The 62,674-nt window shown below is 39.5% G+C and overlaps 2 protein-coding genes across 2 annotated transcripts; one reads left to right on the plus strand and one right to left on the minus strand.

Annotated features, from left to right (window-relative positions):
• Positions 1-6,519: 6,519 nt before the first annotated feature.
• On the plus strand, positions 6,520-46,988 carry LOC139742949 (uncharacterized). The gene is made up of 32 exons (XM_071653456.1): positions 6,520-6,817; positions 11,287-11,328; positions 12,462-12,628; positions 13,352-13,468; positions 14,232-14,373; positions 15,782-15,923; positions 16,665-16,864; positions 18,686-18,977; positions 19,717-20,028; positions 22,377-22,609; positions 26,344-26,835; positions 27,493-27,656; positions 28,202-28,315; positions 29,103-29,244; positions 29,830-30,093; positions 30,602-30,893; positions 31,479-31,836; positions 32,140-32,326; positions 32,991-33,294; positions 34,000-34,064; positions 34,451-34,611; positions 35,551-35,661; positions 36,918-37,059; positions 37,709-37,969; positions 38,351-38,639; positions 39,136-39,386; positions 39,847-40,137; positions 40,638-40,807; positions 41,699-41,880; positions 43,213-43,311; positions 44,151-44,525; positions 45,546-46,988. The coding sequence occupies exons 1-32, from the start codon at positions 6,671-6,673 to the stop codon at positions 45,797-45,799; spliced, it is 6,762 nt and encodes a 2,253-aa protein (XP_071509557.1). The 5' UTR covers positions 6,520-6,670; the 3' UTR covers positions 45,800-46,988.
• A 1,110-nt stretch (positions 46,989-48,098) lies between these two features.
• LOC139742950 (uncharacterized) lies at positions 48,099-51,001 on the minus strand. Its single transcript, XM_071653457.1, has 2 exons — positions 50,574-51,001; positions 48,099-48,609 (listed from the first exon to the last, which is right to left on the minus strand). Exons 1-2 carry the CDS (start codon positions 50,999-51,001, stop codon positions 48,099-48,101), a joined length of 939 nt encoding a protein of 312 aa, XP_071509558.1.
• Positions 51,002-62,674: the final 11,673 nt, after the last annotated feature.

A 62,674-nucleotide genomic window follows, 5' to 3' on the forward strand; every position in this document is an offset into this window, starting at 1 on the left:
GTGTCTGTTAATGTAATGATAATACTTGTGATGATAATGATAATAATAATAGTAGTAATAACAGTAATGATAACGATAATAATGAAGATGATAATAATAACAATTATGATAATAATGGTAACAATGAAGAATATGATAATAGTTATAATAATGATAACAATAATGATAATAATAATAATAATAATAATAATAATAATAAATATTGTTATTATTATCATTATTACTATTATTATTATCATTATTATTATTATTATTATTATCATTATTATTATTATCATTATTTGCAAAGCGCAGTCTTCCACGTTGCAACAGTTCCTAAGGAGCCTTGTCATTTTCATGTATGATTTCCTTGGAAAAATACAGAAATAAAATTAAACTGAACTGAAATGAAATGAAATAAAATAAAATGAACTAAACAATTGCGAAGAGTGAAGTGAAGAGATGTGTTTTAAATCTTATTTGAATGATGATCATGATACAAGTGGGCGTTTCCTGGTTTCTAATTTTAAATTATTCCACACCAAATCCTTGCTCACCTGCTATCATTTTTGTTCTACATGTTGGGATTTGTAGAAGAAGACGATTTTGACAATGTACTATGATATTGATAACAAAGATAACAAGATAGAAGAGGTACTATTTGTAACAATATCTTTCCTCTCTTGGGCAAATAATTGAATGAATGTGAAGAAGAAAAAAAAAAAGAAAAAAATGTGTACATAAGTATGCCAACGCATGATGATGGTGATGAAATGACCGACCCGAAGATCATTACTACTAATGGAGTGAATATACCCCGTCCCGGATGAAAGAAATATATTCAATGTGCATCCATTTCTCTTCTTTTTCTTTTTCTTTTGTTCTATGCAGACAAATGACACTGACACCGAACAGGACACATCGGATGAAGATGTGAGTAAACATACAAACAAAGCAACAGACAAACGGACAGAGAACAAAAAACAAAACATCTTAATTGCCTTTATTGTCTTTCTTGCAGAGACGCAGGGACATGCTCATACATATAGAAAGTTTGGATATCCATGTCACAATAACATTTTGAAACGTTATGGAATGCAATTATTTATTGCATACACATTGCTTGTTTTGTCTTGTTAGGCCTTAAATGATCACGAACATGTGAAGGTTATTATCATGTCTAAGCGAACATAATATGCAGCTCTCACATCATACGGTTATCGTTTGATTATCTTTTGTAATCATCTCCACATAGGTCAAAGAATTCTGTTACGTAACAATATTTCTATTGAATGGGAAACGCATGCACACACGCAAACGTCATCCCTAATCAACAATTCCACGCAGGCCTATAACGATACGATAGCTTCCAAAGCTTTAAAGTAGCTTCAAATTCCTAATAGTCAGTCATTGTTATTAAATAGTTTCCTATTGCCGTGTTGCCTGAAGATGTAAAAAAAAAGAAAGAAGAAATGTGTTTTTTAAGGCGGTGTCTTATTGTGAATTAGCTGCATTTTTCTTTCCTTAATATGTCATTTCATTTCACTTTATTCAATTTCCAACAGGGGTATAAAGAACAATATGTCATTTGCATATACAATGTACACTAATCTATGATTATTAATCTTGTCATTTCATTACTGGTTGTTGCGGTTTTACGCAGTATTAAAACATAAATCACGCAATATGAAAATATAAATTACTCAGTATAGAAATATAAATGGATTCCTTCGATCTTTTCCCAAAAGGACTCTGACGATGACAGTGACGAAAATACCACCACCACCCCCACCACGACTACAACCACTGCTGCAACCACCACCACCACCCTCACTACTGGAACCTCGGCCTCGCCCGTCAGTGTATAAAAACAAGGCCCATGGTTGTTATTCTTTTTTATTTATCTAGCTCTTCTTCTTTCTTTCTTTTTTTTTTTGGGGGGGGGGGACGTTTTCCCACAGCCTATAAGTTATTATTTGAACTTGTTTTAGGAATATTAAAACTTCCACAACAGAAGAAAATTAAAGTATAACTGCTTTAAAGAAGATTTTTTTTTTAAATCATGATACGTTTTTTTACATCAATGTAGCTCCAATTTCCATTCTGATTAAATGCACATGGCACTTTACACCGAAGCAAAACGACTGAAGACACTCGAACCATAAAAGAAGAAGAAGAAAATGAGGAGGAGGAAGAAATAGAAGAAATGAAAGTCTGTTTTTAAAACGCATGGTTAAACAAGTAAGACTTTAGTTACTCCTAAAAGACGTTATGGAGTTTGAGTCTTTCAGCATACGTGAATTCCACAGTGTTGGTCCAGGGTGAGCAAAAGCTCGTTCGCCCCAAGATTTCCTCGAATGCGAAATATGTATAAGAGTCCATGAACAAAATTGATAACCACAACTGGAATTATGGTTTGAGCTAAATCTGAGTACACAGTCCGTACTCTAAAAACAAAAACACACCAAAACCGAGTGAAAATATTCTGAGGTCCCTGAGGTCACTCCAAAATTAAAAAAAAAAAAACACGTTTTCACTCCAAATTCACAACGATTTCACTCTAAATTCACTCTTTTCAGAAATTCACTCCTTCGTGAGTGAACTTTTATTTAAGGCACATAACCTTAAAGGGAAGAACAAAGATTTCATTCACAACAAAGTTAAAAACTCTAGATTTCTCTAGAAATCTAGAGTGGCGCACACATGAAGAGAAAGAGGAGGATGATATTATAAGGAGAGAGAGGGAGAGAGAGAGAGAGAGAGAGAGAGAGAGAGAGAGCTGGAGAAGTCCCAGCCTGTCGTGTGTAATGTTCACACATTCTGTTCTTTTGTGAGTCAACGCTGCTCTGGTGTGAAACTCGGCAAATTCATAACGATAGTATTCGGCTATTTATTTTGCCGCCAAAGTGTGGGGCCTTCGTGGGAGGGACGAGACAAAAAAAAAAATCTTTTCTTCTGATCGTATCATTAAAAACTTCACTGCTGTTTTTATCGTATCTTGACTATATCTGTCATATCAGTCATTTCATGATTCTATTTTTGATCGCCATAACGATCGATCACTCTGAAGATGGACTGTGACTATCTGTAATCATGATGCATTAGTGTCTGTGTTTGCATCTTTTTCTTTCATGCCAAAGCAAAATTCGTTTTATGATAACTTTTCGACAGAAGTTAAACGCAAATATCTATGTATTCACAGTGCTCATTGCATCCAAGGTCTCACAGTGTCATTCTGTATTGTAACTGAGTATTCTGTCACTGTCTGTATTGTGATTTTGTATGGTGATTCTGTATCGCAGTGTATGAAATAAACTACTTATATGATTAGGATATTATCATAAACTTTTTGTGTACACTTTTCTTTTGTCCTAAAACAAAGAGCAGGGACTCCACACACACTCACACACCATCGCACACACAAACGTCACAGAAAGACAAATAATAAGAAAGGAGCGATGTTTATTTTGCGTGGGTTTTCTGTTATATCTTCACTTTGTTTTACATTGTTGTTTTGTTTGTCTTTTTAATTCTAATTATCTATATACATTGAATACATTTATATACAATTTTTGTACATTCATTGTTGTCACGTATTACCCATTTTCACACCCGTCATTTTCACATCTATTTTCAACCTCTAATAGTTGAACTTCTGACATTTTTGTGGGTTGTACCCATGACGTTTTTACTTCTGAAATATTTGCATGTGATATCGTTGCCTAATCATTTTTACCTCTGACATTCAACCTTTGATATTTTGCCTCTGACAGACCAACCTGGCACTATGGTACACATCAAATTCAAATTCAAATCAAATCAAGTTTTCAACATCACAATGATACTATTTCTTAGTGTGTAATTAGTGTATATACTGGCACTTTATCTTATGAACAACGCAAAAATGAAACAAAATGGATAACAAAGTAATTAAGCATGAAATATATCTTTTAAAAAAACCCAAACAGTCGATGCTGGGCAATTTTTTTCAATCAGTTGCAACAAAAAGAAATACCTTACAGGTTTGTCAAATCATGTGTCATAAGACTGAAAAATCACCATTTCACATGAGATCGCAACAAACGTAACGGTCTTGACGAAAAACTAACGAGCAAACCGAGAAAAACATAATTATGTAGCATCAGAATTAGTTTCTGAATCCAGTATTGAAGTAAATATTCTTTTTTCTTTTTGATAATAACAAACGTCAAATAAGTTCCATAAACAACAATAGAGAGGGAATGAGAGAGGGAGATTAAAGAGTATAACAGGCATATTACGCATGGCTGCATGACGGTTGCAAAGAGAAGAAGATATTGAAGAGAAGATCCAGTCCAGATGATAAGTTAATATGATAAAAAAGAATATAATTCTACGAGTTCAACGATATGAATTTGACTGAAATCGGTTGAAAAATAAGGAAGTTATGAAATTTTGAAGTTTTGATAATTTCTCGTAGTTCTCGTAAGTTCTTGTACAGTGGGTATGAATACGCAAATGAGTGAACTAACCATGTCATACCCTCACCAATTTTGCATTGATCATGTTAAAAAAATATGAAGAAAATTCAATGTTTCTGTCATTGAAGTCTGAACCATGACGTTATTCTTGGTTGAATAACTTCAGAATAGTGATCAGTTAAACATAATGATGATTTGAGCCTCGGGCATAATTGCGTTTGAATGAAAAATAGGACATTTCACAATTTTATGCACAAACTCTGTGGTAAGTTGTGAGGGAATGACATGTTCACTTTACCATTTGCATATTCATATTGACTGTTCAAGAACTGTTTTCCCCCAAAATAGCGAAACTTCAAAATGGTGTAACTTTCTTATTTTTCATCCGATTTCGATCAAATTTATACAGATGAACTCGTAATATTTTCCTCTTTCCATTCAGACTAACTGATATTTGGACTGGATTTCCCCTTTAAAGGTATATGGTAGAGTTTCGGTTGAGATAGGGTTTCAGGTTTACAATTTTTTAATGGTATTTTTTTTAATAGTGAGAAACCTTGTATGAATAAATATGGAAAAGCATATATTCTAAGAGGAATTCAAAATTTATTTGACGAAATTGGCATTTAAAAAGCAGAGATATCCAAAACAAGGCGATCCAAATAAAAGATTGGACCCACCTTTTATTAGGATGGCTTTGTTTTGCTTTGTTATTGGATCTCTCAGCAATTTCAAAACGAATTTTCATCAAATAAACTTTGAATTCCTCTGCCAGTTGTAAGATCTGGAACATTTCATGAAGTGGTTACACACACACACACATACACACACACACACACACACACACACAAACACACGCACAGAAAAAACTGGACCCTCACCTCAACCAATATCATACCATCCTTAAAGGGAAATCCAGTCCAATTACAAGTTAGTCTGATAAGAAAGAGTAAAATATTACGAGTTCAACGGTATAATTCTGATAGATATCGGATGACAAATAAGGAAGTTATGACATTTCGAAGTTTCGCTATTTAGGGGGAAAACAGTTCTTGAACAGTCAATATGAATATGCAAATGGCAAAAAGAACATGTCATTCCATCACAACTTACCATATATTTTGTTCATAAAATTTTGAAATTTCCGGTTTTTCATTCAGATGCAATTATGCCCGAGGCTCAAATCCTCGTGTATATCTAACTAATCAATACTCTGAAGTTATTCAACCAGGAATAATTTCATGTTACAGACTTCAATGACAGAAACATTTTTGTTTTGTACACGATCAATGGAAATTTGTGAGGGTATGGTATGGCTAGCTCACTCATTTGCATATTCATATCCACTGTACAAGAACTGTTTTGCAGACATTAGCAAAACTTCAAAATGTCATAACTTCCTTATTTTTTATCCGATTTAAGTCAGATTCTTACCGTTGATTTTACTCTGTTTTTTTGTCAGACTAATTTATATTTGGACTGAATTTCTCCTTTAACGGAAGAGAACATTTGATTTGAGTAAGCGGTGTCAACATTGACATTTCTTAAGTATAGAGTGAGAAAAACCAACATGAATGAAAATATCCGATCGACGGTCTAATATCTTTCACACAAAAGAGACAGGCAGAGGAGCTGTAGGAGGCCGATGAAAAGTAGCAACAAAAGCGAAAGAGGGAGAGAGAAAGAGACATCCAGACAGACGCTGAGAGATAGAAACTGATCGCCCTCGTACCTAACCTTTTGTCAAGGCCCTCTCGATGTATGGTAAAGAGAGCCCAGCAGAGTTGGGTTTGCTCTCTCGCGCTCGGCTGGTCTCCCTTCGCCCTTCCGTTATAGCAATCAAACAGCGAGAGGGCCTTGACAAAAGGCTACGCTGTTCCTTGAATGGGTGTATAACATCGCACCTACTGCTTGTTTTCCTTGGAGTCTCGAGAACATAGAGGGAACAATATGGCGGGGGGGGGGGATGAGGAGTTCTGTAGGTCAAGAGTCAATTCAGTTGTCAGATGGAGAAACGTGCCTCATTTCCATCTTTGGCTCTGAACTTTATGACAACAATCATAACAATGATGGTCTGTCATCTTCACTGCGGGTCGAAGAAGCATAACCGATGATTTCACTGTTCCTCGTCCACGTTGTGACGCAGTTCGTTTCTCTACTTTTCGTCATTTCATGAGGAACCTTTTTATTCTTTTTAAAGTAAAGTGAGTTCTGGCGTTCCGAGTGCTACGATGGGATACCTGGACATTTTCTCAGGGATTCGATTGTTTGGATTTATCTTGGCTCTCCTGGTCGTGCAGTGCGGGGCGTCGTCTGGCCCGACGACAAGAAAAAGATGGGTCGCAATAGCTGAGCATCAGAAACCGTCGTCTACAGCAGTAAGAATTTCTTGGCAAACGTTATGAGTCTCTTCCTACCTCCCTGGTCTTAACGAGGAGAAGGGTCATGACACGTTGTATTGTTATAGTTTATACGTGTAACTGTATGTACTGCCACTATTTCTTCCCGCTGTCGTTTTCCCCCGTTTGTTTCAGTTGTTGCTGTAAATTGTCGTAGCTGTTGCTATTGTCGCTTTCATGTGTTGCTGTGATTTCGTGGCAGTGGCGGCGGTGATGGGGGGGGGGGGGATGTTATTTATGTTGTTTCTGGTTACATTGAAATACAATTCTAATGTGTGTTTTTTTTCTCAATAATGAATTTTGTTGTTGCAATACGTACACGCAGTCACAAGGATATGAACAATTATATTAGCATATATATGACATAACATGATGCTAGTGAAGAAACACGTATTGGGCAGAGGGCATGGTTCCATTCTTTTTACCTGGTTTAATCGTTTGGTGTATTTATCATTTATTTGGCAGTATTTCTCCAATCCTATAGTCTTATAATATTTTGACATTCGGTTAGGAATGTATACTCACCGGTTTCCCGGACCATAGTTCCGTTTTTTCGTGACGTTAAATATTAATAATTAATTTTTAACCGAGAAATCTGCCTCGTCTTATTGAGCAGAAGACTTGTTAATTTTAGAAAATAATGATTATGGGTAAATTTGCTACCCTAATAATTTATCTTTTCTACCAGTGGAAGGAAGACGTAAATTATCAAGGCATTGAACATATTACTCGTGATCTTCCTAGTGAGTATCCCTGTTCGGATGAAAGCTTGAGATATAATACTATGACGTACTTTTTCTCTTTTTTTTGCACATGAAATAGATTAGGCATTGAAAATGGTACAAACACAAGCTACTTAGTGTACACACGTGTTACAGTTCCCGACTATTTCATTATTTGTATAATGTATTATACACATGTATAATGTGTGTATGTGTGTTTGAGTGTGTAAACGCGAATGACAGAGACTTTTTAACTTTAAAGGGATGGTACAGTATTGGTGGAGATGAGAATTGGGCTTTTAACTTTTTTGTGAGATACCAAGAAAACACTTATGATATAGTACAGAACATACCATCTTAAGAGGAATTCAAAGTTTATTTGATGAAAATCGGGTTTGGAATTACTGAAACATCCAAAAAAAAAAAGGAAAACAAAACGATCGTAATAAAGTGTGGGTCCCACACTTTATTAGAATCACTCTTTTTTGGATATCTCAGCCATTTCAAAACCAATTTTCATCAAATAAACGTTGAATTCATCATAGAATTACATGCTCTTTCATATTTCATAAGAGGTTTCTCATTATCTCACCAAAAATGTTAGAAACCTGAAATTAGGTCTCAACCAAAACTGTACGATCCCTTTAAATTGTCATGTTGCAAGGCTGTGTACATGTACTTATTTCATGTGACTGTGCACGCTTATGGACGTCTACGGGTGGGTGCGTTGGCGTGTATTTTTTTCTTTCCTTTTTTGAATGGGGCTTATTATTGTTGTCACCACCAACCCCACCACCACTGCCCTGACTTTCAGAGTCGCCTTCTCGCGGAGACACCCCGGCCGTGGCGGGCTAACAAAGACGGGGGCGTGGGAAGGTACACACCTTGTGGCGCGATCTCTCACCCCGGAGTGCGAAGCGTCAGCTATGCTGGAGTATAGCAGTACACACTCCACTGGGGAGGGGAGGAGGGGAGGAGGCGTCTAGGAAGGATTTGGGACGGGTAGGCTATGGGGCGATTGGTGGGGTGACGAATAAAGATCAAGGGGCTTTGGAGTGCCCAAACTTTCAACGAGAATGGGATATGTGCTATACAAGGATCGTACTCCTTAGAAGGGACAAAATCAAATATTAACCAGATTCCACGCATGTATGAATAAATAAAAAGTCAAGGGTTCTGATTCTCAACTCATTGCAATGATACTTCCACACATCCACGTATTGTTTATTTTTTTCTCTCTCTATTTCTCTTGATCGATCGCTCGATGGATACAAACAAACATACATACATACATACGCTTAAGATGTAGCATTTCTCCATTATTTGTTGAACCGCGTATACAAGTTTGTCATACAACATTGTGTTTTATATAATTATGGACCTACATGATTTATGGGTTTAGGGCAATTATCTCCTGACAATTACCCCAGACCTTTCCCCTGACCGTTTTTCCGTTATGGGTCTGTTTCTCAAAAGAAATTTGATTTATGTATGACATTATGTCAAAGAAAATAGAATCAAACAAACAAGCAAACAAACAAACAATAAATTGTAAATCTAATGGAGACGAAATTGCTTTGTGTAAGCAATGTATGTGTATATACATCATAGAACTTAACCATGACTGGATTGTGTGTACAGGTAGGCCTACAATGATAACCCAGAAACCAATAAAATCAAATCAAGTCAAAATCTTTCTTTGGTCTTCATTCGTGATTGGATAAATCGATCACCTATCGCATGGAATGTGGGAAGCTGGCTGGAAAACTAACCATGAGTCTTTTTTATTAGACTCCGGGCCACTGACTCTTTTATTTGGACTAAGTGTTTCGGCCACCAAATTCCTCTCGACTTTGGTGTGAAAATTGTTACCCAGCAATGCGAGAGAGTAAATAGTGGCAAGCGACAGTGGTGTATGGGGGCACCATAGGTAGAAGACGACATTTCCATATTCTAACTATGGACAGACAAAAAAAAAGTACAAGATTTTGATTGAACCGCATGAGTTCATGATAGTATACTAGTACTAATTTCTTCAATCACTTTATGAAGATTTTTCACAGGTATTAAAAAACAAAGACAAACTTCTGAGGCAACCCATTTCCAGGCGTATCTTGATTTCGAAAGCGTTTCCTTAATGGCAGTTCAATGGTAAATCAATTCAATCATTTTATTTGTATCGTACAATAGGCGATGCATATAAATACAAAGTACACAGTGAAGAAGTACATGTTACAAACTAAAAGCCACAACAACAACAACAACAACAAGTATCAAGGCATTGTTCATTGTTGCCGGCATTATTTCTTTTCTTGACTACTTTAATTAGTAGTATATACTTTGTATTTTCAAAACTTGTAAATAGTGTGTCAATTCCCGATTATCTTATTTTTTTTTACCCCAGGAATGTCATTTCGGTCTGTGTAACAGAAAATCATTTTTATATGTATGTTTTTATATTCATATGTGATTATAATAACATAGCGTTTTTAGGTAAAAACTTGAATTATGTGTTACACATAATGCAGTATCATGCGGTTTCCAGTCCTTCTCTTTGAATATCGGCTTTTGTAAAGAGATCAATATTATTGACTTTCTTCACTTCGAGACGATTTTTGGGTCTTTCAAACACTTGAAGAACTTATGCCTATACTTCTTGTTCATCAGTCACCGTGTTCCGACAGCTGTCTTTATATCTCATGTAAATAAAAGACAGTCCAAAGTTTTTGTCCCTTATTATAGGTGATCCTCTTTGGTGTCATCTGAAATACCTTAAATATTACGATGTTTTAGGTTGATATGAAAATTTCATAACCTTCAAGTACTAACTCTATTACGTGGTTCGAGTTGGGATGTTCTTGTAATGACATTATGTGGATGGTTTTCGCACTCAACATTCTTGTAAGACTCGTTGAAACATTTTCCACTCATCCACGTTGTATACACTCTAGTGCAGGGGTGCAAAAACATGGAATTAATTCAAAAGGTAAGTTATGAATTCGATTTGAAAGAATGTCCCGTCAAGTGCAATAAAAAAGCTTTATCTCTTTGATCAATTGTTTCATCTATTATGTTTAGTTAACTTTCATACGTTCACTTCGGCTATTTTTCCGCGAGAGCCACAAGGCGAGAAAGGCAGGTTAGGACATTGTGGTAAGTATGAAAAAAAAAAGTTTTCGAAAAATAGCTCGTCAAATAAAGTTTGGAAGTGAAGTAAGATAAGCACCGCATTTGCTGGTAGTCTCAATGTCTGTCCGCATATCTGTACGACGGTCAAATTTGCCATTTAATCCTTGACATTGAGCCAGCCCTAAAACTCACCTGGCCCACGCTGTCAGCACTTCACTTCGGCTTGGTTGCTATGGATACCCGTACGTCCAGTTAGATGCAGATGACAGAGTAAGCTTGTTGAAATGGTCCTCTCATGACAGGGACACGAGATGAATAGATGAATAGTATTCCAAATATTTGTAGGTTTGCTTGATATCGTAAATGGAACACGTGAAGCCTTAAAGTTCCTCTTTATGTCCGATCTTGAAAAAGCTAAAATCTTCCCCCATCATTTTTGTGAGTTATTTTTTGGTAATGTATATCAAAGTCAACTTCGATGTGATGTGGAATTGCAATGTTAACGTCTAGGATCAATAGCTTCCTGTCTTATTTCAAAGATTGATATTTTTCTACTCTGCAAAATTTTCTCTTTTATATCACACATTGTTTTTCCAGCGAGACTTCATCAATCGCGTTCGCAGACAAGCGGTGGAGTTGGTGAGTATTAAATGAGAAGTTGCGAACAATATGGGCCAAAAGTTCCTGAGGTAATAAACTTTGTAATAAACTTTTAAATTCTGTATTTGTTTGTTCATTTTTAGGCATATTTATCGAATCTGATCATCATTCCCCAAAAGATATCTGAGATACCCGCATAATGGAAGCATATAGTCTCTTTCGATCATATAAATGTATCTGTATATTTGCCTTTTTTTGTATGATCATAGAAATGAACATAATGTTATTCTTTTCTTCTTGTGTATCATTCAAATGCAGGTCCAATTTCAGACATTACTTTGTATATACTGTTGAAAAAAAAATGAAAATAAAGTCTGAATTAAACTAAAATGAATTGAAAACAAGAAATGAAATACAACTGTGGTGGCAAACCTGCTGGTAAATGTTAAAAAAAAAGACACCAACAAATTGTTACAGTATGATAACTTTGAAAGTAGCACTCATTGACCAAGATTATTAAGAAAAAGCATTCTTTTTCTTCGAGGGGGAATAATAAAAGATATGCGTGCCTTCAAAAAGGCTGCTTCAAAAAATCACGTCTTTTTTAGAAACACTTCATAGTAGCTTAAGATTACTTTCCGAAACAAAATTGGCAGTAGCAGCAGTGGGAGGAAACGAACTGTTAGTTGTCAGTGGCTGCAGTGGTGTCTATACTAGTGGTAGCACTGTGGTTGAGTATTGGTTGTTGCTGCAAGAGTTCTGAAGTGTCCACGAAGTAAGAAGTAAGTAGCGTCAGTAATAGCAGGAGGACGCGACGAGGACAAATTGTAGTTGTAGCAGTAGTTCTTTTTATAGTAGCAAACTGGTGGTAGTGGTAAGCAACGTAAGAAGAAAAGTAAAACAACCCAAGGTATTGTAATAGCATTCACAGTAACCTTTCCAGGGGGTTGTTACATTGGCAACCCCCTGTTTTGACAGTCATCTTTAAAGAACTTTTTCGCGCCTTTGATGGCAGCCGCTCGTTAATAAGTCACCTGAAGAGGTCCATCTTAGGCATAATGACAGCCGTAGATTAATATCACAGTTTTCATAACTATAGCTTTAGCCACCCTAGTAACCTTAGAGTCATCGAAGTTTTACGGTGGCTTTCATCTTTTGTCCTACATCTGCAGACACCCGTCCCTCCGGAAATGGTCCGATTTCACGCCGAAACACGAATCGCGGTTCGATTCGCCAGTACGACCATCAGGGCGTACATCCGGAACCCGGCCGGAGTGACGCAAAAGCTCTCCTTCGATCTTCTCTTGCCTCTCAACTCTTACATATCCGACTTTGCCATGTAAGCATTGTGTGCAGTGGCAGATCAAAAAAACAAAACAAAACAAAACAAAACAAAAAAAACCCAGCAATTAAAAACAAAAGAAATAAAAAGAAAAAAAAAATGAAATGAAAGCCGGAAGTGGCACCACAAAGATTAGTTGCGCCCCCGTTACAGAATTCCAGGATCCGCCCCTAGGTGTGTATGTGTATGTGCGTGTGCGTGTGCGTGTGTGTGTTAGGGGAAATTTTATACAACAATAATACCAGTCGTTTACAGGAATGATTCATTATAACTATTCAATTCAAAAAGGTTGTCTATTTTAGTTCGTGAGTGTTGACTAAATAAATAGCTAAATCTCTAAGGGGATTAATCTGCTATAAAAAAAACCAAAAAACTTGCGGACCTGATGATGTTGAGATTGAAGGAGTCCGTGTATCACATTATTGCAAAGTGAAAAAAAACTGACAAAGGTTTCCAATTTCAATTCAATCATACTTTATTTCCATCAAACGTAGAGTGATACATAAGACAAAGTATACATTTATCAACTTATATTGTTGAGAAGTTTCTCTTTTCTTTCAGTATAATAGGTGAATGCCCTTATCTATCAAAGTTAACAAACTTTACTCTTAGTAAAGTAAACTCACTTGAAAAAGAATCGGTGTTATACCCTAAGAAGTAATACATATTAGGCATTGAAAGAAACGAATGGATACAAATGATGTCTTCTTTCCTTTTTAGGACTGTCGATGGGGTTCGATATCAAGGTTTTGCCATCGATCGATGTATCGTCAGCGATCTATCGCAGCCGTCCGATATTTCTATATCGAGTATCGACATGATGGAATACACAACAGGGTGAGTTTGAAACCTTGAAAAGGGGACCCCCACTTAAAAAGGGAAAGCTAAGAGAATTGATGACAAGCACAAACAAGCAAACAAACACATAAAACATTAGCAATCCGTTATGTTTCTACTATTCCATTTTTGTTTGTTTGTTTGTTTGTTTACTTGTTTTTATTTCATTATGCTTAAAAATGGTTTTACCCCAGAATTTTTGTTTTATTTTGTTCTGGGGAACTAATCAAAACTTAACGCCCACGCAAATTTAATGAGATGCAATGTCATGAAGATGATTACGTCATGATTCAGCCCCCACTGGTTTGACAAACAAACTTGTAACTACTTTTCATCACTGAATGATTAGATATTACTCTAGTAATTCATATCCATTCGCATCAATGTTGCTGAGTGTTTCTTCTTCTTTTTTTTTTGAGTTGTAATGATTTTACAATGGCGACTTGAAAAGGATTTTACGTTGATAACTTATCCTTCATCCATGCCGGAAAATGAAATGTGTTTAAACCAATAAAGGTGTCACGATATCAGGTGATGTCAACACCAAGTTATCTCATTTGCACACCGTGATTGGTCTAATATCACCACGTGAAAGCTTTCACAACTTTTAAAACTTTTGTCGAATATTGGCCTCAAATTTCACTTTTTTATATGTTCATGATGTTTGGATCTATTCATTTCAAAGCGACAGTAAAATACCACAAAGAGAGGAGATTTTCCCTTTAATTGTACCATCATTGTTGAATTCATTTCTGTCTTTAAGGGGGCAAGAAACGCGGAACCTGTTCACAGTGACTGTCAACACTATTCCACGTGGAAACGTACAGATTCTTGTCCAGTACCAAGAACTTTTGGAGCGACAGGGCGGTTGGTATACCCAGCGCATTAGCATACGACCCGAGCAGGTGCGTTAACAGTCAGATCATACACGTGACAACGATATAAATGACTTTCATTATAAATTTACATACAATGTACATAATACATGTATACATTAGATATGCATACTCTGATACATACAGACATACGTACATTCATACATACATGCGTACGTTTGTATACTATAGCTATATCTTTCTTGTTATATGTTTGTTTACCTTGATACTCTCATTTTGGTGTGCATTAACTTCGGTACTCGTTATGATCTCTTTCTTGGTACACACAACTATTTTAATCCCTGCCCTCAATCTTTCTTTTTGTCTATTTGCCTATCTATCTGTCTGTCTATCTTTCTGTATACCTATCTATCTATCTACCTTTCTTTCTCTCTATTTACCTATCTATCTTTCCATCCATCTGACTATCTATCTGTTAGAATTGAATTGGCCTCTAACGATCGTTTAAGGTGTCAGAGATCATAGACCTACTGTAAAAGAAAAGAATCAAAAACTTCCACCCACTTCACTTCTATTGTCGTTGAAGACATGTAAAGTGTGTAACGTGTAAAAGTATTCGTTGACATGAAGCAATATACTTGATAACAACAGTGCAAAATTAGTGACGAGACATGCACAAACGGAGATGATAAGGAAGTGTAACTTTAACCGTATGAGCCACAGACAGTCTGAAAAAGGTACCTGTAGGACCAGGGAGGTGGGACAGAAAAAAAACAACTCCCTAGTAGGACACAGCAATCATGGCACTGTTAGATTCATCGACATCATATTGTTGAACGAAGTTGAACGAGAAGACAAACAGGAGGAGGAGAAAGAAGAAGAAGAAGAAGAAGAAAAAAGAAGAAGAAGAAAAAGAGATAGTATAAAGGATAACAGTGTAGGGCTTTCGCGGTCGTAAAAAAAGAAACTTACTTGATGAGGGGCACATAATTATACTTTCATCGTAAATGACAGGATCTCGCAGTGCCGTTTCCATCATGGATTATGTCTCTTTCACCGAAGCCTTAGGGGACTGTACAGTACTGGTTGAGGTGAGGATTCAGGTTTATAACATTCCGAAGTGAGATAATGAGAAACCTCAGCATGTAATTTTAAGGAGGATTCAACGTTTATTTGATGAAAATTGGTTTTCAAATGGCCGGATATCCAAAAAAAGTGATGATAATAAACAGATAAAAGGCGACAGGCCTTTTGTTAGGATCTCTTTGTTTCACTTTGTTTTTGGATATCTCAACCACTTCAAAACCGATTTTCATCAAATAAACCTTTGATTCCCCTTAGAATTGCATGCTCTTTGACATCTCATAGCGTGGTTTCTGAATATCTCGCAAAATATTAAAAGCTAATTCCTCACCTCAACCAGAACTGTACAGTCCCTTTAACATCACATCTGTTCGTGTTCTCTCTATCTTGAAAGAGCGTGTACGACTTCCGAATCTTCGCTGCCGTGACTGAGCCGCAAGGGATCGTGCGAGCGGAAGCTGGTATCGATACACGATCCTACACGGAATCGGTATCGACTCTTCTTCCCTACAGTATGGCTGAACTCGCGCTATCGAGTAGGTATTGAATTAATCTTACGCATGGAATCTTAATATCAAACTATTGATGATAGAAACGGATACGATTAAGGTCATAAAAACATACTTAGCCACTACATAATGCCAAAATGACTTACTTAGACCAATTATCTTGTCATCTTGATCAATTGGACGACGATTACAATAATCATTATTCAAATTCTAAAGAAATCAAGGGCATGATGCAGATAATGTTCCCAAATGGGATAGTGAAATAGTTTCTAACTTCTGTTCGGGTAAGTCTTAATTCGTCACCTCGTATCAAGCATAATCATTCATGCATTCAGTAACGGATTATCTATCAGTCAGTTAAATTCAATTCAGTTCAGTTCAAATTTATTTCGTTTTTCCACAGTTATTCATAGAACTGTATAATGTTACCAAATGTAATCATTATCATAATCATATGCAAAATACTCTTCAAAGAAATGCTCCTGAAAGTATACACACGTTGTCTTTGGAGTATTTTTCCTTCAAATGATGCCCATTTTAGCAAACAGGTCGATTGTATATGAATTAAATAATACGTATTCTTTTCAAGCAATGGGATCATTGATTAAAAAGATGTTGCAGAACATTCTCCCGAAGCATGTCAATGGAAAAGAGAGCCAGGAAGTGAGAGGGGAAAAAATAAATCCGATGAACATTTGCAATATTAGGCAAAATTAAAGGAAAACATAATTACAAGGTATCTATATGTTTTCTTTTCGATGAAATAAGCCGCTGCCAGCACTAGAGGGAAGGTGTACGATCTCGACGACCAACTGCGTGCGATCGGATCGACAAAGGTGCGCCTCGATTACCGTCCGACTGAGCGGAAGCAGAACGAGTACGAGAACCGAGGAGACTCTGAAGGTATCTATGGAGACTTCATCATCCGGTACGACATCGCTCATCGACCGGGCGTCGGCGAGGTGCAGGTAGGAAAAATGTTCCCTGACATTATTTTGCTCCTTCGACAGTTGCCCCCATGAAATATCTATCTTACCGTCTTACCGGTCCCTTGACCGGGCGTGGTCGTGGGGGCGCTGCAATGACGTGGACACCAGTCTCCTCCATCTTTGTCTATCTTGGGCCAATGCCTGGGACTCTGCAAAAGGTTTTCCAGTCCATTCTGCGATGTTGTCAGCCCATTTCTTCTTCTGTCTGCCTCTTCTTCTTCCCCCCGGGACTGTGCCCTGCAGTATGATCTTTGAGAGGCCGTCTGATCGTGTGACGTGGCCATACCACTTTAGTTTCTTCTTCTTGACGATCGTGAGGAGGTCTTCGTAGTGGTCAATGGTTTGCCTGATGGTTTTCAGCACTGATTCATTTGTGACATGATCTTTGTAAGAGATGCCGAGAATTCTCCTGTAACATCTCATCTCCACTGCTTGGATCCTCCTCTGCAGGTCCGCTGTTAATGTCCAGGACTCACATGCGTACAGGAAGATTGATGTGACCAGAGTGCGCAGTAGTGTAAGTTTGGTCTTCAGACTGATCTTCTTGTCTTTCCACACTGGCTTGAGTTTGGTCATTGCTTTTGCTGACTGTGCGGCTCTTGAAATGACTTCAGTGTGTGAACCCTTCTCATTCATGATGGCTCCCAGGTATTTGAACTGGCTCATCGCTTCGAGCTCCTGTCCGTTCACTGTGATTTTGTTTGTTAGAGGTTGACTGGTGTTGGTCATCAGGTTCGTTTTCTCAGCGTTGATTTCCATGCCAAACTTTGAAGATGTGTCATCAAAGCGTTTCACCAGTTTTCCAAGCTCTTCCTCTGTTCCGGCGAGGCCATCGATGTCATCTGCAAAACGGAGGTTTGTGATGGTCCTTCCTCCGATGCTGACTGTGCCCTGGTGGTCAAGAAGGGCTTCCGTCATGATCCTCTCAAGGAAAATGTTGAAGAGCGTGGGTGACAGCAAGCAGCCCTGTCTCACACCCACTGTTGTCTGAAACCATTCCCCAATATGGTCTTGTACGAGTACTGCACTGGTTGCTTTCGAATACAGTTGCTGGATGGTCATGATCAGCTTTTTTCCCATGTTATATCTCTTCATGGTGGCCCACAGTGCGTCGTGCCATACTCTGTCAAATGCCTTTTTGAAGTCTATGAACACATGGAAGATGTCTTGTTGATGTTGTGAGTATTTCTCGCATAGAACTCGTAGATTGAAAATCTGTTCTGTGGTGCTTCTTTTGCTGCGGAATCCTGCTTGCTCCTCGGCTATGATTTCTTCAGCCTGTGGTTTCAGTCTGTTGAGGAGGACCTTCAACATCACTTTGCTGGCGTGGCTGATGAGGCTGATTGTTCTGTAGTTGCTGCACAGTTGAAGGTTTCCTTTCTTTGGTATCTATCTATCTATACGCTAAGCCAAACATCAATTCTTCCCACAAACATAACCCTGAAATCTAATCCTAATCCTCACATCAAACTGAACCTAAAACCCCATCACAACCCTAACCCTAAGTCCGTGGAGAAAATAAGACCAGAGCAACTATCGCAGAAGCAAATGTCATGTCACCATGAAAAATGATAAAAGGACCTGTCTAAAAGTTCTTATAAACTTCACCCTCACATACACACCATCATGATACTAAACGGTGCAAATTGGACGGCTGATGATTATACATTTGCGTGTAAATGATAAATTTGCTTTCTACAGGCTATCAAAAGGCACTGTATCTATTGGTTTAGAAGTGTTATTCACCCTTGATGTTACGATGCAGATCTCCTCTTTACGATACAAATTTGCCTTCTGTAGACCGAAGGAGTCAACTTCGTGCACCGCTTCGCCCCTGTGACCTTCGACGCCGTCAACAAAAGAGTGGTGTTTGTTCTCGACTTTAGCGCCTCGATGTACGGCAATAAGATAAGGCAAACCAAAGAAGCGATGAACACCATTCTGGACGAGATGAGTGACAGGGATTTCTTCAACATCCTACCCTTCTCCGACTACGTGTACAAGGATTGGCAACGTGACCGGATGGTGCAAGTCAACCCACACAACGTCGCAAACGCCAAAGAGTACATCAAGAGATTCAAGATTAAGAGGGGTAAAAACTAAGATTGGATAGCGAAAACGATATTTTAATGGGTATGAGAGTGGAAACCCGCTCCCATTTTTAAGATGACTATAATAATACTTAAAATAAATGGATGGTGTTGATGTGATCATCCCGTCGTACTGCAGCTCTTAACTTATAACGTTTTATGTATTCGACACTCTCACCCTCAGGATCGTCATTTTATGATTTAAACAGAGTGTCTGTGGCTTTCTTCACAGTGGACAGCATGACAAGAGAATATATTGCTCCACTGGTCTCTAACCGCTTTAACCTTGTCCTTACGTATTGTAGGGCAATAGACACAGACAAAGCTCGTTGGTGGATTGTACTTCCAGGAGTGCACGCTTAGATGACATTCAGAATACTCCTCTCTTACAATACCAAACAATTAACAGTCCAAAGAACTATCTCAACACTTGGAGAAAAGCTTTTATTTCTCTCTCTTGCCCTGCTGATTGGATAAGGAGAGTCAATGAAAACATTTAGAAGAATCTCGTCATACCCGTTTTAGTTAAATAGGTATATGGGGGCTACATTTCTTTCTCTTCCTTACTGTCTTCACCATTGATTGTTCACCTTTAATATGCATGTAACTCGCTGTAGTATCATGTTCCTCTATGCCTCAGAATAGGCCACTTGATCGATGAAGTAATAATCAGTCCTGTGTATTTTATTGTCATCCATCCCCCCACACGCACACACACAAAACAAATCAATACAAATCCAGGAACCAACCTGAACGACGCCCTCTTGGATGGGTTTCGACTCCTGGAGACCACTGGCTCGATGAACTCCAGCACCCACAACCCGATGGTATGCATCCTCTTTCTCCTCACCGACGGCAAACCCTCGGAAGGGGTGACCAGCTTGTCCGCCATCGAGCGCAATGCCCAGCGAGCCAACAATGACCGCTGCTCGCTGGTCACCCTGGGCTTCGGCAGGTTGGTCAACTACAACTTCCTGGTCCGACTGGCTCTGCAGAACCGTGGGATGGCTCGCAGAATCTACGAGGATTCTTCTGCTGCCGGACAGCTACGGGGTGCGTACAATAATATGATGCATGGTTTTTGTACCACTATCTCTCCGCTAGATATGGTTGAATTTCTTTGCCATTGATATCGCATTTTGGTTTGTTTCTTGTTTGTTTCATTTTCCATCTGAGAAAATGGCTGGATGGCTAATTTTTAGTTGCTGTATATAGGCTTGTATTCCGTGAAGCGGGACCACTTCACCGGATTATGCACCCTGCTCTTTGCGATGAATGAATGAAGTGGGACCTTTCACGCGCATGGGTTGTGACTCTCTTTCACACGAAACCTCCATTTTAGGCCAAGTAAAAAAAGAAAGCAGTTTCTCGTCCGGGTTTTTTGAGCAAGGCGATGAGGGAGGCCCTTACTATTTGATATCTTACTATTTTTTTCGAGGATTGTCAAAATGAAAGTAATATGTGTTTCTCGTCCGGTAATTCTGAGAAAGGTAACGAGAGAGGGCTATACTATTTTCTATATCCAATTTATGAAATGAAATATCACTCTGGTAGCTGTGTTATGAGAGACCAGGTCCCAAAAGTATGTCTTGCCTGCACTCTGTGCATAGATATAATATGTACCATACTTGAAATGAAACTTCATGCATGCAAAAATACATTTGCTTTTTCTTTCCACTACGTACACTACAGATGTTTATGTCAAGGGAAAATGACCATCTTAATACTGGTATTTAGTGTTAATGGCATTTCTGATACCAGTGACAGTGTACTTGCAATTCTGATGTATTGTGCTATTAATTGAATCAGGTATAAAACATTCTATCAACAAATGTACGACTGAAATAAATTCCATGATATATTCAAAACACTGCTTTATTTATGGAATCATTGGTGTTTGTGACTTTTTGTGTCCACACAGATGGTATGTATCTGCATCTCTTCACAGCACAATTGTAGCACATTCAACTAGAAACTGGCTGGTACAATTGCAGATGGATGTCAAAATGATACTGATATGGCATTATAGCATTAAACATTTAAAGATGTTTCTTCATGTTCTAAAAAGACATTTGATAATCACTCATCATTTGGATGATGAATGATTGTATCAGTGTGATACGACTCACGGCCGTGTCCGTGAATTTACATAGTAAAGAAAAGTATCCCGCAGAAATACGAGACAAACCAGAGTCCGTGGAAAAGTTATTTATTTTGTAGATACACCTTTTTAATAATTCTACATTTGCTGGAAAAGCGCATTCATTTTCTCTTCAAAATAGAACAATACATCGCCGTCAGATGCAACGTTACAGAGCAGAGTGTTTGGGCCTCTACACATTCGAATGTGTTCATGCGTGCGTGCAGACGGCTGATAGATCAGGGGGATGGGGACCCTGACAGCTGCAGACACGCATACGTATACGCGGCCAGCACGGCCACTGCACTGGCACCGTACCTTCCGACACTGCACACACATGCACATAGTCACAATGACATGAAAATGTATAGTTACATACAAACTCGATACAATCCTCACAAGCATTTGTGCAATACAATTCATCCGCTTAAAATATGAGAAACGGGGAAAAATACGAGCAATGCGCGAAATATGCTTGGAATATCAGCGATTGTTCGCAAAAAATGTTGCCGCTCTCGCGTTCACGACGATACCGAGTGCGCTGTACATCACAGCCCAGGCCCGCGCGCGCCGCGCCCATCCAACTACAGTTCGACTGCTTTGTGGGTCATTCTTTCTTGCCGAGCTCGCAGTGTGAAATGCGTGCGTTATTACATACGCACTATGTACAGAAGCTACAGCTGTACTCCAGCTAAGCAGAGGACGCAAGGCGTAATTAGAAATGAGACATCACGATTGGTAGGTGAATTGTCGATTTTGTTTTTTCGGCGGCCGAAAAAATAGTAAATATCAAAAAAGTTGATGCGGGCGGGGAGCGGGCTGGGACGAGAATTATGAATTTCTTGGTATTTTCAGCGCCATTTTGAAAATAGTAAATAGTAAAAAAATCGATGCGGCGGCCAAAATCGATGCGCGCGAGGACGAGAAACTGGTTTCTTTTTTTACTTGGCCTTATGTCCAGTCCGAGCGACAGAGCGTTTTTCTTCTTACCAGAGAGGACTACACGTTTACACAAAATATTGCTCAATTAGACTCGGGAATCGAACCAAGTCCGTTTGATCTTGAGGCAGACTCGCTCCCGACTGAGCCAAATCACCGTGCACCTTTCATAGCCACGGAATACGACTTTCTGTACCTATCAAAGTACTTAAAACGAATTCTTTTCGGATTCTGTTCAAACCAACGTACAAAAATTTGACCTACCTCTTCAAAATCGAATTTTGTTACTCTCGATTCAATTTTCACGTTCCCATTTTGACAGGTGTCTACAACGAAGTTGCCACACCCTTGCTCTTCAACATCGTCGTGGAGTACCTCAACAACGCGGTAGACCTGAATTCCGTCTCCACGCTGACCTTTCCGAATTACTTCAACGGGTCGGAGTTGGCCATCACTGGTCAGCTGACGTCGGATGACCTTCGATACTTACCCATCAAGATTACGGCAGTGGGTGCCAACGGGGTTATCACATTCCAGGAGGACGTGAACCTAAGGGTATGTATCCAATGACCAACGTTTCTAATCATTTTGTGAAGATATTGAGTTGAAGACTTAGTTAAGGTTGGGCGCAAATACCTGGCACGTATTCCGTTGGAAGTGGATACGTGATTAAACAGCTTAACTGACTTTTTGGAGGGTTTAAGTCCATTTCAAGCTCATTTGAGTCGAGTAGCATGAGTCGTCTATTTTTGAGTCAGTTTTATTTTGTCTTGTGTATCATAATACCATTATCATCGTGTTTTTAAAAAACTGGTATTTAGATTTTGATCGAACCTGGCAAAATTAATCACTGGAGTTAAAAAGTCATAGTTATACAATGAGGGTGATGCTTCATGCGGGGGCCCCTAGGCCCGAAAAAACAATATCTTAATTGTTCACAATCCTTAAATTCTTCTTGAAAAGTAGTGGCTAGAATCTGCGAAAACGTGGCAGAAATCACCTGGTGATGGTGTCCCCGGTGGGGTCATCCGCATCCCCAAATTTCAAGATTATTGAAGTATCGCACTTTGCCTCGAGTGGAGTGCCATAAATGTATAAGATGTGATGGACGCTACACAGGTGAGCGCATAACCTAGTCTCTAGTCAACTTGTCCTATTTACACATAGGTACAAAGTACAGGGAATTATGTTCCTACATGGCATTTCAGTTTCATGGCAAAAGCCTAAATGAAGCGAAATGCAATAATGTGTCAATTCTGTGATCATCTGGTATTTTACCGTTACGGTTTGAAACCAAAACAACGTCATAGGATTGAGGGCAACAGATTCGTTCTTAACAATAGCAATCAGTCATTTACAATGCCATAATGTATAATGTTCTATAAGCATAATGCCTTCATAAGTGTGTTGATAATAATGATACTGCGCTGCAGACATTGTTTCCATCATAATTCACTTTTCATCATTATTATCTCTCATATTTTTTATTTGATTTGATTTAATTTGATCCGATATCCACTGCAATGCACTCTTTGCACATACTCACTATGCACCGTTCATTTTGCACACAAAAATCTAACAAGAACGCTCGAAGGTTAGAGATGCTTCAGGTACGTATTGATATCAGTTACACACCTTTGTACGCGGCGAAACTTCTTGTTATTTTGCCTTTTTATCACACTCTGATGTCTCAGTTTGCTATCATCCTTTTCAACGCCTCAAGCACAAGTGTCTATCTCTCGAATAGATGGAAGATTGAGCACTCTGCGTGTTTAATGTCAAATCTGTTTTCCTTTGGATTTTGTAATTTTGTGTCTGTGAAAACTGCACCTTTAGCAATTACTAGAATGCGTCTGTCTTACTTCTTATGAACAGAGTTGGCCACACTATATGTGGGATGTTCATTAACTTAGATCCACGATAGCTTGAATCTGAGCTTAAAATTTCAAGGAATGTTGTTGCTACTGCTACTGCTGCTGCTATCGAGTGGCTGATTTGGGCATGTCATTTTTCTCCTTAAATGATCTGCATCTATCATGGAAGCCGCCGTTGTTTTGAAAAAGAAGGGATTTCATCTGCGTAGAATGGCTATAGTGACAAGTACCGTGATGATATTTTATCAAGACAGCAACAGTATGTAGCTATTCTGAACCCCACTGAAGGTCTGTCAAACGTTGCCAAAAGATCACATTAGTACTTTATTTAACATGAAATAGTATTTCTAGGTTACACGGGATCTTAAACATGATATGAATGGCAATAAGAATAGTTAATATTTTTAGAGCGCCTTTTCCATTGGATACAAAGCGCTAGATTCAAAGAGATAGGGTTAGGAGCTTTCTACAAAGCTATCCTTTGAAGTGTACCAACCCTTAATCTTAATCACAATTTGGGCAAAGTGTTGATGTGTTGGGAAGTAAACGTCTTTGGAACATCACCACTGAATATTATGCACATGTTATATATTGTAATTTTCTGCCTTGAGCCAACTTCTATATTTGAATTCTGTGTCGCCTAGTAAAAACAAATGCCTGCCGACATTTTAGCAAACAAAAAAGATAAAGAAAGAATATAGGTACTAGCATAGGAATATAAAAAACCCATAACAAATGAAAACGCCCATCACTATTCCGCATCTCATAGATTCCATTCTTTTCATTTGCTTTATTCTTTTGGTTTTTAAATTCCTCTTTCAAATTCTTCTCCTATTTCTTCTTGCTGTTTCATCATAGCCGGTGCAGTTTCTTCTCTTTCTTTCATCTGTTCCTCCTTGTACCATCTATATAGTATATAAGCGTAAAGATTTGTAGACTTTATTCTTCATATTTCAGTAATATTTTCAATTTCGAAAAGAATTTCGTTACTGCATTGCTCCGCTTCTCAATCCATTGTCTGTTTCCCTCTCTGCTGTTCTTTGAGCTGTATAAGAAAGTATAATAGAATAAATCCCAAGCTTTGTGTATGTTGCACTGAGCAATATTGGTATCAATCAACCAACAAAAAGAAAAAGAACATAAGATATCTTTTGAGGAGGCAGGACATTTTAAAAACAAACACACGAAATCCCCTTTCCAGCCTGAGCGTCCAAAGTTGAAAGTTCTCAAAACGATCAAAGTCCGCATTACCAGAAAGAGCAAGAAAGAAAGAAAGAAAACCCTGTCTACTCTCTCGATATCGTTCAGTTCCTTTTTACTTTTATCGTGCTCGAAAATGTCTACTCCTTTAAGCAACGCGACTTCACGCCTCTCTCCAAAGTCATCTTCACTCCCTAACACATCCAAACTATAAGTTAATTTATCTACCTCAAGTTGTAGACCACTGAGCTTTCTTCATCGATACCGTTCTCTCACCCGAAAGTTGTCCAGAGACCGGAAACGCATTTCGTCGTTTCGCATTTTTCGCGACATCGTCGGGATGCTTCCGTCCAACCGAAGATTCGCGCTGTCGCTCATGACAACAGGACTGCAGGTTATTTAGCTGTGTCTTTACGGCAAAGTATAGTTGAACGTCAAACTTCACAACTCCTGAAGATGGGATTATAATACGAGTATATATAACCACTATACGCCCGCTTCTGTTTCTTTTTTCTCCTACCAGTGATCAATTATTTGTCAAAGTCTCTGGCAATGTCCACTTTTAACTTTTAAAGCACAAAATAATGTCCTTATCATGTTCTTTGTACATAGTTAAAGTTTAATTTGAAACATACGCAGGGAATGGGTGACTAACATCTTTCAAACTAAACAACATAATATGGGAAAGTTACTGCTCAAACTCGGAACTGCTCACAACGGGGCACACAGCTAACTTAGGAACTAAACCTGATAGGACCATTTAAGCAGTAGTTCATGGGATAGTATTCCATAGTACTTTACTATAGTCGCACTTATTTCGTAAGCGTTCCGCAAAAAACACTTTCTTCTTTTCTTCGTTACTGTTTATTTTGTGAAAAAAAAATGTTGTGGTAAATAATACATGTATTTGTTGTTAACAATTGGAGGAAAGACAACTATGTCCCCAACAATACAACTTTTTTTTTTTAAATCAGTGTAGTGTAAAGTGTGCGTACGCTTTCTAAACAGCAGTTTCAATTTGATTGGGGAGATTGGAGATTAGTTTGAGGAGTCAAGAGGTTAAGCAATCAATATTGTTGAATTAGGGTGCAAAAATTGTTGATTTTTTTTAATACGCTATTTTAGATATGGTAATAACAATTTTTTTAATATAAACGCACATACATCACTCAATAACTCGACTTTACGATATCATGTTGTATTTTCTTCAACCAGAATCCACCATCTCTTAATGACGAAAATGTACCGCCCAACTTTGTGGAACGGACCTACGCATTCCTGACAATGCGCGAGCTCTTCGATCGTTATCGCTTGGCAGATGATCCTATGGACCGGCGAGCTATCGCACAGCGCGCTCGTGAACTCGGGCGTCGCTACAATCTCCTGACGCCTTTGATGAACATGGTATTGTCACGCGTGCCAACGGGCACTTCCGGGTCAACAGGAGGCGACAGTACGGTGACCGTATCACGGATTACTGAAACACGCCCGAGCGGTTTTGAGTGGACGATCAACGGTCCGCTCTACGGACGGGTTGGGGAAGTGGCGGCTGGGATCGGCGGTGCTGCCTGCGCCCTACCACTGAGGCAAATACAGACGACAGAGGCGCCTACAACGACCAGGAGGACCACAACTACGGAAGCCCCTGCCACGACCACGATAAGGCCCACGGATCCCCCTGACGAGGAAGACGGGCAAGACGGCATTGTGAGTTACATATACCTTCAGAAAATGGAAAAGAAGGAAAAAATATCACGAATAGATAGGTAGATAAATAGATGGCTAACTTATTAGACAGATTTATAAGATAGATATGTTTTGTTCACAGAATAATGTGAAATCCTCCAAATCTTTTACAGCGTTTTGTTTTGTCTTGTTTTTATCAGGCAATGATACATCGAGAAAGAATTAATGAACTACAGGAAGAGAGTTGTGTCTAAGTTAGGCAGTGAAACAAATGGCAAAAGTACGGATAGATTTCGACGAGTCAGACAGAAATTCGGTCTGTGTAGGAGAGGGACAAGACGCTTTAAATATTCATAATGTTTCTGGTATTATTGTGAGGTGTCACTTCGACATGGTATTAGATGATTGATAGATAGGCCTATTCAAAATTTTGTAGTCTTCGCCCACCTTTGCTCAAAATTTCCATGAATAGTATTCCATAGTACTTTACTATAGTCGCACTTATTTCGTAAACGTTACGCAAAAAACACATTCTTCTTTTCTTCGTTACTGTTTATTTTGTGAAAAAAAATGTTGTGGTAAATAATACATATATTTGTTGTTAACAATTGAGCCTACCGTAATTACCAAAGAATTGAAAAAGATTTTCTTAAGGTGTTTACTAAAATTCATCATCAGGCAAATCCAGTGATTTTAAGGAGATACTACGTCGAATCGGACACAACGGAGCGCCTCGCAAGAACGAGGATCGAGGCCGAGTATGAAAACGTGGACAACCGAAATCATCCCATCGAGTTCAGTCAGCAGGTTCCTAGCGGAGCCTACATATCCGACTTTAATGTGTGAGTGTTTGAGTGGACTTTTAATTCTATCAGATGGATCAGTTGCTGTGGAAAATGTATAATTCTTTACAACATGGGACTTTAGAATCTATAAGGGAATCTTAAACCACTAAGGAGCCATTGCAAGGCGTCTCCTCTTTTTCTCTTTGACCACTCTATAGAGTGGATTTGACGCAATAAAAGTTTGATGTATATCATTGTAGTAATAATAATTATAGTAATGGTAATGATGATGATGATGATGATAATGATAATAATAATGATAAGGATAATGGTAATAAGCATTATTATTATTGTTATTACCATTGTTATCATTATTATTATTGTTATTATTATCATATTCATTCTTTCAATCTTGTTTGAGCAAAATATCTATGTAAAATGTTTGAAAGCATGTGTAGGAAAGACAAACGTTAGTTGATAAAGAATTCTTGTGAAGGTTATCTGCACATGTCACAGGAACAGATCCATAATCGTTTCCTTGCTTCTTTTGATCATAAATTGTCACCTATAAAGTGATGGCTGCCTGTATTGTTTCTGTCCAGTAACGTTGGAGGCCAGATATACCGCGGTATAGTTCAGAATATTCGCGACGACAGATGGCGGAACGTCTTTGCGACCAGCACGAGTGGACAGGTTCTTGCTATGCTTGCAAGAAGGTAGGTAAATTCCTTCATTCTCTTCTTCTTCTTCTTCCTCTACTCTTCCTCGTCCTCCTTCATCTCCTCCTTCGTTTTCTTCATCGTCGTTTTCTTCTTCTTCCACCTTCGCATCTTGTTTCAATGATGGTGCTTTTCATGGCGATGTTTCCTGAGACTCTGGATTTCTGCAGTGCACCATACCCCAGGTTCATTCGTCGTGTTCTTAATAGACCTAATTGTACCACTCTGGCCGTAATGCCTCTCCCTTTTTTGAAAGAAACCCAAACGCATATAATAAATGTCGAACGAGTGAAAGGAGCAATATTAGAAGAACATGATAAATTCTAGTTCATCAGTGAACGTTTGAGGAAAATCGGACAATCCGTTCAAAACTTGTGATTTTTTAAAGTTTCGGTGCCGTCACCCTTTGGTAAGGGGACGACTACACTTCATGACGTCATTATGGACAACAATTATATTTTTTAAAAATGAGGAGAATTTAACAAAATTTCAATTTCTTTGTATATTCATTATTTGCTGTCCATGACTTCATGAATTGTAGTAGTCTCCTTATCCAGCGATGACAGCACCGAAATCTAATAATTCACTGCGTTTGAATGGATTGTCAGATTTTCCTCCAACTTTGAATTATATGTAGATTTGATACTTTCACTTATTAATCCACAATCGCATTTTGGCTTTGGTTTCCTTTAATGACAACGGACATATGGTCATGTTATGAGACTGTATTACTTTTGAAATAGTACGATGTTTATCCATACGTTTCATTCCTCCTGCACTCTAGGGATCCGACAAAGGATGCTTTCGTGATGCGAGTTCCGAGCGTGAGACCAAACATACCTGTGACCTTTGCCCTGACCTACGACGAACTCTTGAAGCGCGTGCGCGGGCAGTACGAGCAGCGGATCAGCGTGTCACCTCGCCAAGTAAGCAGGTGGCTAGCACGAATGGAGAGATGAATGTGTGGATGGATGGGTGGATGGATGACCTTGTGAACGGATGATTGAAGGGATGACTGGATATAATATGGATGAATAGATGAATGAACGAAGAAGAAATTGGTTGAATGTTGTATATTCACTGATTTTAGAAAACATTTCATGCTTTATCAACGATGAAAAGAACATAAAAGACATTGCTGCTATACCAATATCCATCTTGTAATATGGCTTATTTAAAAAAAAAAAAATCAGCCATAGCACATCTTCGTCCCTCTCCATTGTAAATAATTTCTTTCTTTCAATATCTGTTTTATCTGGGTCCCGTTTCACATAACTTATCATCAGTAACAACTGCCACATTTTCATGACGAATTTGCTCTCAGCCAATCAGATTTTAAAGGGAATTCAGTAGCTTATAACAACAATCGTAAATTGTCATTGACAACAAGTTTTATGAAATGGGGCCCTGGTCTTGTTATTCAAATGTTACGCATTGTGACGTCATTGATCATTACAGAAGAGAGAAACGATGCAGTTGTCTTACTGGTCGAATTCTGTTTCACCTGACAGCTCGTGGATAATTTTGGCATCGATGTCTTAGTGACGGAGCCGCAGCGCGTCGAGGAGATGACGGCATCGTACCAAGGGGACACCTCCCGCGGTCCGCAGACGGTCAACCTCGCCACGGGAATCACGCGGGAGGGTCCCACTCGATCGCGTTTCCAATTCTTTCCCACGGTCTATGACCAGGCCTTCTACTCCCATCGCGGCATCAATGGCGATATCGTCATCAAGTACGACGTCCGACACACACCTGCTGGTAGTCACACACAGGTGGGCAGCAAGAAGCTACACTGACCTCAATGTCTCATCTGGGGGTGTTTCATAAAGCTGTTCCTAAAGTTACGAACGACTTAAGAACGACTGGTGATCAGTTTTGTGCTGCATTATTGAAATTCTGATAAGTATAGCACATCAGAACTGATCACCAGTCGTTCTTAAGTTGTTCGTAACTTTAAGAACAGCTTTAGGAAACACCCACTGGTCACGCTGATCTTTGAAAACCACGAAAAATTTATTTTCTTAGGCTAGATTGAACACAAAGTTATTATCTTATCGTTGTTAGCATCTATAATTTCGATCATGTCGTGTAGTCACACACAGGTGGGCAGCAAGAAGCTACACTGACCTAATGTCTCAACTGGTCACGCTGGTCATTAAAATTCATGAAAAAATGAAATATTTTCCGAAGCTAGAATAAACAGAGAGTTATTATTAATCGTTGTCAGCATCAATAATATGAATCATGTCGATTTTTTTTTAATCTTCCTTTGATCGACAGGTTCAAGGAAACCACTTCGTCCACTTCTTCTCGCCTTCTGAACTCAACGTACTGAACAAGCAGATCGTCTTCGTCATCGACGTCAGCGCATCGATGTACGGCACCAAGCTGAGCCAGACCAAAGAGGCTCTGAAGACGATGCTGGACAACCTCAACCCTAGGGACTACTTCAGCATCATCACCTTCTCGGACGGTGTGAGGTACTGGAGGGCAAACAGCCGTCTGGCCCCTGCCAACGCCCGCTACATCACCGAGGCCAAGGCGTTTATCGACAGCTTGGTAGATGATTCTGGTGAGTCCTTCCTCGTGATTCGTTCTTCTTTTTACGTTTCTGGTCGTGTTTATCAATTCATCTCGAACTTCAAACAATTATCTGTCATCGATTCCTAAGTTTGAAAACCCAAAACAGTGACGTACTCTGATACATTTCTTTATCCGTCTATGTGCCTACTGTCCATCTGAATATTTAGCTCAAATATTCATCATTAGTTTTGCGCATATTTTTAAACTCGCTAAAAATAAAACAAATACAAAAATCACGATTTGTCAGTCATGTTTGATAGACGAGGTTGTTCTAAGTTTCTCGTTCCTGGCACATCGGATGTGATGTAGAACAAGTGAACTCGTTTATCAGAACAAGGAGAAACGTGTGAGCTTTTAGAACATCCTGTCATCTCTCGAAATTTCCTATTTAAACGAAGTAAATCGTTGTGTTCCTACTTGGATCCTAAGTGCCTGATGATGTCTTTATCGTATCCTTCATTACATATCAACTGCAGCTTACCATCTTGGTATCTCGCTATATGTACTGTAGTATTCAGCATACTTAGATAGCTGATGATCACAACTCAATCATTTTTTTTTCACTTGAATCAAGAAACTAACTTGAACGAGGCTATTCTGAAGGCTGACGAGCTATTGGACAGCGAGGCTGTATACAACCGGCCGGGTGACGAGTACCTGAGCATGATCGTTCTCCTCACCGACGGTATCCCGTCCGTGGGCGTCACTGACCCGCAGGAAATACTCGACAACGCCCGCGAAGCCATCGACGGCGATCACTCGCTCTACACCCTGGGCTTCGGGCGCCTAGCCGATTTCGATCTCCTGGTCAAACTTGCCTTCGAGAACGACGGCATCGCCCGGATGATTTACGAGGACGCCAGCGCCGCCGATCAGCTGCGCGACTTCTACTACGAGCTCTATCGTCCACTTCTTTTCGACGTCACTATGAAGTAATATTCTTGATTCTAATGTTCAATTGTTTGGGAATTGGTTTTGGTCCGTTTTAATGTCTAGATCGCGAAACTTTTAAGGGTTTTTTTCCTTATAAAAAGGTTGTATTGTAGGTTTAACCCCGGCGGGAGTATTATACCCAGAAAATCTCATCAAATTCCGTCCATAACTTTTCAAGCAATATTGCTGACAGAAAAAAAAATAAACAAACAAACAGACAATCAAACGTCTGCCAAAACAAATCCTCTTTGGCGGCTGTAAAACCCCATCATCTTTCGTGCTTTCTTTACCCTACTTCCCAGATACCCCGGTGACGTGGCCAATCCAGAGAGTCTCACAGACCGGCGATTCCCAGTCTACTTCGACGGTTCCGAGCTCGTGGTGGCAGGTCGGCTGTACGACAACCCGTCGTCGAGCAACCTGCGAGGTGTGGTCGATCTGACTTCTACGGAAGGCCCTGGACAAAAGCGCTGGAATACAGACATCAGGGTATGTAACTCCACCTGATATATCGCAGTGTATGCAAGAGGCAGTTTCTTGTTAAAGGGGCATTCCGGACGATTTTCATAATTTCACATCATGTAGTACATAAATCAACAGCTCCATGTATAGATCCATGGAATTTATTGTGGTCCTTGAGCAGAGAAACCAACTGAAAATCTTAAACAAATTAACTGAACAGTGATGATGACATCAGAGCCTCATATATTTCAGAAATGTAGCAGTGTAATTCCATTACAATACCGCTTGCTCGACAAGTTCACCTGTGAAAAATCCATGCATACCTTCTTCTTTTATTCTGCTTCCTTGAGCCCCAACTCATGTATTCTTAAGGTGAGGCTGTCGTGTCATCCTCCTTGTTCATTGCAATTCATATAAATTTTGAAAACATTCCCATTACTTATCCCAATCACAATAAATTCTGAAACTCTGTACTCAGTTTGACTAATTTATAGTTGTTCAAATGTAAAAGTCTGAAAATCATCCGGAGGTCCCCTTTAACCGAAATAATGAACACTCTCAGGATATTCGTTCTTGGTTTCGTGTTTTGTTTCGTTGTTGTTGTTTTTTTAAGAATTATTATTGACGGAGTGGTTTAAAAATGTACCCTTTTCTCTTTTTTGATGTTATTTTGATGCCCATGTCATGTCAGAGGACGTCACCAGAACTCAGCTATGGGCGCACTGTGCCTAACGTGGTCCAGCGAATCTGGGTCCTGAAGCGATTGGAAGACCTGATCCGGCAGTACGGCAAGAGCACGGACCACAGCCAGCGCAGCGCCATTGCCGACCGCATTATAACGCTGGCCCGACAGCACAATCTTGTCACGCCGCTCACCCCAATGACGCTGTCGGACCCGCGGACCGGGGAACCTCTTGACGGCACGAGTGGCCGGTTTCCGCTTCCGGGTTACAGCATGGCGAACAGCCCCCGTGATCTCCTGAAGGACGCTATCAGTAAGAATGACCCATGATTCTTTGCCAGAAATCACGTGATATTCTGCATGTTCTAGTGACAAATTGGTAAAGGATCTTTTTCCAGCATTTAACAGTATATACCATGAAGGAAATTTAATTTGTCACTGCTTGCACAAAATTTATTCTAATTGGCAAAGTAAATCAATATGCCGAAATGCGTTTTGTGTAAGTCGTAAGAGGACGTTTCAGGGTGAAATGAATGGCTTGCTTTTCAAGTGCATACAACGTAACATTGTCTTGTTGAAAGGCATTTGGTTACACCAATGAGTGAAGAAGTATTGGTTTTAACGTTGCTGGTTTACACCGCTTCATTAACCTCCTTATTTGGGAATAGCCTGTTCGGGGTACTGCAGTCATTGTTCTGCTTAAGAAATCACCTTGCAATAAATTTGACTTCCGAGAAAGCAACAACAGAATTGGCGACAGCTAGGTTTATTGGTAATTTTCAAGTCTGTAGCAATTTATTGTACATTACAGTGTATGACTCCTCTTTGAAATATGGGGGGGGGGCATGGGCAAAGGAGCACGTAACTTTCTATTGAGAATACTCGTACTCATTGTGTAGATTATCATCGCTTCTTGTAGCTTCCTGGCTGATTACTATCTAACCTTTTCTCGACAACCTATACACAATCATCAAACTCAATCAATTTCAAACATATCTTGTTTACAATCATCACCTAGATTCTAATGGGCCAACCCAACCTCCTGTGAAGATCCAAGACGCACCTCTCGCTATGGAAAATGATGTAAGTGCATGTGGGATACTCTTAAGAAGCATATGCTTATGCTTTGAAATCAAATTTTGACGAAAAATGTTTCCCAGCTAAGGACTACCTTTTAACGAGGTAAAACACACACAAATCAGAGATATTTTAGTGAGAGTTGAAGGGTTGAGGTTTTGAGCCTGCGACGCGAACGCTGAGGCGACGCTATTTAGGCAAAAAATAAAAATAAAAAGTGGTGATCTGCACATGCGCAAGACAGTTGTTTCCATTGTCCAACCCGGGAGGCTGCGAGGCAGACGACCAATGTATAGACGACCAATGTATTTTTGGAGTAAGTGATACAGTGGTGCCAGGGATAACATTATTAATCATGTCATGTCGTGCTTCCCGGCTTCATGCCGTTGTAGGTCAACGTGAACATGGTTCGATTCGACGTCTCGTCCGTGATCGTACTGCGCTACGCCGTGACCACCATCCAGGTCGAAATGCAGAACGAGGGTTCAAGCCCGGGCCAGGCCGTCTTCAAGCAAAAGATTCCCGAGGACGCCTTCATCTCCAATCTGACCATGTAAGTCGCAAAACAACTACAAAAATCATTACCGATTGTCTCTACAAATAGGATTTTGTAGCGACTCTTTTCGAATCACACACTTCATGACATTGTTATCGATGCTCAGGAAAATAAATTTGTGACTGCATGATTTTTGTCATGTCTGTATGGATTATTTTTCACTAGAGCCACAGAATAAAAAAAGAATGACAGCGTATAAACACGAATCTGTTACGTATACATATTAAAACAAGTTGGGTCGTGTTGCATAAAAACTTCACTAGCGTTTAGATATGAATCAAAATGACACATAAAGTGGTGTTTGATTTGTTTGTTCTTTTTTTCATTATTGTTTGATATCTTTGACTTATGCTTAGTCTAAAATTTAATGAAACAGGACCCTGCTGGACGTAGAGTTCTTTCAGATGGTGTCAAAGTAAATTCGGTGTCATGTCTCGGTCCTTTCTTTCATCAAAGTTTTTTTTTTTTGTTGATGCATGTTCATATCGTATTCTCTGTCACCGAAAACACGGAAGATAGTGAATAAGTTGACATGTCCATCTCACAAAGACATGAGAAAAACTATCACACAAGACACATTGTACGGTATATGAACAAGTGCCTAGGATACACTATCGATACATCGATACCAATCAACGCTGTGCCAGATACCGTAAAAGAGTTAGTTCGTCTTTGCTGTTCTTAACATTTCTTGTAATGACATTATAAACTCTTTCAAATTCTGACAAATTTGTCAGTTGTCTTCTTTTTTTCATAGGACCCTGACAATACATTAAATCTTGGACTTATCCTTACCTTGCCATTGCACTTACTGTAAAATCTTTTTTTTTTAAATCTTGAAGACAACAATTATTCAGCTTTGAATGATTAGCAGATTAGTATGTCATTAATTTTCTGTCTCCGAAGTTTTTTGTGGGTTTTTGTTTTACCTCGTAGAATTGTAAATGGACGTGAGTACAGCAGCGAAGTAACGAACCCGCAGGACACGGCAGGGCTGGGTTTGGGGAACCTCGAAATCGGAAGAAGCGGAGGCATTCTCTCTCCACTGTAAGTTTTGTGTCACAATACACAAGATGTATATCAGCCACATGATTTCGGAACGATAAAGCGATGGACTCCGTACGATATTGCGCCTTGGAAATGGATACCCATTTTGCATTTGATAGCTCTTTCTGTATCAAGTTACGCCTATAACTTGTATGTGTATGGTGAGATTTGAAATCTCGTCTAATCCCTTTACATGAGTCCCTTCTGGACAGTCTTGCATTTCAATCCTTTCTGTAAAACTCTGAAGGGACTTTTATCCAATGAGCATGTTCATAACTTTCACTGTACGATATTCCACAAGCACGATATAGGATGACTGTTCTTCATATATATGAAGTCATATATATATCCTATTAGATTCATTTTATGCCTCAATGCGAATTAACTTACGGCAGAGAATGCCCAGAGATTATGCAAAACAGAAGAATCGTGGTATCGTTATGTTCAGTTCAGTTCAGTTCAGTTTTTATTTCTGCATTTCAAAATCAATACAAATCAACAAATCAACAAAATACTTACATAGTCATTTACACAGATAATATTCGTAACGTTTGGATCTTACATACATTTTCTTTTTTTTTCAAGAACGAATATCATATATGAAAGGAAGCAATACGAAATGATAAAAATGAAATGCAGGGGACCATCATCATAAGCTAAGCTTGACGAGGAAGATGGCCCCAGGTAAAGAGATACATAAAGAAAATCTTGCCACTCACTGAGTGGGGGGTAATTGTGCAAAGGGCACAACGAAGAGATACATAAAGAAAATCTTGCCACTCACTGAGTGGGAAGTAATTGTGCGAAGGAAGTGCGGTGCAGTGCGGTGTGCATTGTGTTGGGATGAATCTTGGTTTGTACGTTGAGTGTTATTTTGTGTATCAGTGTGATGAGGTAAGGAGCAATTCTTGAAAGAGAAAAATTTTAGTGTTTAGTGCTTTGACCTATATTCTGATTCTGTCTCGAGTTTTGCCAGATTTTTTTTTAACCAGCTATTTTAATGGCTGACGAAATAAAAAAAAAAATATGTTCATTCCTCAAGGTTGCTTCCAATGCTATCACCAATAGCAATATGATTTTGCTGTTTTCTAGCAATGATTGCCAATACATCACTGTTGGTTTTTGCAAAGAAAGAAAGTAATACAATAGGAGCAAGTTCCATGATCTTGTCCAGCAGTCAAGCTGTCTAGAGAACCGTATTTTTCATTACTGTTTTTGTTTTAATTTTTGTTTTGGTTCTTTTTGTGTATACCAAGGGGAGATCTTGAGAACAATCTTTTGGTGTTATCAGTACCTGTGGAGCCGATGGAGAGGGCGTACTTCAGGCTAACTTACGAAATGCTGCTGCCGAGGCGATTGGGACTTTACGAGCAGAAGATTGGCGTCTTCCCTGAACAGGTATCAAGATGCTATTCCCAAGATATGTCATCTCGTAGTGATATATGTATCTTTACCCTATACCCCTCTTCACATCCAAATATTTTCAATTTATCAGTTTATGGTGATATTCGCAGTTGACTTGGCACGTTTTCGAGAACCAACAGCATAGAGACAGAAGACAATCGGGTAACGTATTGAACCTTTGCCTACACATGGTGGCTGAACCGACTGAAACTTTCGTATGGCTTAATTCATTTATACATATTTTGTCTGTTTTGAGCTGACATGTATTCTTTTGAATGTTGCTATGCTTCGTTTTCATGAAGTGTTTTTAAAGTCGCTTGGTTATCTCTTGATATTCATTTTCAGCTACACAAACATTTCCTATAGGCAATTTTAATGGAGTGAGAGGAATATTACTGCACATTGTCATGTATTTCATGCTGTCTGAATTTTTGTCTTATTTAATAATCTAAAGTCATTTTCATTCGTGATATCCCCTAGAAAAGACTACAAACTAATCTGATAGCTTTATATTCACCATACACATACAAGAAATTGCTGAACAGATTTTGAGGAAAAGTCATATGCGATGTAACAAGACACTTCGTGAGAGTTCCAGATTAATCGTGGTTATTATGTAAGTTTCTTTGGCTGTGTTAATCAGGTTGTCGAAGTAATGAATCTGCGTACGATCGTGATCGAGCCGCAGGGCATCGCCCACCTCGAACCTTTCTTGCTCGATCAGTCCGACCCGACGAGTCCCATCCGACTCGATCGCAACATTCTGCGACGCAATACCGGCCGATGGGAGGTAGGGTATTCCCCTCGGAGTCGCGAGCAGATGGGCGTGTCCCCTACTGGCATCATGGCCGACTACGTAGTCCGCTACGACGTAGTGCATGGTAACAACGCTGGATATATTGAAGTGAGTCGGGATTCTTTTTTTAATACTTTAAATAGAAGCTCACTGGTGAGCCTCTGCAGCGTTTGCACTGGACTTAGAGGGTTATTTTATTATAGTTGCTCCAACGTCGTGGGACACCATTCTTACTCCTGTGGTGGACCAAGGGGACTTATGAAATAATCATACGCAGTACTGTGGTCTTAATAACAGAAAATGGATAGAGAGTGGTGAAAACGTATAAAACTGACAAGGAACGAGCAAGAGATTTTGATGAGCATAAAAATAAGATAATTTTTGATACTTTTGATTGACTGCCAAAGCCCTGAGTTTTTCAACTGTTGATGATAATACAAGTGTAATGATATTCGTTCATTTCCCACAAACATTAAAATAATCATCTAGGTGCTGAACGACCACTTCGTCCAGTTCTTCTCCCCGTCCGGCCTCTCCGTCCTCCGCAAGAATATAGTCTTCGTCATCGACCTCAGCGGCTCGATGGCCGGCACGAAGCTGGCCCAGGTGAAGGACGCCCTCTCGACGATCTTGGACGACATGTCGGAGACGGACAAGTTCAACATCCTGCCCTTCTCCGACGACGTCCACTACCTGGACAGCGAGGGCATGCTGTACTCGACCAGAGACAATGTTCGCAGAGCCAAACGCTTCGTCCGTAACCTACAGGAAATGGACAGTGAGTCTGTTAGCCACGTCATTGTTCGCTATAAGCTGAAAGAGACCTCATCAGCAATATTGCGCTTTCGTAACAATACGTTTTTCTTTTTTTTAATAGTACTCATAGAAGTGGCAGAAATCTTCATTGCATGCCCCCTCCCCCACCCCCACAAAAAGAACCTTGACCAAGTATTTTACCATAGGAAATGGAAGATAATTTGAACGATGCCTCCAACATTGTATATGGATTGCTCTCAGCATTAATTTCATGAGAGTGGTGTAATGCCCCCTCATGAGATCAAAGCTTACGATTATCAATTGAAATTGATGAAAATTGCCGTTTTGGACATAAGTTTAGGCCTAGATATGCCTCTTAATTTCATCATAGCTACCTTGCAATGCTTCAAAGTGCTGCTGATTTTGAAGCCAAAGATGTTTTGAAATGTAGATATGCTGAAAAAAAAGCACCGGTACAGTTTTCGGGTTGTCACTTGTGTACTCCATCCATCCACCAGACACTAACCTCCACAAGGCCATCATCTCCGGGGTGAGAATGCTGCGAGCCGAGAGCGAGACGCACGCCCCCGACGAGGAGATCGTCTCTATGCTCATCGTCCTCACCGACGGCAACCCCAACCACGGGGAGACCGACAAGGCCATTATCGAGAGGAACGTCCACGAGGCCATCGGCGGCGACTTCTCTCTCTTCTGCCTCGGCTTCGGGGCCGACGTGGACTTCCCTTTCCTGACGCGTCTGGCGCTACAGGTTTGTGAAAGTCACAATTCTATGAGGTGACCCACTGTTGTTGTAAGGCAAGTCTGTAGCGCAGGAGGGACTGGTACTCCACGCCTTTACCGCACATCAAACATGTTCCTATTTCACAGAATGTGTAGTAGTTGAAGAGTCACACCGTCGACAAGGTTTAATCATCGGTACTGTCCTATTGACAGCTGATTGACACATTCTTGGCTATGTTTGTACGTTTTGTGCCGCTTTGACGTTTTGTAATTTTGTTACCTTTTGTGTCATGTTTGATGTATGTTCTACGAGAGCTGGCGCATGATTGTTCTTCCAATATAAGAATGAAAAGTATGCAAAGTCAACTTTGGTGGATTCGCATCGCTCGGATTCTACTCATATACGGCGATACGATAATCGGAAATGTACTAATTCCCTGCGAAATTAAATATTATAACCGTGATCCGTAATTTTTTTCTTTCTATAGAACCATGGAGTCGCTCGTCGCATTCCAGAGCGTGCGGACGCGAGGGAGCTACTTGAAAACTTTTACCTCGAGGTGGCCACGCCCCTTCTGCATGACGTGGAATTCCGGTATTCGCGCGGCGTCATGCCAAATACTCTCAGTGAGCGCGCATTTCCAAACTACTTTAACGGCTCTGAGTTGCTTGTAGTGGGACGACTGAACCCGGACCTCCCGTACAACACCCTCAACTCCTACGTGTACGCGCGGACGGCTTCCGATGACGTTACCTTAAGAAGTCGGGGTAATATACATGTAAGTTTAAGATTCTTAAATTTGTGCATTTTGAAGACTCTCAGATCGTTTTATTTGAGATAATTGCCGATTTTGACACTTTATTACTGTAATAGTTTAACAGCGACATTAATGTACAATAATAAACCGGAATAACTTGAAATATCTCGTGAGAGTTCGTAAAAATTCGTGATGTCAAGACTTACAGCAACAAGCTTTTGACTCTTACAACATGACTATGCATGAATGCTACAGTTTTATACCTCTCGCCCTTATATTCTATTGCTTCGTTTATGTGCGTTAAAATTGTACTCGTGAATAAGGCTTAAAAGCAACTATATCCTTTCGCTTGTAGGTCCAACATGCCAGTCTGATTAAAAACCAACGACAAAGCAGTGACGTAGTGATGCTCATGTGACTGTAAATTAGACTGTCTTGTTGCAAATTGTTCACAAATAAACAGTGAAGAGTAAACTTGCAAAAGTTGCAAAGTGATTTACAATGCATGCTTCTCCTGCCAGATCCCATCGCGGTTTTTGCTGGACGATGACGTTCCTGATGACGTCATCAAGCGCATATGGGCCTACCACATAATCCAGACTCTCCGCCGACAGAGGGCACTCAGCGAAGACACGCCCGAATACAGCATGGTCGGTGAAGGAGAGATCCGGGACAAATCGGTCCAGCACAGGTATGGGTGACGAGCGATCACGGATCACTTCCGGATCATATCCGAATGTATCCGAGCACTTCTTTGTGTGCAGAACAGAAACCGCTAGGGTGCATTATGTTGTAAACTGATGTGAAGCAGTAATTCTTAGAAAGATATGAAATGCTTGATAATAGATGTGCATAACATACATCTCTGTAGTGCCCATTTGACGTAATTGTCATACTGGTTTCAATCATATAAATGCTGTTGGATACACTAATTGGCCAAGGACTGCTACACGAGTTCCTCGGTCCACAATCGTTTTGCGCATTTTTACTGGGAATCTAAGGAAATGGTATCAGATATAATACTACATTGTACCAGATTGTATTAGAATTAGAAATGACATCCTGGATGGATATATCTCCAGACACTAAAATGAGTCATACGCAACTGTTTCCAATGCACATTGTATTGTTTAGCATATTATGACCTATGAGAAATTGGATTGCGTCTTCTCTCAAAAAACACATGAAAAGTCACGCACTGACTGTATGACAAGCTCCCTTTTGATAAAGCCGTTTTTGAGGTTCTATGACAATTGCTCCTGCAACAATTGATCCCATGAAATATCTGCACGCTAAGCCAAACATAAATTCTACCCACAAATATAACCCTAACACTAATCCAAATCCTCACATCAAACTAAACCTAAAACCCTATCACAACTCTAACCCTAACCCTAAGTCTTTTTTTTTTTGGGGGGGGGAATAAGACCTAAGCAATATTGTCGAATACTGTGAGAATACGATTTATACAAAAGTAGTGCACTGCGTAAAAATAATAATGATAATAATAAAAACAAATGTATATGACTACTAAAATTGCTGTCAAAAAGATAAATAAAATTCGCCAATTGTCAATTGATAGATTCTTCAACCCCTACACCGCACTGGTCTTTCGGCGAAACGGAGGCCACTCCAGCGAAGTCAATCCCTTTGCCCTACGACTCATAAACTCTCCGCTACCCCGCACCGCCCGACAGTCTCTAGCGAGAAACCTGACGGTCGTCTCACCGCCTCCTGCCCCGGTCCCCAGCCCACTACCTGCAGGTATAAGAGGCGCAGAATTTGTTCGCTTCGTTGGGTTTGATGCCCTAAATGTTTTTTCTTAATATTGTTGAGGTGTTTTGTCTATTTCACTGAGTTGGTCTTGCGTGATTTCGTTGAGGGACTAGCACAAGCTCGTTTCAGAGGGCTTAGGTTTTCACTAAATAATCTGTTTTCTTTGATTTTACTGTACTTCATTGAATTTTGCATGGAAATAAATTCACCTTCGCTTTCGTCATATAATTGTAATACCGTATTTAGTTTGTCCAAAGGCGAAAGAAGATTTACCGACCCATCGTCACTCGTTGACTTTCATCGAAAACAATTAAACAAATCAGAAATTGACATTACATTTTATTTTTATCATAAATTCAAAGTTCAGGTATAAGGAGACACAGTTTTTTTTTCCTTCAGTCTTCTTGGGTTATTATCCAGTATCATTACATTGGACACATAAGACGGGTTGCATAATTTTATGGTCATTCACATTTTTAGTTCTTCAGTACACATCTATCACTGTATCAGAGAATTCAAACAATGAATGGGGACTTAAGGAAGACGCGTCTTCGAGGCTCACGTAGACCGGATAATTATGAAATTATTAACTGTCCCCAAATACCTTTGTCTGTCTAGTAGTAGGCTACACGTATGTTTCAATATTTTATTGATGTGACCGACCAAAGTTTGCATTAACACTAGAATTTATTGCACATTTATTTTCTGTACAATTTATAATCCATTTGAATCGGTTGTAGATGGAAAAGAAATAAGATAATTTTATAATTAATTAAAGAACGAATGAATGAATGTATTTTGATTTCCTCTTATTGCTTTGTAAACTCAATCTATCGATTTTGAAAACAGAAAGATTGGATCTGTCTCGAGTTAATGCAGTCTTTACCAGTTGCACTCCAATCATTCTAAGATGAAGTGCGTAGAATATGAACGACTACCATCAATCCTCGAAACTACATTAGATAAAAGTAGAATTTCTACAAAATGCACAACTTTTTCCTCTTTTGTGTCCTAGTTTTGTTGTTTTTACTCTTCTTCGTTCTCCATTTGTTGTTCATGAATTTTATATTTTCAAGCACAAATGGTTTCGTTTGAATAACCTAAAACAAATGATATGAAATGCAAAAGAGGATTTTTTTTTAGGGGTGTAAAAAAGAAACTTGTCAGACAGTGAAGCAAATATTTCCTTCCAATGATCATGAAAAGACTCTATTGATTTTGATTAACGTTGTAAAAATCAAGACGATTGCTTTACCGTGACATGTCACAATCATAATCAGTGACGTCAATTACTCGTTATATCCATATTTCGTTATAAAGGATTCAACATCGCCGTGCCGCGAGTGGAGGTGACCGTGTGTCTCGATGAAGACCCGCAGATCGATGACGTCATCAGGCTCTTGGAAGACCGTCTGAAAGGTAGATACCATGGAGTTGTAGATTTTCGCGACGAGGATGTTTAGAGGGGAAAACATCGCTTATCAGAATCGATCTATCTACATAACATGTATCTCGCATCGTCTGAGTTTTCTTTATGCGTTCTGGGCTATTTTTGTCTCCACTCAATTCACGACGCAGGAAGCTATTTGATGCACTGATCATAATGGGGGCGCCGTTTTACTTTTTATAGGTTGCGTCTTCGCGTGATCTAAAGCTACTTTCAAACACGACGCGGGGAGAGAGGAAAGCGGCCGACGCGTTCCGCGTCGCAAATCTAAAGCTCCCTAATGTCATTGAGGCCATTGAGCGATAGTTCCATGTTGAGAGAGTGCTTGTGGAGGTATGCGTCGTTTTTTATTTGGCATTCGACCTGTGTATCCATGTGTTGAAGATACCAATGGATTATTGGTGATGCTACGAACAGTCAAACACTCTCCATCCAACCAGTGCGTTGCCTAGTGCATGCCACGACCACACGGCGACGGCTAGGAATAACGGCGACTCTTCGGAATAATTTCCGGGACAACCATATGAAATGGAATCCCAGTACCATAAGAATATATAAAAAGACATGATATTCTATAAATCTAATGATATCTTTTTATTATTGTTTTTACTGATGATAATATAATTGCCTGTTATTCTACTGACAACACGAATGTTATCCATGACCAGGTATGAAGCACACACACACACGAAACGGTATAATAGTAAAGGGTTGAAAGCTGTAAAGATGAGCTGTTATACGATCCCCTGTGAATTTATTTGTTTAGATATTCAGCTTGTCATTGTATCAGTGCGTCATTTTGTGATCACAGGCATATACGTGAACGGAAGAATAACGGGAGAGTCCGGTCAATTCGGGCATGGACTCGACCGCACATTCATCGGCGAGATCGTAGTCCTGCTCAACCGTCCTCAGCGCACGCAACACCGCCTCCAGTTCAACCCCATCGGCATCGACGTGGACTCCGTACGCCAGCTGCGTTGGGGGATACCGGCCACGTACAGCTTCGGAGCTAACAGGCTGGAGAACACTGGACGCTCGGTTGCGGTGACGCTGGCAGACGGGACGTCGTTCGAGGTGGTGAACGAAAGGCTGGCGGCGACTTCTGACGGAAGTCGACCTCACGCCTTCAAGTTCAATGTTCTCGATAACAGGGGCTTGTCTTCTGCCGTCGACGGAATTATTGGTAAAAACTTGTTCTTGCAACCATCAATGCTTCTATTATTTTGACATTGCCTTGTGTCTTCATCTTGATCTCGTTTTTTCTTTTTGAAACTGAACATAATCCATGGATGCTACATACTCCCACTAATAACAAAGTCGGCTGTGCCAACAACGGAAACATATACATTTCCAAACTATCATAATAGTAATCCATATAATTTTTTCATGAAGACAAGAGAGGGCCAACACTGCTCACCATTCATTTCTGTTTATGCCATCAACAAACCTTCGCTTTTTTGTTGAAACGGCCTTTATACCCTCTTAAGCTTGGCGCGGATCAACCGGAAGAGTTTAATTCCCATTTAAACATTTCTGCACGTACATTGTAGGAAAGTTCAATGCCTTTGTAACACCTAAGCACTGGAAGCATAAAAATGAATACATTTGAAATCGGCACGTTTCCGTATTGTTATAAAATTGCAAATGCAACTTTTATAAGAAACGTAGAAACGCTGACCTGCACACCTGGATAAACACCCTTTGATACACATTTATTGACTACTGCCCATAAATATCTTTGTTGCATCATGTGGCAGGTCTCTCTCCCACCCCCCAACTCCATAAATGGTGTTCTGACAAAACCCAAAAGTGTAAAAGTGTGTCGTGTGTAGATGATGAGCCACTACAAATAATGAGGGAGAACGTCTGATAAAGTTTCGACAAATAGATAATGATGATGACGATGATGATGACGACGACGACAATGCTGCTGCTGCTGCTGATAATGATATGAATAATAATTATAAAAACAACAAAGATGATACTAATAACATTAAAATTAAAGTAGGGGTAAAAGAATTAACAATTCCGTCAATTCATTATTGTCACAAGTAGTCAGTCAAAGCTCCTTGGTTATGAGGTGTACATTACTGTTCAGTATGACTAAATCCAAATTCATTTCTTCAAATAAGTAATGAGTAAATTACAAATGAATCTGCTAATCAGGTTTAAACATTTTCTCCTCTTATTTAAATCGTTGAAGGTCGTTTCCAGCACACGAGCATCGTTCTTGAGCAGCCGAGTTCGCAGCTCTCGGCTACCGCTGGAAGTGGCGCCCAGGGCTGCAACCAGCCGGTCACCCGCAGTCAGGCAGTGACTGTCACGCTGACCTGGCGTCGTAACGGCTCCGCTGACGCCAATAATGTTTGCGACCAACTCGATGATGAACTCCTCAGCAACAATTTGAATCTACAGTACCACGACTTCAGAAGGTCAAGTCTTTTCACTACAGTCTGAAAGCAATTATTTTGACGAACAGAAACCAGCGGACAGAACAAAACAAAACAAAACATTACTACTGCTTTGCCGTGGTAACCATGACGGTTTCGTTGTTCATTATACGATTTCTGAAATGAAGAGAAACACTCTCCTGTACAGTGTGAAAGCAGAAAGTACGTTTTCTGCCTATATTTGTACACCAAAAGTAAGCACTTGTCATAGTGATAGGCTAAGCGTAGAAATGTTCCTTTTAAAAAATTGAAGTAAGTTGCTACAGTAGTAACACAAATGCAGTTTTGGTTGGCATTTTCTCAAGTGTTCAGTTGGCCGTTAACATGTTCAGTGTATGTACTGTATTTGCAATGTTGTATTCATATCGTGACAAAATATCGAACATTTTACATGAGGAAGATTCTTCTCGAGAATCATATCAATTGATATGCATCAAAAGTGCCGACACTGATAAGGAGGAGGGAAATGCATCACCTGTAGCAAATTAGAATGAAAGAGATAAAAATACTTTCAGAGTGAGCGTATCATTATAATCACATTAGGAGTCTAAGCCTAGCGGTGGAAGTAGAATCCTCACAACGCATCAAAGTGTTTGTGTCTAGGTCAGATGGAAAAGTGGGAAAAATCTTTGAACTCTATCTATAAATGTTTTTTTTTCTTTGCTTAAAAAACAGCGATTGAATGAAAAAGAAAAGTAGAGCCGTTTTCTCAACTACAAATACGATAGTTAGGTAAGAACCATATAGATCACCAACAGGGAGAACATCACAACCTATATATACGATAACTTATAGTAAGAATATGTATGCCTCCAGAAATTAGGGTAAATTGTTTGTTTATTTGTTTGTTGTTTTTGTTTAACATTTTTACATGTCTGTCTAGTTAGGGTTCATAATAGTTTTGTTTTACGTGAATGAGAAATGGATGTTGATATCATAAAATGTTTCAAACAGACTGAACAAATTTGCTTGTACAAATTATAGATTAACATTTCTTTGTGCAGCGCGTGAATTTTGCAATAGTTTTTGATGTCAGATAGTTTTATTCTTAAAGAGGCACATAGACATGATAGACTAAATTTAATGTTTATATAGAATATTCTATCACAAATCTTGTATCTGTCGTTCCCGTAATTAAGACATGAAGTCATGATATATTTTGATATCAGTCTGTGTTTGTAGCAATAAAGAGTCATGAGGTGGAAAGAAAGATGCCGAGACCATCTTTATATATATATATATATATATATATATATATATATATATATATATTCGTCTTACTTTACCTCTTACTGTGTAACTGCATCAAATGAGAATGGTCATGTGTTACTAGTAAGTTAGTGAAAGCTTGGAAGATGAGTTCACTGATTGATGTGTTTTGATGAGTATTCACACCTACCCTTTTATGGTGGATACACAAAATTGCATACACAATGCACATGCATACTCACATACATATTATGCAGTCATTCTCACAAACGCACACACGTCCACATTAATTCATACGTACGTACGCACTCAAGCACACAGATCCACATTCGCATACACACAGGGCCTCAAGCAAATACAATTAATTACCTTCATATCTTAGTAGTTGGTAACTATCAAGACAGGTGCAATCATGAATTCATAATACGATGATAGAATATTCATCAGAAAATAAGACCAAGGCTTTTATTTATCTCGTTGTGTTGAAATTTTATGCATTGATTGCATCGTTTATTTGGTTAAGAAATTAAAAAGAAATTTGAACGTGTGAATTGATGAAATTGCAGTGAATTACCCTGAACAAATATGAATTGAGTCAACTACGATTGAAGAGAACATTTTTTTCCACTATCTTCAAATCATGCCTGCCCTAAGGTAAGAAGGCCCAGTAGGATCAAGGTGAGCTCATTTCAAATACAATATTGTGCTGACTTACCTAATTTACCCACCAACTGAGTAACATACAGCGAGCGGCGAAATCACATGATATCATACTTTTAACGCCTTTTCTCAAATTCAGTCACCAGCATACCTTATCGACATTTTCCAAAGTTATGAGATTAGATTTTTGCGTACGAAAATGAGGACCTACTAGATCAACATAAATCAAAAGGCTTTTTGAAACGGATCAATCTCGGTCTACTTTCAAAAACAAAGGGGCCAGTGTTTGAAAACATGCCGAACAAGTTGCCGAAGGAAATGCTTAGAAGAGAATAAAAATCACTTTAACTCGAACTACTCTTGCACCCGTGCAAACTTTTGTGTGATAAAATGGAGTATGTCGAAAATAGTCTTGTAAGCGGCTGACATATCTTCCCCTAAAAGATATTAGCGGAACGACGAGAGGAACGGGAGCGGCGAGTACGACGCGCCGGTCGTCTGGTGCGGGTCCTAGTTCGTCGGCGGGTCGTCGGGATGGGCACGGTGGTGGGTGCCATTGTGGTTGTTGTTGTTGGTGCCGTTGTGGTTGTTGTTGGTGCCGTTGTGGTTGAAGTTGAGACACTCTGGACGCGTGCGCTTCCCACGTTACCATAGGCGTCCGCTTCTGATGCTTTGAAGCATTTCGTGCTGCGTTTGTTCACTCCCTGAGGTGTTCCCTTGTAGCAGCCGAGGATGTAAGGGAAATCGGCCGTGGTGTGGTACTGGTAGACACCGTCGCTGTTGTTGCGCCCGTGACACTCGTCGAGATCGCTCGAAGTCAGCAAGTTGCCGCTCTCGTCGACGGGTCCGTAGATGGCAAAACCGTCGAAGGCGACGCCGATCATCGGAGATGGAACGCCGGGAGTTACGGAGAACAAACAGCCAGATGGTTGGCGATGATAATGATACCTGAACACAACGAGAATTGTCTCTTCAGATAAGGATGTTTTCAGTATATCGTAAACTTTAACCCGTTCCCTATGGCATGTGTATTAAGTCTATAGGGATCTTAGAATTCAGTATGGAACGGGTTAATCAGGTTTCAAGAATCTTGTCCAGTAAACGCTGATTCTCCAATCTCCTCTGGCTTTTATCGTCTTTTTCTCATTTTCTTTTTTTCCAATTGTACATTTTAACAGTCCCACCAGTATTTACCAAGTTGCAAATTTTGCTGTAATCATGTATGTCATATTGATAGCAGTGTGAGGCAAACATATAGTAAATCTAATACACAAAAAGCAAAAGCAAAGAAAAAGGGCAAAATACCACTTTACTTTGCTTTGTTTCAGAATATCTCAGTTATCTCAAAACCAATTTTCATCGAATATGCTTTCAATTCCTCTTGTGATTGTATGCTTTTGAAAATTTCAAACAAGTGGTTTCTTATTATCATACTAAAAGATAAAGTACACACGCAGCCAAAGAATTTCAACTGGAGTTGACCGTTACTAATGAGCGGACGCTTCAAGGCATTATTCGCTGACGGGTGCTATTCTTGGCCGGAAGGAAATGAAGATTAATTCAATCGGATAGCCTGTGTCTCTCAAAGCTATTTGGTCTTTAAAACATATCTTTTTAACTACGTCAACTTCGCAGAATTTTATTGAACGAAGGTTACTTCATTCCTCTTTGACGGTTATCGACAAATTAACTTGTGTTGAACAATGATTTCATATGATCCGCAAAAATTATGGTTACTGAATTTTCAAAGAAAATCAATGCCTCTGATTGGCAAGGGCCGAGATAACTAAGGCCGTGTCACATCTTTCCGGGCAAGCTACACGGGTTTGTTGCGAGGAGGGATTTTCTAGCACGAGAATGTTTGCGAGTTTCGCACTTGTTTCATACCTACTAGACGCGTGCTACTTACCTTCTACTTGCGTGTATTCCGTGTGACCTGCGTGAGAGCTTTGAAACCGATCCGTTTTCTGTTACCAGCGACTTACGGGTACTGAGAAGTACCTGCGTTGGGATTGCCTGCGAGGTGCTGCCGGTAAGGGTCTCCTACTGGTGTTCTGCATGTAGGCCTACTTCTGCGAGCGAACCCCCACGACTCACTCGGAACAAGTTTTGAGCATGCTCAAGGCCTTGTCATACCGTATCTGGGGAAGTTTTGCGGCTTGACTTGCGGGGAAACAAATTTGCTACCCGGAGCTCTCCGCAGTTGGTCCGCACCTGACAGTACCTAGCGCCTGTAGTTGCCCGGAGGTACGTACGCAAGTCCGATTTAACCGCAGCCAAGTTTTGAGCATGATCAAAACTTTTTCCGGGTGAGTCGCGGGGATGCCCGGAGTGGTCCACGCAGAACGCCAGTAGGAGGCCCTTAGCGGCAGCACCTCGAAGGCAACTCCCACACAGGTACTTCGCAGTCCCCGTATGCAGGCAAGATAATGACAATCTGTGGGACTTCTGCCATTCCTTCAGAGGAATCCTTTCACTGAGTTGTCAGCCCCGCACGCGACTGGTACAAAGGTCACACAGTATACCCGCAAGTAGAAACTAAGTAGAACGCGTCCAACAAGTTAGACACATGCACTGACTCGCCCAAATCCTTGCCCGCCCTCAGAAATTGTCCGCTATGCTGCAAAATCCCTACACGCAACAAGCCCGCCTAGCTTGCCCGGAAAGGTGTGACAGGGCCTGAACATGGTTGCGGGTGAAAAGATTTGCGTGCGACTACGGGTGAGATACGTGCCAGGTACTCTCACGTGCGGGTCATCTGCAGGGACCTCCGGGTAGTAAAATTGTTCTTCGTAAGTCGGCCTTAAGAAGTCACTAATTGCACGCTGATTTTTCTTTTGTTAAGGACAAATCAGATTGGTTTGTAAAAACAAACAAACAAATACGAAAGAAACTAACCCACAAATCCTTACCGTCCATTCCCATCTGGATGGCCATCACAGCCATCGAATATCTCCGCGCCATCGCCTTCCACCGCGTTCTCCTGGTCGCTGTCCCACGGGTTGTAAATGACGATACCGTTGGTGGCGATGGCGATGGGACCCGGAGGTAGGCAGGTGCTATCCGACGCCTCTTGTGGATTCTTCGCCACGTAGAAGTCGAAATCTTGCTCCTGAATAGCGTTCGGGTTTCCCCTGCCAGGAAAGTCGCCAGTGGCGTGATCGGGGATGTTGTTGGATTCAATAAGCCAATCATCACCGCTCGAGGAGACCCGCACCCAACCGACAAGCTGTGTGTTCTCCTCGGGTTCCCCCGAAGTAACGAATAAGGCTGCCTGCTCCTCGGTTAGGCCGTGCGACACGGCCAGATACAAGCTCAAAACCCGGATCGCTGCCCACATCATGGCTGCTAGCTAAAGACAAGTGATAGAATGCATAGAAAAGAGTCGTGGTGAGATCACGATGAAGTTCGGAATACTTTATGACCCGTCAGCCAGCCACAATAATAAAAGGTCTAAAATAACTTTAGACATTGAACTATCTGTGCAATACGTTATAACCAATCCCAAACCAACATGACACATGTAGGTGTAAAACCCAGCAAACTATCGTTATTAAAATTAATGAATTTCTTGTAGGGGACTTGTTTTTATTGCTTGACAAACAATCATTTCCCTTAGTAAATTAGCATATTTTTCAAATAGCTTATGTGCTTATTTGCTTATTTGTCAAATAGTTGCAAAAACGTGCGTCAAATTGTAACTTGCATTGATATTTGATATTTAAGATCTAGCAGGTCATTTGATAATCACATTATTCCGGTAAAGACCATAGGTCAAAATTACTCTTAAGGTTACAGAAATGTGTGTTCATTCATATAACAAAAGCCGGCGCTTTTGTTTTCTTGGTACTTAAACTTACCATCTTACCTCGCCAAATAAAAAAAAAAAAATGAAGTGAAATCTGAACAGATAGAAAACGGAAAAAATCTCACCTCTCTGATTAGAATATTCTGCTGAATTAATGACGCTTTATAGACTTCTGTACTCTGGTGGATTGGAAGTATTTGCAATCTTGTACGTATGTTATGATCGGAATAATGATACGAGATATTGTGTAAACGAGAACGCGAACCTTAATATAACGATGCATAACATTCATCTCAAAGTGTGGACTACTCTGGAATCTGAAATCGATTAAATATACACACGAACAGGACGATTCTATACGATCAGTATTATGATTATAATCAAGGCTATGAAACTCGTCAGTCACGGAAGGAAACTTTTGGCCCAAATGTGGTTGACACGAAAAATAAAATGTTTGAACTCTTTTCGAATGGTGTAAAGTTTTACCATTTAACGACCAGGACAACAATAACTTCAACGTATATGTGGTTAACATGAAAGAGTGAAAAAAAATACAACAGTTACTCTGTAGAAACAGCTTGAACAGAGTAAATATTACCATGAATAAACGGAAACATAGCCCGAAACGGAAACACATCACACGCGCTCACAAAAAAAAAACACAAACAAACAAACACCCCAACAAACCACTTTTGGGGGTTTAGGAACAGCCTTGAAACGAGACAGGAAGTAATGAGGTTGTTTTGTTTTGTTTTGTTTTGTTTTATTCTATATTGTTTTGTTGTGTTTTTTGTTTTTGCTCTGTTTAGCTTGTTGGTATGGCCAGCAACTGTAGGGCAGGAAGTGAATCGGTAGTGGTCGTGATACTATGAGAGGAATTTCGAAAAATATAAAGAGCATTATTTATTTCTTTAAAAAAAAATCAAGCAAAAGATATATATCGTACAATGCAGAAAGCAGCATCAGATAGCAAGAAACAAATATAAGGATAAAAAACAACAACAACAACAAACAAACAATTTCAGTGCACTCACCGTTGTGTCCGAAGTCAGAAATCCCAGATCGACAACACCGGTGATAATCTTGGCCCAAATGCTGGCAGTTGTAATTGGGTTAGAGTTAAATGCAGGAAAAGGAGGGCGATGTATAGAAAATGCGACCTTCACTATTAAAGCCTACTCCGGCTTGACGTATGGATAGAAAGCAATTCACTCTCTGGTATCATCTTTCAAACGCACTTAATAATAGGTTAATGAAAATCTGCATGGGTCCAGGATTTAACAGGTTAAGAAATAACAAAGGCAAAGCGTGGAAGGGTGAAGGACTGTTATTCTATAGCCCTCCTATCACCATGACCACTAGTCAACAGTGCTACATGAGTGTCCCTGTCCAGCTTACTAGTATTTTGATATGAAATTTTTGTTTACCAGCAATACGTGTATCTACAAATGTCAAATACTGATGGATCAAGGATATTTAAGTACACAGTCCTTGAGAATTGCAATATTACCCGCAACAATTTTGTAAATATCAAAGCAAAACCGTGGGCACTGCGAAGTAAAATGCGAACGTTATGTCTATTGTATTTCTCGTGATGTGACTTGTAAAAAGTAGGCTTTCGTAGTTTACCTTTGTTTTATACAGGTTGAGGTGACTTTCTCAGACAAGTTTCTCAGACTTTCTCTTAATCTTTCTATCTGCCTAACATTATTTCATTTTTATTTCATTCTCCTTTTTCCAACAGAACACAACACAATATGAATTAGGTTATTATCACAATCGTATACACACAACTTGGAAATGATATCAAATGATACAATAATAAAGTTACATATATATGCATGTATACGCAAAATAATACAAGTCTATGTTTCAGTTGGAAAAAAAAGGAGAACTGAGAGGTCCACTAAAAAGCAAGCTTGTAGATTGTGAACCACTCAAGAAACTCTAACGAAATACTTATTTGTATATGCTTAACACAAGCATAATTTAAACAAGACGGAACAAAACAGGAGACACACAATAACATGACACGACTAGACAGAAGGGTGGAAAATGGAAGGAAGGAAGAAAGAAAGAGAATGCCTACACGCTGATCAAAGAAACGAAAGAGGGAGTTGAAGAGGGAATTGAAGAGAAGAGATGCTTTAAACAGCCGGTGGTTGCATACAGCCGTGTAAAGAATATGATGGCTATTTCATGAATTAATGAGTTCAGAGATTAATTGATTGATGGTTGGATGATGAACCCTGTGGTTGTTGGGACTTGGTTAATAAAAACAAACATCAGAGAGGGTTTAACAGAAATGATTTCAACTTACGCTTAAAGGAATACAAAGAAGGAGACTTTTTGTTTTCACAAGTTAATGAATTCCAGAATCTAGGGCCTGTGTATGTAAATGTATTCTGAGCCAATAATGTTCTCAGAAGGGGTAGATGAAACTCAGTAGATTGTCTGGTGGGATAATTATGGGAAAATTGGTTCCTTGTAAACATTGAATTGAATATACAGGGAAGTACATTTGTGTTGAAATTAAACATAAACTGTCCAAGTTAAAAAAATACAAATCTTTAATCTTTAAAATCTTATATTTAGTGAATAATGGATCTGTATGGGAACGTGGCGGGACGCCACAAATGACAAGAAGTGCCCTTATTTGTAATAACACTAATCTATCTAATAAAGTTTGATGAGCGTTACCACATGCTAAAAGACCGTAATTAAGATAAGGTAAAACTGAAGAGAAATATAACGTCAGCAAAGAAGACAATGGAATATGAAACTTAAGTCTATTAATGATACCAATATTACGTGAAATTATTGTACTAATAGTAATAATATGTGGCCTCCATGAAAATTTATTGTTTACTGTAATCCCAAGGAATTTTATATGAGATATATTAAGTCACTGCGCAGACACAATGATATTTCGATGCTATTGTATTAACTGCTACCTGTCTGATTCTTTTTACCCGTCTTCCCCTTAATTGTCCCTCTCAAAGTTTACACAAACACCTTGTTGCCATCACACAACTATATACTACAGTAGCACCATATTAATTGACATTCCACGCAAAGTACTAGGTACTAGTACTAGGTTATCATTCATATATATTCGAGAGTTCCAAAGACATTATAAAGTTAGGTATTTCTACGTTTGATAGCATAATTATAAACATATGGCTGCACCTTGGGCCTATCGCAATTTGCAATGTCGTTTTTGTTCAATATTGTATTTACCAGCATCAGATAGGTATCTGGGAGAAACTGACATTAGAATGATGTGGTATATCAGCATGCCGCCCATTCCGGGGCACTTTCCATGAAGAAGTGGCAGTCAGTGTAGCTGCATCAATAGAGATCACAAGATCGACGGGACTGCTATGACTGCACTTATGAAAATCATTATTATTTTCTGGTACCTGCATGTTTTGTTGGAAAGTGCTTTGACCCCAAAATTACTAAGCATCATATATCATTTGCCTTGGGTTGCCTGTTTGTTTATACTCTTTTTTATTTGTCCATAAACCTTTTTTTTTTGCGTTGGCAATGATTTCTCAAAAGCAAGCATATACACCGGATGCATAACCCTGGGTTACGTGCCCTCGGGGCTAGCTTAGCTCCGAGGGCACGTACTCAATTCAAGGAGATCAAAATCACGGCTACAGGAAAATGGAATCCCAAACTTCAGGATAATATCTCTTTAGCGTAGATAGCGAAAGAGAGACAGAGAGAGAGAGAGAGAGAGAGAGAGGGAGAGAGAGGAGAGAAAAGAAGAAGAAGAAGAAGAAGAAGGGAAGGAGAGAGAGGAGAGGGATATAAAGGAGAGAGGGAAAGAGATAAAAGGAGAGAGAGGGGAGGGAGATTGAGAGAATAAGCGAGGAGAAAAATGGAAGGATGAGAGAGAGAGTAATGTTGTGAGAGTGCAACTTGCGGTGTATTTTGGTGTGTATCATCGAAGGAAATTTAGAAGTAGAGGAGGATATATAAATTATTAATTTTTTACAAGCACCGCCGGTGATTAATTCCAGGGCTTCAAGTGACTGAAAGCACGTGATCATAGGCATTGCATAATCACGGCTCGATGAGTATATTCATTAAAGTTTTATAAGCGGATTAAAGCGGCGGCGAGTGTCCATTGAGAGTTGATGTCAGGCCACCAAACTTTCAAAAAGGTTGACCTTTGGTGGCCCGATGGAGCAATCAAAACCACTATTTACTATCTGCAGATGAGAAAAAACACAGCTTTATAACGAGAGCTTGAAAATACTCTTGAAAGGAGAGTTAGGAATAGAAACAACTAACGTGAAAATGTTAATCAGTATAGTCAATGTTCACTAATGTTAAATATACACAATATGAACATTAGTTTTATCAAAATCCTTTCTAGAATAAACTGCAAAATTTTGTTGAGAAATACATATGAGTGATATATTTGTTTTGAGGCTTTATTGCAAAGGTTTTTTATTATGATATGGTAGGATGTTTTGTGATTATGCATCAAAAGTGATAAGTCATACAGTTTTTAATCACTTCTCCGAATGGTAAACAACAGTGCCTTTAAGTTTCAAAAGGGATTTGTATGTTTTCTTTGTTTCGATATTTCGACCACTGCATATTCTTGAATAGGAAGTCCCGTGAAGTAAGCGTTTCTTAATGGCTCCGAGGTAAATTTCACAGAAAAGGTGAATCAAAAAGAACGACATTTAAGTTGTCTCTTTATCCATAAGTATGTTTATTTAATGGAAAAAGGAATGATAATAAATTAAAATGATCTTAAGATGGCGTCACACTAAGTGAACACGTTATACGATCCTCTCTCCATTAGGTAAGAAATTTTAAGCAGCATACGACTCTATCCTTGACGAACTCCTAGACCATTTCTACGTTTGACACTGAAGCTTGCAACCCTGACGAAATATGAGCTGCAGGCCCAAGAGACAACTTGGAAAAAGGAACAAGAAAAAGACGACATTAGTAACGACAGCGATGCGGAAGAAGTCAATATCGGCCTACCCGCTACACCCATCGGCGCCACCGCTGCACCCCTGGCTACCGGGATGGAACCAACTTGCCCCGACGATGTGCTCACCACTGCAACGCTTGCTGAATATTTTAAAGAGGCATCTCGTAATTTCGAAAAGATGATCAAGAATGCAGTGGACTCGCTTCTCGAAAGCATCAGGAAAGTAGAGCGAGCCATCGAATTTGAAGGTCTGCGGGTGGACGACCTGGAAAAGAAAAACGTTGCCCTGCAAAAGAAACTGGAGAAAATGGAGTCAGAGATGGAAAAAATGAAAGGAGAAGTCGCCAAACACAACGCCGAAGCAAACATAGCAGAGAGATTTTCACGTCGTAACAACTTCAGGTTCGTCGGGATAGAGGAGGCTGCCAAAGATGAGCGCGAAGACTGCGTCGACATCGTCGAGAACATCATCAAGCAGTACTTCGACATGGATGTTAAGGTGGAGCGAGCCCACCGAGACGGAAAGAGAGGGGAGAAGCCAAGGCACATTCTTGTGAAAGTCCTGTCCTACAGAGAGAAGGTGGACATCATGAAAAATGCGCGAAGAAAGCTTAGCAAGGAGAAATTTTTCATCACGGACGACCTCACCAAAGCTGACCTAGAAGAGAAAAGGAAATGGTCAAAACAAGTCCAGCATCTCTACGTCCAGGGAACAAAATTTCGCTTCTTCACTGGAAAATGGCGTAATTCTGGTGGCCTTCCGCATGAATTCTGATTTGTTCTATTGCACCTTTAAGGACGCCATTTTGATCACCGCTCTTGTTTATATCAACCACATTCCTTCTACGTTACCCGTCCATTCATAATGGGAGCTGTTCGTTACATAACGCGTCGTCACTGTTCATTGACAATGATAGCGTTCAAGTATACAGAACTCCCAATGCATCGTCCATTAGATTCGTAAGTGACAGACTGTCATAAACTGAATTGCTGTTCTAGCCTTTTATCATATCTGGCTTCTTCTTTGTCCTATTCTCTCTCTCTTTCTTTCTTTCTCTCTCTCTCTCTCTCTCCTTTTGTAAACATGAATTCATTTACTGCTGCTCGGAGAGGATCGTTGGTCTCTCAAACTTGTTTCATGATTATCATTAATGTATACGTAGTTTGTAAGTTTCCTCATGATGCTCGTCCTTCCTCTTTCCTCTCCTTCCACTATGTCACTTGCCTTGCCAATCGCTCAGCTGTATGTATATTATGCCATGCCATGTTACAATTGCTGTTTGAAAGCATATACCAATATATTTGTGAATGAATTTTGAAGAAGAAAATGATGTGAATCTAGTTGATTGTAAATATTATTTGCCCAAAGAATTTAATACCCGTATAGATACTTTACACTGTCAAACTGAATCAGATTTAAGCTTTCTACATTTCAATGCTCGCAGTCTACCCAAAAATTATGACAGTGTACATACTTTGTTATCGTCCCTTAACTTCGATTTCTCATTTATTGGTATGAGCTAAACCAGGTTGACTGAAAATCACCACCAATATATGATATTGATGGTTACTCCATGATCCGTTCTGATAGAACAGACCGTCGAGGAGGAGGCGTCGCACTCTTTGTTGCAAATACGTTCTCGTTTAGAGTAAGGCATGACTTTCTTTTACCGCGTTCATTTGAAAATGTGTTCCAATTAAATGCAGAAGTTCATTCGTATCCAACAAGGCAAGCAACAGACGTGCACTTATGTAACCCTAAAACACTCTTAGCCCATAAATCCGTAAGACACACTGGCCCAGATATTTGGAATAAATTACCCCCTGAATTACGTAACATCAAGTCCATATATTCATTCAAAAAGGCAGTTAAGAACATGTTGATCACACAGTACCAGCGCGATCAGTGATGTTCTTTGCAGAAACCCTACCCTATTCATTCTTTATCCCTGGCAGTTATAGTTTGTTCTTGAGACTCTGCACATACGGGATGCACCTGCCTGTGCCCATTCCGCACTCCTCCATGGTCTTTGTCTCTGATATCTTTCATTGTTGTTATGTCGGGCAAGTTACCCTCTTCTATACGCCCTGGTAGGACGCTGAACTGTGTATACTTCGTAGCTGTTTTTATTGCTCTTGTATTCTTAATTCAATGTAACTTTTATTTGACAATAGCAACACTGTATCATGTCTATGTGTGCGTGAAATGTGAATACATCACTGTAATCTATAATCATATGTACACCTGTACGTATTTGCTGTGAGTTTGATCTGGCAAGCCTGGTATCGGAAGGTTTCTATCACCCTCTTTTTCCTGCTCTTTCTGTCTCTCCTATTATCCCCCTAACCCGCGAGCATCATGTTGGACCCCTTTCCTTTCTTGCATTAACGTATTGTATTATCGGTTGCCAAAGGGTCAAGCTTATAGCTTATTATTGGCGACCGTTCTGTATGGTAATTCGTAACACATGTATCGTAATGTTGTCTTAAATGCATTTGCAATCAAAATTGTTGAAATTGTTGAAACTAGCTATAATGAGTTTCATATTTGTATATCATTATGTTTGATTATGTTGAAAAAAAATGTAAATGTTGCCATACGGAGAATGAATAAATCAAATCAAATCAAATCAAAATTGAATGAATTGAATGAATTTTGTTTATAGAAACGACCACGTTACACACCAAACAGAGCTTGCTATATAGATAATGCTCGCCGTTACTCTGAACCTTTTGAGCAGTGCATTCAGTATTTGCAACTGATCCTGTAAATATGTAGCCTCCACTCGAGACTCTCCTCTGAAAACAAGAATCAGTCTGACAATACTCTCTTTGCATCATGGGTAATCGATGAACATCCGGGTAATACCAGACAGTCTTTTTAAGTGGGTTGACGTCTTGACCCTTATGCAGGAGGGTCACGCGTTTCAACCCCAAATGTTGTTATTTGACTAGCTCAATTACTTAGTACTTAAAAAAAAGAACTTCAATTTCTAAGTGTATCAGGTCATGGCTGTAAACTTTTGACAAGATCCACTTCATTCGGTTCAAGGGTCCCTCTCAACGGATCGTTCTTCAGGGATACGACGGTGTCAAATTTGTATAGCTGTTTTAGTGTCACAATATATCCCAACAGATCGTCGCTGGGAGAGCTGACACCTCTTTAAAATCTGCTCTTCACTTGTTTGAGAACCAGGATGCTGCTGTGAGGTGGGCCCGGTGCATCGTCAACAAAATGACCAGCAGACGGTGTATAACTTTACTCAGACCGGTCGTTTTTTTTTTATGTGGTCTTCTATGGCATCTGTTGAAAATATCAACGCACTGAAAAGGACCCATAAAGCGCCCATTCATTAGTTCATTAGTCCGTTCATTAGTAATAGCAGTACTATTATTTGAATTACTTTGATTAAATCATATCTTATTCCACTATGGCACATGTATGGCGATTATCGCAGTGAAATTTGTAGGCCTATTCATGGTGTTACTTAAAGGCGGCCATCCACACAGCGTGATGAGTGAATAATGTGATTACTTACATGTAGTACATAATATCTCATACACATTAGAGTATGATTACCAGTATGATTACCAGTACCCTACAGCATGGCTCGACACTAACTTTTTTGTTTGGTGGCCCGATGGGGCCACCAAAATCCTAGATTTCAAATTTTTGGTGGCCCGAGAGAAAGATTTGGTGTCCCGAAAAAAACAACAATAAAAAACATTAAAAGTCCTTTTTTTTATATGAGTCAAATATTTAAGATTTATGATAGTAAGAATTAGAAGTTGGACATATCTACTCGTAAATAAACTTCAACAAACTTGCAACACTCACTCTCAGGCATTCATTCAGTCCTTTTCATCCATCCGTTGAACAAATTTAACTGCTGATTTCCGGCGCAAAAAGTTACGAATTTATTGACATACTTTTCAAAATATTTTGGTGGCCCGAGGCGGGCCATCAAAAATTTGCCCTTTTTTGAAATTTGGTGGCCCGTCTTTCATTTTTGGTGGCCCCGGGCCACCGGGCCACCGTTAGTGTCGAGCCCTGCCTACAGTCTTAAAGTATAAAGTCTTTATTATTCAATGTAAAAAAAAAGTATGTAGTTTTGGTTTATTCCAGGCGCTGATATCACCACCTTATGTAACTGGAACAAGAGGATATTATGAAAGCAAGTGAAAGTCTAATGTCCTTTAAGGTTTTTACTCAATGTCCGATTCTGATGAAACATTAACATTTTTGTCTGTCCGATTTCATTCATGAAATGGAATCGTTGCACCACACTCCCAGTAAGGATGAATTTACAATGTAGTGAGACAAGGAACAATATATCTCAAAATCGATGCACCCAAACAAAACAACAACAACAACAACAAGCTGTTTTCGGGTAATGATCCCACGAATGAAGACTCATTAATGACGTAAAAGAATTCTTTATTCTGCCATCAGGTTTGTGGCTCAAACCAGAAATTATCTCGAGCACCATAACTATATATAGGCTCTGAAGCTCACCTGGCCTTTTCTCAAAGGCACATAACTTCCTGATTCTTTATGAAGGTTCTGGATCAATGGCTTGGTATCACGTGACTCTTGTCGGTTTGCACCTGACCCGAAGCAAGTCATGTGACAGTTTCCAATGACGCAAGCATTTATGATATTTCTTACCACACTATTTACACACAGCGTACAACTGTATATTTCTGGTTGCGTAAAAAAACGAACTTTTTCAAAGGAAGCAGATGTCGCCGTTCACGCAAACCATTACAAGCAGGGGCTGCTATGGGTCATTCTTATCTTCAGTAATTATTGTAACACGCATTCAATATCTGAATTACACCGTAGGCCTAACTGTGTCACGGCAGATGATACGGATACACACTTACGAGAAGTAGCGCATCTGTTCGGACCGTACCAGCTTGTAGCTGATACAAAATTTGAATAAGTTCTTGGAGTCGCTGAATGAAGCTAATCTAAATGAAAACATGCGATTCCAAGCCTAAGTATTGATATGCGACCAAGACATCTGCTATAATTTTTATAATCCTTCAGGTCATCTAGTGGAAGTAAAAGCAGTAAAATCAAGGGCATTGTGATGATGATATTAGGAGGCCTACATGTGGTTGAACAAGTAGTAGTAGTAGTAGTAGTAGTAGTAAGTTGTAGTAGTATAGTAGTAGTAGTAGTAGTAGTAGTAGTAGCAGTAGTAATAGTAGTTGTAGTAGTATAGTAGTAGTAGTAGTAGTAGTAGTATGTAGTAGTAACAGTAGTAGTAGTAGTAGAAGTGGTAGTAGAAGTTGACGTAGTAGTTGTAGTAAAAGTAGTAGCAGAGGTAGCAGCAGTAATAGTAGTAGAAGCAGTTAGTAGTAGTAGTAGTAGTAGTAGTAGTAGTAAATTGTAGTAGAAGTAGTAGTAGTAGTAGTAAATAGTAGTAGAAGTAGTAGTAGTAGTAGTAGTAGTAGCGGTGGTGGTACTAGTAGTAGTAATAGTAGCAGCAGCAGCAGTATAGTATAGAAGAAGTAGAAGTTGAAGTAGCAGTTGTAGTAAAGGTAGTAGCAGTAATAGCAGTTATGACAGTAGTAGTATTAGTAGTATAGCAGCAGCAGTTAGTAGTAGTAGTAGTAGAAGTAGTTAGTAGTAGTAGCAGTAGCAGCAGTTAATAGTAGTAGTAGTAGTAGTAGTAGTAGTAGTAGTTACTAGCAGTAGTAGTAATAGACGTAGTAATAATAGTTTTTGTGACAGTACTAGTAAAAATCATAAGCAATGGCGGTGATCTACGTAATTGACTGTGGTACTGCTGGTGAAAAACAGAACCTGTAGTAACAGCTGAATAAGCGACGGTCATATAAGAAAAAAAAATGGCACCAAAAATGATGGTAATTACAATGAAAATGGTGATGTCCGAATGAGCTGAAGAATACGAATAGGTAGAAGTTTACTACTAGCGCCTGTAATAGTACCAGTAAAAGTAGTAGGCCTGTGACCGGAAGGAATAATAGACGAAATCGTTCACACAAACTTAATTTTATAAGTAATGCAATGAAACGATATAAACAACTCGTGCCACACCGTGCTGTTTCCTTTGTCAATATTGCAACCCTACATAAAATCTTATATTCAGTATTTTAACTTAAGCACAATGATTATTACCTATGTGCTACGTCGCGAGGATATATTTGCAGTTATTGTTTGTATTCTATACTGTCATATCAAAACAGTTGTTGTGTTTGTGTGTTTG

The sequence above is a fragment of the Diadema antillarum genome, unplaced genomic scaffold, assembly GCF_040938485.1.
Source record: "Diadema antillarum isolate AM-2024a unplaced genomic scaffold, OU_Dant_1.0 seq00001039_RagTag, whole genome shotgun sequence".
NCBI lineage: Eukaryota > Metazoa > Echinodermata > Echinoidea > Diadematoida > Diadematidae > Diadema > Diadema antillarum.

Coding starts and splice junctions, on each gene's coding strand:
- LOC139742949 (XM_071653456.1), top strand. CDS start 6,671: ATGGGATACCTGGACATTTTCTCAGGGATTCGATTGTTTGGATTTATC. Junction 30,894..31,478: donor CAGCTTGGTAGATGATTCTG/GTGAGTCCTTCC, acceptor ACTTGAATCAAG/AAACTAACTTGAACGAGGCT. Junction 43,312..44,150: donor CTTGGAAGACCGTCTGAAAG/GTAGATACCATG, acceptor TTGTGATCACAG/GCATATACGTGAACGGAAGA.
- LOC139742950 (XM_071653457.1), bottom strand. CDS start 51,001: ATGTGGGCAGCGATCCGGGTTTTGAGCTTGTATCTGGCCGTGTCGCAC. Junction 48,610..50,573: donor CATCCAGATGGGAATGGACG/GTAAGGATTTGT, acceptor CGTTGTGTTCAG/GTATCATTATCATCGCCAAC.